We start from the raw sequence: 56381 nt of genomic DNA, 5'->3' as shown, positions 1-56381 counted from the left end.
CCTTTCCTGGGGAGATTTTCCCGCTGTATATTGCAGGATATTTAACAAGATTGATGTAATATGATGATTAGTCCGCCAATCATTTCAGCTCGCCCTGTAAATTAAGGTTTGCTTGTTTTAGTTCTTTGATACACTAGTCATTTCAGAAACCCAGTAAAATCTAATCACCATCGTTAGGTTCAAGAAGCGTTTTCATTAAGCGATACCTTCAGGAACTCTTGTCCGCTTGTTATTAAGGTCAGTGAGACAAATTACTAATTGATTTGGATATTTGTATTTGTGGTCTGTGAAACCCGTGTTGCTTGTTCTATGAAAGTGTGCATTATCAGTTTTAGAATTTAGGTGTTTTCATTTAGCTAATGTGTTAGTGAAGAGTTAAGCGATAGTTTGGAATTGTTTCTTTCATTTACACCCTTAAAAGCAGATTAATTCACGGTAGGATGTGTTGTTCGGAGTTTGTAAACATTAAACTATCTATTATGGAATTTATGGTCTATACAGATGTCAGAGCTTTGCAGACAATCTTGATAATGCGCTAGAGTATAATAAAGATTGTCTGCAAAACTTTCTTATCTATGACGGTTCTAGATGCCGTAAAAGGATAGCAAAATGCTTAATTTTACATTATTTACTCATTTTGGGGCATTATAATGTAAGTGGTTGAGGTAAGGACAAGAAAACCATCTATCAACGACAATTTATGTTTTCTTATCATCCATTTGTTGATAATTCAATGAGACGGTATCTAAAATGGACTGCAGTTCCATTAATATATGGAAACATAACACGAACGTATTCCCACCATCCCCCAAGCACGCGTACATTCACAGCAGGCAACGGATGATATAAAACGACCTTTATGGAAATCAATCTGATTAAAATACAGATCATTTTTATCATTATATTGGATAAGAGGATATGAAAACATCGCATTAGGGTCGTGTCCTGGTGACCTTGGCAGATGGCCAATTAAATCGCTGCCTGCAAAATCTTGAAGGTGAATTTTAGGGAACGAAATTGTTAAAAAAAACTGTCAGATTTATTTTCTTGTAGGTATACGTAGTCATCTCGCCCAAAGATCACAACAAAGCTAATTGTAAATGTACGTTGTGGCGATATGGCGTTGTCAATAATGTACAATGTAGCAATGTGCAGAAAATGCATTTGATCTGAAGTACACGTGGTATAAAGGTCATCCGAACATGACGACATATGGAATGTTGCCAGACCCTAATAACGGTAGTTTCTGCTCCTGCTTAGCGCTCAGCAAACAGGGAATGGGACGACTTGTTCGCCCGTTGTCAGTATAATGTGACCGGGTGGTGTATATAGCATGGTGTCATCGACGGCATGCTTCAGTGATATAGCACTATAAAAAGGGCAACAGTCCACTGTACTAGAAGACATAACACGAACATTCCGCAGTCTCCTAAAACACGCATTTCGCACTTCATACACACTACACACTGCATACAAGGGAGGCTGTCCTTACATGACCCTGGCTGTTAATAGGACGTTAGAATAATCAAACAAACAAACTATTGACCGGAGTGGTTATAAAAATCTGTATTTCAATCAGATTGCATTGAAATAAGCAATGTAAAACAAAACAACGGCAAATAAAAAAGACAATAGATATACCGTATCTTCTCCACGAAAATAACTAGCAATACGATAACAATGGTTGTATGTACGTGTAAGACTCTAGTCTTTGCATTTGACCTTGAGTCAACTCCATACCATGTTGTCCGCAAAATTGCGAATACTCTTCTTATCGTTGTAGAAAAATGTGGAAGCTTCTGAAAAGGTATTTAACCTGATTGTAAATTATTATATTAGGGATATTAGGGTTAATTTCTATCTGAAGGCGTTTTACCAAGGCGAGGAGCAAACCATGGCCGCTTCGTGAGTTATACATAGGACAGTCAGAATTCAATTATAGTAGCTTGGTGGAGTGCGGTTATTAATAAATAGACTGAAATAATGCACAGGGCAGGTGAAGCTTACGTCATAAAAATCGAAGGTTGTAATAAATTTTGAAAATGCACAATGTATTAAGGCTGCAATGACTTGAGATGTAAAAAAAATCAATAATAATCCACAAACAATCTATTATATATATAATATTTTTATTCAATACTCGGAACTCGTTCTATGATTCATTTTTTTCTATCAGGTTTGTAATCTTGCAGTATGTGCTTTGTAAAAAAAAATTTCTCTACAATTTGATTTATGAAAAGACATCATGGAAGAGTAAGTGAACGTTGTATTATTGTTATATGATGAATACGTATCTTATTTTGTCAGTGCGTAATGAGTGAGAGCCCTTCTGTGTGGGGACATTGGTTTTATTCTTGAAGACTGACCCTAAGGTCAGGTCTCTAATGTTTACTTGTTCTGGGAAAATAGTGTTTTCTCTGTATTAAAACATATTAAAAACTATTTATATGTATTTGTAAAAATATCACATTCCGAGTCCTACAACTGATGTATAATTCCTATCGGATAAAGTTGCTACAAAACACTTTCAAAAAATCTTTAAACTGTTAAAAGTAACCTTATTTGATAGTAATTATTCAAAGTTGACAATCGTAGAAGTTGTAAAAAGCTACATCATAGTTATTATCCATCAGAGTTTTTTAATTAGTTCGTTTTGCTCCGTAGTGAACCGGAGGGAGAAGGGAAGTAACTCTCATGGATCGAACTATTACAGATCCAGAATGCGGAGAAAATGTAAATTGTCGTTGAATCAAAACGCTGGGGGAAACATGATAGAGTATATGGTGGCTGATTACGGCCATCTCGTGTTGTTGTGTTGTCGCCTTGTCGTGTTGTCGCCTTGTCGAGTTATCGCGTTCTCAAACTGCGACAACCCGAGATTTAACAGTTAAAATGTCGACTTGTCGCGTTTTCGAACCGCGACAAGTCGACAACACGACAAGACGACAAGTCGACAACACGACAAGTCGACATTTCAAACACGCTAATTAGCGCGTACAGAATCTCGTGTTGTCGCGGTAAAATGTCGACTTGTCGTGTTGTCGAGTTGTCGACTTGTCGTGTTGTCGCCTTGTCGAGTTGTCGACTTGTCGCCTTCCTGTTACACATGCGCAAACAATGGATAACACTCGCCATATTGGATTGCTAATGAAAATAATTGTGTGCATGTGGTTGTAGCTAGATGAAGATATTTGTTAGCAATTTCTTCATCGAGAGTTGTCAAAGTATTTTTTCTCTGAACTATGAATTTCAATAATTTGTTTATTATATGATAATCGTGTAATAATGGTCTGGTCTTGCCGTCTGATTAGTAAGCAGTAATCGTCATCTGTTAATTTTAAGGTCACTTGAACCGCTAAGGCCTAATAGTTCGAAGGCCCGTTAATCCGAAAATTAGAAAATATTGCAATTTATGTAGTTGTTTTACTTCATTTAAAATGTTTTCAATAAATTGTGATAAATACATTTTTCGGGAATTCTTTAAAATTATTTAACTGCCAACTTCTATGGACGGCAAGTTGTGATTTCTTCAACGAGCATTGCATGATAAAAGATACATCAAAATTATAAATAAAAAAAATCATAAAGAGATAGAAAATATCTTACATTTTATAAGATGTCACATAAATATACATTTTATGAATTATATTACAAACATACGCCTAATGTAAAGCTTATGTGTACTGCAATTTGATTGCATTAGGGATAACATGGCTGCATGAATGGATGATATATATATCACCAATTCTAACCTGCCTACATGTTTGAAATATGTATTTCACGACTTATTTTTGTGTTTCTTTTTTCCTTTTACTTGTTTATTCTCTCCTTTTTCAATGATGAAAATGGGTCGCATAATGGTAATTTCTGGGAAACTAATAACCAGGATTGCAGTGTACATATACACTCTTTCATATCGGATACGTTTACGTACATGTATTGCAAGATTATGTTTTTTTCACAATTTCATTTCGTTTTTTGTCGGTGACCCTACGCTACATTTGTGATAATTGTAGCGTAGTGTACATCCTCGATACTCCAGGGGTCCCGATCACTTACGATCTCTACACCCCTGGACTATCTCATAGTAAAACTGGAGGCAACAAAACAGAACAGGTAATTTAGTCGTTTGATGTACATCAAAAGAGCCGTATAACGGTACACTGTGGTTGACTGTGTGGCTTTGAAGTTGGGCGTCGCTCTCTCTCTGTAGTCTTCAAAGGAAATCTTTGCTGGTCTGTGATTGGTCAAATGTTTTCCGCTGAGCTGCCTTCAACTTCACTATGAGATAGTCCAGGGGTGTAGAGATCGTAAGTGATCGGAACCCCTGGAGTATCGAGGATGCGTAGTGTAGTGCAAGCATCCGTGGGTCACTGAAGATGGTGTCAATCTAGAGTTACACATATCTTAGCAAGTTTACTACTGAGTCTTGTAATTAAAGCTGTACATTTATATCGGTTATCAGACTTTCAGACTTTCCGACTAATGGGCCTTAGGACTAACGGTCGTTCGGACTAACGGACGTTCAGATTAACAGGCCTTCGGACTATTAAGGATAAGGTGGTCACCCAGGCAGGTGACCTATCGACATCACTTTTATTTGTCGTCTATCACCATTAAACATAACAATTCGATCACCTTCTCAACTGGTCCGAATTCAACTAAGCCTGTTAGGGAACATGTTTAGTATAAGTTGAAGTGTAAAAATCAAGCGGCTGATTTCAACAAGGTAGCAGATTTACATATATATGTAGATATTTGAAAAATCTTATAATGTTGCCACGCCTAGGAATCAAAGTTCAATATACGCTATTCGGATAATATATACATGTATCTATATCATAGATGAATGACGGCTGGGAACATTTTGTTTTATTAATTACCCGATTTTATGTGTTGATTAATTAAGTTATATGTGTCGTAACTAGGCATGCATTTTTTTCTTCAAGAAACTATTGAAAACCATCAGGTTGTTTTAAGGTGTGATAATCATTCAAATGGTCAGAAAACCATGTACGATGCCTTGTAAACATTATTTACAAGTCAGAATTTATGTCTTATGTATGTTAAGATAAATGCATACCTGCAGTAATCACTTTATAATTTCTTATTACTTTATAAAAATGTTAAATGAAATTGTAGACCACATTTTGGCTTCATAGCCTGACCGCATATGTACTGTCAAAATCATTTTCAGTTCTTATTCATACTTGTAAATGTAATTTTCGAAAGGTTGATGGTGAATAAAATATCCAAAAGCTCTTGATTCGTGAGTATGAAAATTACGGCACATATATACAGCTTTAAAGACCAACTACCTTTCCGAAACGAAGAATTCAATTAGCGTTTGCTTCTTAATTTTTTTATTTTCATGATATGAATTAACAAAATATAGCACATCTAAAATTAAAACAAAATCATTTTTTTTCTTATATTGGTGATCCAATATAGACACAGGATTAATTGTCTACATGTAGATGGCGATCCAATAATTTGGACCCACCAGAGTGTCATGCATAGACTATTTTGGACGTCTTATGAGTTTAAATACAAAAATCGGTAAAAGCGTAATCTACATGGTGATACATATATTGAGAAGGATGGATAGATCCCGAGACAAACAAAACTTAGTCCACCTACATGTAGTTTTAGCGGTTAAAATCATATTTATAGTAAGTCTTCACAAAAACGGTTACTACCGTTGGTAAGAGCAATAATTTCCTTTTCAAAATCCTACACAACTATACAAAGTGCTGTCACCAAGACGAAATCAGCCGAAAAATTATGCAAATATTATAAGCCGGATTTGATCTTCATTATATAAATGTTAGCACATTATATAAAGAAGGTTGTACATCATATAAAGAAGTGTGTACAGAATTTAAAGAAGTTTGTACCGAATATAAAGTTTAATTTTAATATAAAGTTTAATTTTAATATATAATATATAACGACGGAGGATAATGGTAAATGTATCGAATATAACACAGGAATTACCGAATATAAAGATAAAAGCACTGCAGATATACATGCATAAGGATGTATATATGTTGTTGTCCCGCCCTGGTAGAATAAATAATAACCCAGACCGTAGCCCGAGGTCATTATTTTAAATTATACCAGGGCGGTATAACACCATAAGAACCGAAACTGAGGTCCTTATTTTTTATACTAGATATTATTTTCTTTGGCAAGTATCAAACCATTCTCTAATGTGCATGTTACTTGCAAGAAAAAACATCGACCATAGGACACCACCCTGAAGAACTCAATGTTTGCGTAATGTAACTTGAGTTGCTTTTATTGACTTTGCACTCGGACCATATTAACACAGGTCAATTATACTTGGATGTATCATAATTAGCCAAGCCTCTCTTAACCACAAATTGATCGCTTTGAGAAAGATTATTATATAATTATGATATTAATTTCGTAAAATGAACACATGTTTTGTGTATTAGGAATTTCTAGACCCAGAAATACTAATTGTGTACTTTTCTTTTGCAAGAGTTCCATTATATGAAATGTCCACTGGAAGTATCTATGCTACAGCATTTGATTACTATATTGTATGAATTACTGTAGTCAAAATACACAATCAAACTTTCGAGGGTTAAATATTGCTGTATTACAATAAACAAATTTTATAAATAAGAATATTAACATTATGTACGTTGTGATGCATGCAGATGATCAAAATAGATGAACTAATTACCTGAAAGACCTTATCTGTTCTATAACGCTTTGGACTAAATGAAAGTTTTAATGATTTTTTCTTATCGTTTTAAACCAAATTCTTTATTAGATCTTAAATTAAGGTTATTGTTTGATGTACTGCACACATAACCTATTACAGTAATTAGTAATAATAGATAATATTTCGTCTTATCATCCGTGTTCTCTTCAATTCTTCAAATTGAATAATAAGTTTTAACCGATTAATAACACAATATTTTGTAAAGGAGATTTTACAATATTAAGTTGATATACATGTACATTTGTCCTCTCTGTTACTGTTCATTGTACAAACATTTTTGTTCAGTGTTCTGACAATATCCTTTTTTTTGTTAATATTCAATTAATTTAATTTCCGTTAAGTATAATACATTTCAAAAGAGTTAACAATGGGGAAAAATATAATTTTTTAACAATTTTGAACATCGAATATCTTACAAACACCAAATATTCACAAGCACTGACTTCAGTTTTCTATATTCAAAGATAGTGATTATTTCATATGATTTGCGCATGTGTAACAGGAAGGCGACAAGTCGACAACTCGACAACACGACAAGTCAACAACACGACAAGGCGACAACACGACAAGTCGACAACTCGACAACACGACAAGTCGACATTTTACCGCGACAACACGAGATTCTGTACGCGCTAATTAGCGTGTTTGAAATATCGACTTGTCGTGTTGTCGACTTGTCGTCTTGTCGTGTTGTCGACTTGTCGCGGTTCGAAAACGCGACATGTCGACATTTTAACTGTTAAATCTCGGGTTGTCGCAGTTTGAGACCGCGACAACTCGACAAGGCGACAACACGACAAGGCGACAACACAACAACACGAGATGGCCGTAATCAGCCACCATATAGAGTATGATGTTTTCTGTCGAATAGGAAATAACAACTTGACAAGTCAATATCTCCGTCATTAAAAGGGCCGATATTGAAATGGTTTCTTCACAAGTTGTTCTTAATATCATCTGAAGTTGATTCTTTCTGTGTCAAGTATTCACACTTGTATGGGAGTGGCAAATAAATCAACGTAAACAAAAAACATTGCTGTCAGATTAGAGTGGCATCATCAGAGTGATTTGACACATTGTAAACAAAGAAAAACAATCAATAATGTGTTATCCTTTATCGCCGACGTTTCCTTGCCTTTCGGGTCATCTGCCAACTAAAGACTGCCTGAAAGCCTGAAAACGTTAGCGAGTTATCAATTAATCATGTTGGCTATTTTTTTTCTTTATTTTTGCTATCTAATAGTGCACAGTGAATTTTAATATTTAGGCCTAGTATATATTGAAACATATATTCGTCATAATGATATATATGGTGGCATATTTCTGCCATGGAGTTGCCGACTTACGACTTAATGATGTCGACATAATTAAGGCATTAAGTCGACATCATATCGGAAGATGTCGACATAAACAGAAGAATATGTCGACTTACCACATGAACCTGCCCACATAATGATTCCAAGATAATTATGTAAAAAGTCGGTAACTCGGCGATTAATCGTGTTTTTGCTCGGGTGTGACACCGACTTGTCTGAGTTATTGATGTCGACATCTAAACTAAAAGATGTCGACATCTGGTCTTGAAAGTGGAATTCAAAGGCCACCCTTTCATAGGGCACTGTGTATATGCAGCAAGGCACCATACAGCAGAGTTCGACGTTGATTTTGTTAATTCAGAAAAGTTTTTATTTATTTGATTTCAAAATTAAAAATTGTGATCCTGCACATCCCGGCCATGCAGCTGTAGCCTGCGTGTACGTACACATTGTAGCTGTTAGTCCGAGCTGAGGAAGTTAGAGTGCAAAAGGACTCTGCTTTGTACAACGAATTTCCATCCTCTTGGCCATAATCATTTATTAATATATATAACCGTGGGTTGAAAATTCGTTTAAAAGCTGTGTGTGTGCTTTGTGGATTAGCATTCGTACGAAGTTCATGTGGTACATACCGTACTATACTATATTACAATGATTTTTTCATTTTTTTGCGAATCACGAAAAATACCAGTTACGTAATTTAAAAGCCAAAAAAGTCACAGTACAGATACACAATACCCATTTGGAAACCAGCTTTACTTGTTAGCTTGCCCTGTCCATATATGTATATACATAAATATTTACATCCCTCGATACACTTAAATAAAGGCACAACGATTTTTTGTTACGGTCTTAATGGCCAGATTCAAACTTTGGGCTAAAAATCGGGACGCGGTTTTAGCTCCAAACTCGGGATATATCTGCATCTATTTTTTTTGTAGTAAAAACGTAGTAAAAAATCACGTGCTTATACCTCATTCATGCCATTGGCCGGAATATACAATTGTATTATGGGTAACTAGTGATCACGTGATTGTGTGTTTACTTCCAAATATGGTGATAGTTTGCTTGCCATTTCTTCGGAGAAATTGATTTATTTGAAAATATTTAGACTCCAAAATGTTATTAATATTGCATGCATATCATTTTGACTTGCACATATGCACTGTTTTACTATAAATAATGAACTGAAATGAGTTGTAAAACTGCCATTTTCACGTTTTGTAAATAAATGATATAATACGAATTGACCAATTCAATAGGTCTAACCGTCTAATCTAGGATCAGCGAAGATCGGCTACTCCCGGCTAAATTCGTAGAATTCTAAATTTATATTTATATATATTATTACCTGCTTTACGGTTCAGAACATATACATATAACACAGAGAAAATAAGACCTTCTTCAAAAGGCCTAATTATGTATAAATACCAGGTCAGAGAAATCACTCTATTTGGAAGTAAACACACACTCATGTGATCACTATTTACCCGTAGTACAATTCCATATTTATTTCGGCCAATGGCATGAATGAGGTATAATCACGTGACTTGTTTTACTACTTTTGACTACAAAGAACGCATGTTTTGTATCATTATTGGGAAATTATTGGGATCGTGATTTCATTTCCACCATTTGAAACAGAAGGCTTGGAGTAGACTTTGATTGTGAAACATTGATAAATTGAAGATTACATGTTGTGCCATGGCAGATGTCAAAGTTCATGTATATATACTCGACAATGACTTGAAACATCATCTAATAAATCTGTGTTGAAATTATAATTGATGTTGGCCAGGAAATGTACCAGGCTAAATTTTGGTTGAATAATGCATGGAAAGTGGATTAATCTTAACTTTTCCACTTTGTGGAAAATCCTTCAAAACGGATTTATCTCCCTTGATTAAAATGACAAACCATGTACCTTTGCTATGATATAAAGTTTTTTTTTTCATTTTTTTTTTAAATTCAATAATGAATGCAGATCACATATATTAATCAAGTATGTGTATTAATTTAATTTGAAACATGTTTGTTTTGCTGAAAATTTGCAAAAAAATTCATATCAATACAAAATATTCATGATTGTAATTTGATTGTTGTTGTTTTTGTACTTGCTGTAAAATGAGAAAAACCGTGTTGTGGAGAAGAAGTTTGTTAAAATTTGAATTGTTTACAAACGGATGAGAGTTGAGAATGAGCAGAAGGCAATAAGGATATATAAGTCTGACAGTCACCTCAATTCCGATATGCACAGTTATAAATAATGTTTTGCTTTTAAACAAACAAATAAATATGTCTCAGCCCTGTGACTTGGCACATAGGTCAAGATCATTGATTTGAACAAACTTTGTATCCCTTCATCCCAGCATGCTATGGCCCAGTAACATGTCCATGTATGAGGTTCTTGGTTATTAAGAAGATTGTAAATTGTTTACAACAGACACTGGATGATGCCGGCCAAAAGACAATTGCAATAGGTCACACAGGAGGAGATTAATTCAACACACAACGATATATACTTTATATACTTTTTCTCATAAATCATTACATAAAATCCTTGTACACATCCATATCAGTGGCGACGCTAACAGGAAACTAATGAATATGCAAAATGGCGTGCGAGCGTCGAAGGGTCGAGAATTTGGTGTTTGGAGATCCGGGAGTCTCTCCCGGAAAAAATATTACGATTTAGAATGGCTGAGATAATTTTTACGATGTATTTTGATGATTTTGCGAACGCCGAATGCGCGAGATTTTGGTGTTTGGGGGGTCCGGGGTTCTCACCCGGAAAAAAATATTACGATTTTGATGATTTTGCGAGCGCCGAATGCGCGATACTTTGGTGTTTTGGGGGTCCGGGGGTCTCCCCCGCGAAAAATATTACGATTTGGAATGGCCAAGGTTTTACGGTGTATTTTGAGGATTTTAATGCGTTCTTAACGTGGTAATTTTTCGATTTACATTTACCTGCATTTAGAAATTATAATTGTGAATGTCGTCATATCATTATGCAACCGTGCTCGATCTGAACAGTTGTTTAAGTAAAAAAACATAATGAATTGATTTAATTGTCTTGCTTAGACATATAAACAATTTAATATTTTAAGAAACATTTTTGAAATAGTTGAATCCCTTGATGGACAGTTTTAGTCTAGTTGATGTGTATTGAATTTTTATTATTAAAGGTTTGAACATTACGTGCTTGAACTTTTAGGAAATGCGCCGCAAAGCGGCAAAATTTTCTAAAATGAAGTACGAAAAATGTGCAGGAGGACCCTTTTCTTCCTACGCCCCTGCAGTTGCACATTTAAAAAGTTTAATGAACTTTGTACCCACTACTGACTGATGTAAATCATGCCAATAAAAGATGGATCTTTTCTCTATTTCTGTAATTCTTTACCTTTTTCTTTCCTCTTGAAAATGTTTTACAACATGGGAAAACTAAAAAAGAAGTCTATATAGCAGGAATAACAAAACACATAGCCACCTGTCAGCCATGTTTTTTGTCTGATTGGTCACCCGAGTTCGGATACAGAATGAAACAAATACATACACTGTATATAAGCACCATATATTGGCCTACCAGGCCCATGAAATCAGCCAGTGATGATATCCATTTAACCTTTTAACATATGAAGAGTATCTGATTCCATTACATCTGTTTCCTATGAAAATTGAGCAAATAATGCTCATAAATGTGTTTCCCTATATAAACTATGGTAAAGACCCTATCCCCTGGGGAAAATTCCGAGACCCCAGGGCCATGAAATTCACAATATTGGTAGAGGGCCTTGAGACCTTTCAATCTATGAAGAGTAATTCTGACAAACAAAATGATACATTTTCGTACGGAACCTACCGAAGCATAATGAGTTAGGTCCTAGGTCCCAATTTACCAGTCGGGAAGCTGCCATGTACATAAGCACATAAGCCCGTGTTTCTTAGTATATGTGTACATACATGTATGTATTAGATTCCCAAAGAGCTAAGTGGGCTATGCGGAAGCTTATAACTATTTGTTTGGAAATACTATGGAAAATAAACTATGATATGATAGTATTGCTAACAATTTCAAATGGTGGAAATGAAACCACGATCCGCGGAGGATTTTCCCCATAATGGTACAAAACACGCGTTCTTTGTAGTAAAACGTAGTAAAACAAGTCACGTGATTATACCTCATTCATGCCATTGGCCGAAATAAATATGGAATTGTATTAGTGGGTAACTAGTGATCACATGAGTGTGTGTTTACTTCCAAATAGAGTGATTTCTCTGACCTGGTATTTATACATAATTTGGCCTTATTTTCTCTGTGTTATATGTATATGTTCTGAACCGTAAAGCAGGTAATAATATATATAAATATAAATTTAGAATTCTACGAATTTAGCCGGGAGTAGCCGATCTTCGCTGATTTTAGATTAGACGGTTAGACCTATTGAATTGGTCAATTCGTATTATATCATTTATTTACAAAACGTGAAAATGGCAGTTTTACAACTCATTTCAGTTCATTATTTATAGTAAAACAGTGCATATGTGCAAGTCAAAATGATATGCATGCAATATTAATAACATTTTGGAGTCTAAATATTTTCAAATAAATCAATTTCTCCGAAGAAATGGCAAGCAAACTATCACCATATTTGGAAGTAAATCACAAAATCACGTGATCACTAGTTACCCATAATACAATTGTATATTCCGGCCAATGGCATGAATGAGGTATAAGCAGGTGACTTTTTGTTACTACGTTTGCCTAAAAAGAACGCATGTTTTTACTACGAAAAATAGATGCAGATGTATCGCGAGTTGGGAGTTTAGAACCGCGTCCCTGGAGGATTTTTAGCCCAAAGGTTGAATCTGACCATAAAGACCGTAACAAAAATTCGTTGTGCCTTTATATAAGTGTATCGAGGGATGTAAATATTTTTGTATACATGTATATATATATGGACAGGCCAAGCTAACAAGTAAAGCTGGTTTCCCAATGTGTATTGTGTACCTGTACTGTGACCTTTATGTATTGAAAGCCATAGCTGCCTTATATTATAAATGTCCATTATATGATACGATTTCATCGTTATATGATACAAAATCATCATTATATGATACGATATCATCATTATATGTTACGATATTGTCATTATATGATATGACTTACCATTATATGATACGATTTCATCATTATATGATGCGATATCGGCATTATATGATACGACATTGTCATTATATGATACGATATCATCATTATATGTTACGATATCGGCATTATATGATATGACTTATCATTATATGATACGAATTTATCATTATATGATACGAGTTCATCATTATATGATGCGATATTGGCATTATATGGTACAAGTTGTAATTATATAATACGAATTCACCATTATATGATACGCATTCACCATTATATGATACGATATTGTCATTATATGATACGAATTCACCATTATATGACACGAATTCACTATTATATGATACGAATTCACCCTTATATGATACGAATTCACCCTTATATGATACGAATTCACCCTTATATGACACGAATTCACCCTTATATGATACGAATTCACCCTTATATGATACGACATTGTCATTATATGACGGGATTTCGTCATTCTGATAAACTGACATTATATGTTGGGATTTCATCATTATATGATACCATTTCACCATTATATGCTAGTGTAACGTGCTCGAGTCTACTTAAATAGTATAGCCCTCTGGTAGGCGAGGTGCTCTATAACCTTTGGCAACAAGGTTCAAACCCCTGGTAGCGAGGTACAACTTACACCTTTGGTAACAAGGTTTCCACAGGTACAACCTCTGGTAGCGAGGTATCACTATTACGCCTTTGGTAGCAAGGCTATAGATATTTAAGTTCAACCACTCAGTGACAGAATTGACAAACTCAGTAAATCAAGTTTCAGTGTTTGTATTATTATTTACATGGCCATATAAACAACCAGGAGATTACAGATAACACACAGTACAATATCTAACAGTTATAATACATTATAGCTACAGTAGAATAGATCTCAATAGTATAATTCCACATTAATTCACTTATTACAGATAAATACTATTTTCTTTATAGTAGTATCCCACAACAAATTAATACTATTTCTATTCCCACTACTCTATTGTAGTACCACACTATCTGGAACTACCGCAAGTCTACGACCTTGACAGCGTCGCTAATGTAAATAAACCGAATAGACAAGCTGTAAAACCCCTGTTCTATTAATAGCCTAACTATGACATCACACTTAATACACCAAAGCCATTTACATGGGAAGATAGGGGCTGAGTTACGTAGACCCTAGGTTATCGGTTCCGAGATCGAGAACACGACTTACCTCATCGACTACAGGGGCGCAACTGATTCGGGGGCATAAGATGCCCCCCGATGCCCCGAATTCGCGTGCGGGCACTCCGTCACGCTGATTGGCTGGCCAAAATAACCAAACCGGAAATGTGATTCCCAACCGCGGACATGCGCAACACAATAGTCGAAGCGGAAAAGGCTGTCTGAAGTTTGCAAGATTCACGATGCCTAAGATGGCAAATAACATCACTTAACGACCGTAATATAGGTAAACTCGACATCGCGTAGATAAGATACAACTCGCTAAAACCTAGAATAATCGTAACACGTATTATTACCGCGGGTAAATACGACAATCTCACAAACTTCATCCAGTCACATGGCCGGCTAGTACAACTGTAAACGTAAACATGTCATCGTATATTAAACATTACAAACTTATCTTTACTTAATACATGGAATGATGACAATAATAACCATCTATAGATATATGTACAATAGACGTAATTCTAGTCACGCTACATTACTCCCACCTCACTAAAATGTCCGCCCCGGACATACCTAAATACAACATAAGGTGTAGTTTACCATCTTTCACATGTAGTTATACTTATGCTATTGTGGGCTAAACTATCACAAATAATGAATTAGTTAAAGATATACACATAAACATGATATTTCTGTACAATTCTTATTCTTCGGTTACACTCGTCTTAAATTACGTCGTTTATATTTACACTATCAAGGATATAACAATTAAATTAATAAACATGGACTAAAAATTATTTATCGATAAATGTGCTTAATGATTACACACCACTTTCAAACTCTCTAAATATTCTCTATTCTCTTGTATCATACTTCTGAGTTTACTACTAACTCTTCTAGTATAAAATATTGGATGTACAAACATGTACACTTTCTCACCAGTCTTCACATAAATCTCTATGTACCACTCACAGAAATATTTACCTTGTATAACACTATACAATTATAATAATTCTTACACTATATGACAATAGCATGGTACTAAATACACACTGTACCTATATAATATACACCGTCACTCGTCAACATTCTTACTAGTGTTTGGTTATACTAACACAACACACTATTGTGGCACTATGTGAAAAGTTTAAAATTACTCGCTAGTAATTACTATAAAGATACAAATCATTTACATAGGCCTATTAATATCAAAATATTAGAAATATCCACCCCCCATCCCAACTACCTACTAAAATTGGTCTACGTCTGCGTCGCCTTGTCGGAAGTCTTCTTACATTCAGGGTCCTTGGTCCAAAAGTCGGTCAATTGATACGTCGTCCCGTCTGGAAGTGTCGCCCTCTCTACACGTCGCACACTGAGAAATCCCTCGGGCACAAAATATCTTTTGAATTGCTGTCCCTGGCTCCTCGCTCTGTTCTTGTTCTTCTTCAAGAGTTGTGCAGTATTCCCCTCCAGGATAGAACTAGGGGCACCCAAGAAAAAGAACCGCGGATCCTCTGCCAAGTACTCGAAGTTCAAAGCAGTCTGCTTACTGTCCAACATACTATGGTCATGGCTAGCCTGGGGTACCTGTGCTGTCTCAGTAGGCGTAGGCTCCTCAGCCGTCACAGCCGCCCCGGGTATGAGGATATCCTCCGGCACAACTACATCCTCCACCATCTCGGCGCCACCCTGTGTCGATTGTTGAGCCACAATAGTCCCACTGGTCGCTGTCTCCACCACTGGTGTAGATGCTAGTATCTTCACTTCAGGGAGCTCCATGTCGCCCAGGCCCAAAAGGTCCACCTCCTCTCCCAGAACCACAAGCGGCGAAGTCCCCCACTCTGACAACAGAGGGGATGGAGGACACCTATCCAACATACTGGTCTGAGGGGGTGTGATGTCCGTCCTCCTAGGTGGGTCAAATGTCACCTGATCCCTCGCCACCTCCCTCGGCCGTCTCCCTCTTGGGTTCCCTCTAGGACTGGGTCTCTCCTGATGGTCCCTCATGTGTTCCCTCAATCGGTAGGCCCTCGCTCCAGGAGTAGAAAAATTACACATATGGCAATACAAACGTGGCCCATGTACCGACTTGACATGCCGATTCAGCTGGCCTCTGCTGTAAAACCTCTTGCCGCAATCGTCACACTGATGAAGGGGGGTTGGTTGCGCTGCCTGCAGGTAACGCTCTCCTTTGTAGGTAACATAATGTTGGTGAGACATGGTGATATGTTTTTCTCTGAAACATATGAATACAAACAATCTTTTAATATTTGGTGTACTATCAAATATCCATATAGGTTTTCTCCTGATTGTCTCTATGGCCTGAGTATCCTATCTGACGAGGGTACGAACCACTTCTTTACCCTGCCCAGGTATGGCTTTAACTTCTGCATGTTTACTATTTTTACTTTAGAACGAGGTGCCCTCTTTACTTTGTACACTAGGTCTGACAACTGTTGAATTATAATGTATGGACCTTCCCAGGGTCTGGTTAACTTTCTACTACCACCCTGTAACCTTGTGTTGTATACCCATACAGCATCTCCCGGTTTATATACTGTCGTCGAAGCATTTAGGTCATAGTGTCTCTTTTGTCTGTCACTCGCTCGAGTCATCTGTTTACGTGCAAGGTCATGTACAGCCCACATTCTGGTCCAAAGGTTCTCTAAGTAATCCACTGAGGTTCTCTCGAGATGAGTCTCATCTGTCGGGGGTTTGCCATATAAAAGGTCCACAGGAAGTTCCACTTCACGTCCAAGCATCATCATAGCTGGGGTCTCATTAGTACTTTCATGTACAGACGACCTATATGCGTACATCACTAGTGGTAATTTCTCTTCCCAATCTTTTTGGTCCTTAGACACCATCTTGCTTAGCATATCCTCTATCGTGCGATTCAACCTCTCTACAAGACCGTCTCCTTGTGGATGATAAGGAGTAGTGCGAGTTTTCTCAATTCCAAGCCGCTTACATAATTCTTTGAAGAGGTTCGACTCGAATTGCCTCCCTTGATCCGAATGGATTTGTTTTGGTATTCCAAAGCGAGTAATGAAATTGTTCAACAAGATATCAGCTACAGTACTAGCCTCCTGATTTGGCATCGGAAAAGCTTCTGCCCACCGTGTAAAGTAGTCAGTTATAACTAGTAAATAACGGTTACCCTTCGAAGACTCTGGTAAGTTAACCATAATATCCAACCCTATTCTCTCCATGGGAGCTCCTACTTGATATTGTCCCATTTTTCCTCTGGTACTGCGCCTAGGTTGTTTCCGGGACTGACACTCAGGACAGTGTGCTACCGCTCTCCTCACTGTCCTGTTTACTCCAGTCCAATAGAATCTGGCCTTTACTCTGGCTGCCGTTCTAGTAATGCCCAGATGTCCTGATCCCGGATCTCTATGTAACTTCCGTATAATGTCCTCGGTGAACTTCTTTGGTAAGATCAACTGCCACACTACATTTTCTGATCCCTCTTTGACCCAACGACGACGTAGTACTTCATCTTTTAACTCAATTCTATCCCATTGAGCCCAGTATGCTTTTACGTCCCCTGATAAATATGCAATATCCTTCCACTTAGGACGTAATCCAGCCTTTTTCCACTGCCATATATATTTGAGGGTTTCATCCTTCTGTTGCTGGTCTCTCAACTCATTTTGTGGGATTTCCTGTGTCCAACCACTGGATTTGGTTGTTACCGTTCTAATTATATCATTTCTGTTTTCTGTTTCAGGTAAAATATCTCCATTGTCCTGTTGCTGACGAGCCTCCTTCACTTTCTGACAGAATTTACATTGGTCACATCCTCTCCTCGACAAACCATCTGCGTTACCATGTATACGCCCTGGTCTATTCTGAATAGTATAATCATATGTGTCCAATAATTCCAACCATCTGGCTAGTTGTCCTTCAGTATTCTTGAAACGCTTAATCCAATTTAAGGCTCCATGGTCAGTTCTTATGAGAAACTTTGCCCCATATAAGTAGTGATGAAAGTGTTTCACTGTTTCAACCATTGCCAACAACTCTCTCCGAGTTACACAGTACTGTCTTTCTGCCTTTGTCAATGTTCTACTAAAGTAACAGATCGGGTGCTCGCCATCTTCATATTGCTGTGATAGGACACCTCCCACTCCGAAGTTACTAGCATCTGTGTCTATAACAAACGGTTTCTTTACATCTGGATACTTGAGTACAGGGGAGGTAATCAGAGCCTTTTTCAAAGTCATAAATGCTGTCTGACATTCCTCAGTCCAATGGAATTTCTCTTCTTTCTCTGTGAGCTTGTGCAAAGGCTTGGCTATATTTGCAAAGCCTTTAATAAATTTCCTGTAGTATGAGACTGTTCCTAGGAAGCTACGTATCTCTCTCACACACTTAGGTTGCGGCCAATTTGAAACTGCATCCGACTTGGATGGGTCTGGTGCTATGCCTTGCTCATTTACTATATGGCCCAGGAATTTTACCTCTCTTTGTAGAAGCCTGCATTTTTTTGGTGATATTTTAAGACCTGCTCCCCCTATCTTTCCCAGTATAACATCTAACCTTTCCAAGTGTTGTTCAAATGTATCGGCAAAAATAATCACATCATCAATGTAAATCAGAGCTGAATTGCCCCTCTCATCAGCTAAGATACACTCCATGAGTCTCTCAAAGGTTGCAGCAGCATTACAGAGTCCAAAAGGCATGGAGTTGAATTCAAACAATCCACTGGTGGTTGAGAAAGCTGTTTTCTCTCTGTCTTTTGGATCCATTTCTACTTGCCAGTAGCCGCTTTGAAGGTCGATGACTGAAAACCATTTGGATCCCCTTAAGGTATCCAGTGAGTCATCTATTCTGGGTAATGGATACGAGTTTTTACGGTTACTTCATTGAGCTTACGGTAATCTACACAAAAACGCCAAGAGTTGTCTCCCTTTCTCACTAGCACAATGCCACTAGCCCATGGTGATTTTGAGGGTTTGATCACTCCAGTCTTCAACATCCTTTTGATTTCTGCTTCTGCATCTTCCCTTTTAGCCAATGGTATTCTCCTAGGTGGTTGTTTGATTGGATGTGCATGTCCAGTATCGATCTTGTGTTGGACAATTCCTGTTTTCCCCAAATCGTCCTTGTTTTTAGCGAAGACCTTACTATGTTTCTGTAGTATTGCCCTTACTTGCTCTCTCTGTTCATCTTTGATATGATCTCCACATGATTCCAATACTTGTTCCATGTGAGGGGGTAGAGTTCCTTCTGCAGTATCCATATGCCTAAGTTTTGTATCTCTGTCAGACACGCTGTTGTCTGGAATGGATGTCACTTGATCAGGTCTTATGGTTTCACACTCGGCCGTAACTGTTCGTTTAAATAATGTCTGGGGTTTATCGGACAGGTTAACTACTCTTACTGGTATTAACTCCTCTCGCGTATCAAATATACACCTTCCGACCAAGATCCCTTTATCATTTAATGACTTACTTCCCCTTTCCACCATAGCATTTGGCTCTACAGGACTATCACCAATGACCTCTGCCGATACAATGACCTCAGCAGCTGGGGGTATAACGGTATCTTGAACCATTCTTATACGAAATACAATTTTAGACCTCTGGCTCTCTAAATGACATGGTATCTGTTTACCATTCAAACTAATTGTTCCTTTCCCTATGTTTATTTCCCCGTTATAGGTCTTTAGGAAGTCATATCCTAGTACTATAGGTACTTCTATATCCGCCACAATCATTTTACATGTGTAAAGATTTCCTGTAATTCTAAGAGGAAATGTAGCTATTCCTTTGGGTGTAACTAATTCTCCATCTGCCATTCTAAGCTTTCCACATCCAGACTCCAATGTTGGTATCACTCCAGCAGGTAAACTTTGGTACACCTTACTGTGCATTACTGATATGGTTGCTCCTGTATCAATTAAACAATCTACCTCTTTTTGATATACTTTGGTCCATATGAAAAGTCCATCTTGTTTGGTTCCCTTATTTGAAATCTCAAAAACATGTTGGGGTCTCTCTTCATTACTAAGTAATGTTTCGGCTGAGGCATACCCCTCTGTCTCAACCTCTAGTGGTTTAAATGCTCGGCTTTGTCTTGTTTTCCCCTTTGGTTCTGACCTTGACCTTTCTTATGACCTTGGTTCTGACCTTGACTCTTATATTTCTTCTGATTTGGCTGAGACGCCTCCTTGCAGTCTGCTGCAAAATGTCCAGGTTTCTGACAGTTGAAACAGACACGTCTCGTTTTACATTCTGCTGCTATATGTCCCTGTCTGTGACATTTGTAACATTTGATGTTATTAGGATTCTGGACCTGTTTCTGTAAATCATCAACTCTCCTTACCAAGTGTTCAATCGGGTCATTCTCACTGTTCTCATCAGCATCATTTGTTATCTGTCTGAAACTCTGGCGGTCACCTCTCCCTTTACTTTTGCCAGTCTTGAAAGCCTCAAATTTAAGGGCTAAATTCAGTGCTTCATCTATGTTTTCAGCGCTACCCTGACAAACAGCCCATTCCATATCTTGGTCATTTAAAGCATCTCTAAAGTATCGATAACCTAAACTGTCCCTGACCTCTGTGGGGTGCAGTAGGGTATCCTAGCCTAACTAATCTTTTTCACATCTTGTGCTAATGATACCAGAGATTCTTTGTTCTTTCTCGTCCTTGACTCTGCCTGTGCCCTATACATCTCACACTGGTTCCTTGGTTCAAACTTGGCGGTAAGTGTTGGTACCAGTTGTTCAAAACTTCTCAACTGCTCAGGTTTCAGATCCCCTAATATACTTCGTGCTGTACCTGTCATGCAAGAGGCCAGCTTTAAAGCTTTTACTTCCGAAGTCCAACGGTTGATTGAAGCCACCAGATTAAAATGAGTCAAATACTCGGTCCAGCTGGTTTTTCCATCATAGCTGTCAGGTTTTGAGTACGAAACTTTGTCCTGATTGGTGTTGCTATGGTATCGGTAAGGGCTTAACTCTATATCATCTCTAGGACGTACACATATCTCCCTCCCCTTATCTCCATAACACTGGTCATGTGTCTCACCGAAGTAAAATTGGTCAGCATGGTCAGCTCTGTGGTGATCTGTCCAGTGAGACTCTCCTTGATAACTTTGATTACAGTTATGGTCATGTTGGTATGACGGTTTATCTACCCTGTTAGACTGGTCAGGTCTATTCATGTCTCTGCAGGTCTGGTCATGTTGATAAAATGGTCTATCTATTCTATTAGACTGGTCATGTCTATTAATGTCTCTTTCTGTCTGGTGTGACACTCTATATGGTCGTTCAGGGATAACCCTAGTAGACTGGTCTTGTCTACTTTCCTCTCTACACTGATCATGGTCATAATAACAGTCACTCTCACTGTCTGATAACCGAGTAGGAGTCTTAGGTACTTCCATCTTATCTAGTCTGTCCATTATTTCTGACAACATGGTTCCTATTTCCTTCTGATGGTTTGTAAACATTTCCATGGTCACCAACTGGTCAGTATTGTCTCCCTGGTCAGGATTGGTCTCTGGGGTTTGTATATCTTCTACTTCATCACCACTATCATCCCTATATCTTATAGGTTTTTGTCTCTTTCTTTTACCCTCTACTTCAACATTTATAATGTCCCCCCAAACCTTTCCCACTGATCTCTACTACCCTTTCTGACTGTTTCTGGCCTAAATTCCTATCGGTGTCCCTATCTTCCCTAGCAACTGTCTGTGCTCTACGTTTCTTTGAATTTTTAGGCATCTTAATACTGAGATTTCAAAACTACAATAATACTGTCACTGACACTGAGTGGTTCTATAAGGTACTAGTTCTATACTGGATCCCACCGCTGCCACCAATGTAACGTGCTCGAGTCTACTTAAATAGTATAGCCCTCTGGTAGGCGAGGTGCTCTATAACCTTTGGCAACAAGGTTCAAACCCCTGGTAGCGAGGTACAACTTACACCTTTGGTAACAAGGTTTCCACAGGTACAACCTCTGGTAGCGAGGTATCACTATTACGCCTTTGGTAGCAAGGCTATAGATATTTAAGTTCAACCACTCAGTGACAGAATTGACAAACTCAGTAAATCAAGTTTCAGTGTTTGTATTATTATTTACATGGCCATATAAACAACCAGGAGATTACAGATAACACACAGTACAATATCTAACAGTTATAATACATTATAGCTACAGTAGAATAGATCTCAATAGTATAATTCCACATTAATTCACTTATTACAGATAAATACTATTTTCTTTATAGTAGTATCCCACAACAAATTAATACTATTTCTATTCCCACTACTCTATTGTAGTACCACACTATCTGGAACTACCGCAAGTCTACGACCTTGACAGCGTCGCTAATGTTAAATAAACCGAATAGACAAGCTGTAAAACCCCTGTTCTATTAATAGCCTAACTATGACATCACACTTAATACACCAAAGCCATTTACATGGGAAGATAGGGGCTGAGTTACGTAGACCCTAGGTTATCGGTTCCGAGATCGAGAACACGACTTACCTCATCGACTACAGGGGCGCAACTGATTCGGGGGCATAAGATGCCCCCCGATGCCCCGAATTCGCGTGCGGGCACTCCGTCACGCTGATTGGCTGGCCAAAATAACCAAACCGGAAATGTGATTCCCAACCGCGGACATGCGCAACACAATAGTCGAAGCGGAAAAGGCTGTCTGAAGTCTGCAAGATTCACGATGCCTAAGATGGCAAATAACATCACTTAACGACCGTAATATAGGTAAACTCGACATCGCGTAGATAAGATACAACTCGCTAAAACCTAGAATAATCGTAACACGTATTATTACCGCGGGTAAATACGACAATCTCACAAACTTCATCCAGTCACATGGCCGGCTAGTACAACTGTAAACGTAAACATGTCATCGTATATTAAACATTACAAACTTATCTTTACTTAATACATGGAATGATGACAATAATAACCATCTATAGATATATGTACAATAGACGTAATTCTAGTCACGCTACACTAGCAAAATATGCTAATGAGAAGCGTTCACGTGACCAGGGCCGGTACAATTTTTCGGGATAAATTCACCTGAGCACCTGCATCAGCGTCCGGAGACAGAGGCGGCTCGCCTGACAACTGAAGTTAGTAAGTTTAGTGTTAGTAAGTTTAGTTGTGATTCTCGGCCTTCAACTTTTTTTAAGATGATCATCATAAATTTGTTAAAGTACTTAAAAAATCTTTGACCTATGACCTTGATAATGAATAGATGTCATTAAGGCTATTGCGTTAATATTAACTTTGAGCTAATTTTGAATGGAAATCTTTGGCATAAATTTGCGAATTGAATTCACACAAAACTTACAAAAAACTGAACTGTAGAGTCAAGTTTTGATGACTTATAATGTATCATAAGTTATATTGCAATATAAATTCAGCTTAAGAAACCTTCTTTCTTTTTGTGATTTGCACTTTTCCCGTAAAATCCGACTCTTTGATTTGACTAATTCGTTAATTTATGCCAAAGATTTCCATTCAAAATTAATTCAAAGTTAATATTAACGCAATGGTGAATCCGTATCATATAATAGTTAATTCGTATCATATAATGGTGAATTCGTATCATATAATGGTGAATTCGTATCATATAATGGTGAATTCGTATCATATAATGACAATGTCGTATCATATAATGGTGAATCCGTATCATATAATGGTGAATTCGTATCATATAATGGTGAATTCGTATCATATAATGGTGAATTCGTATCATATAATAGTGAATTCGTATCATATAATAGTGAATTCGTATCATATAATGGTGAATCCGTATCATATAATAGTGAATTCGTATCATATAATGACAATGTCGTATCATATAATGGTGAATTCGTATCATATAATGGTGAATCCGTATCATATAATGGTGAATTCGTATCATATAATGGTGAATTCGTATCATATAATAGTGAATTCGTATCATATAATGGTGATTGACGAAGTACATGCTGGACAACAAATACATAGACATTTCAGTGCAGAAGGGAGGCATCCCTGGTGTATCTGGATGTCTGGAACACACCAGCGTACTAACCCAAATCATCAGAGAAGCAAGGGAGAACAAAGGCAATGTCGCGGTACTTTGGCTCGACCTGGCCAATGCGTACGGTTCCATACCACACAAACTAGTAGAGATGACGATGGAAAAGTATCATGTGCCCGAGAAATTCAGAATTCTTCTCAAGGATTATTTCGACAGTTTCCAGATGCGCTTCACTGTAGGAGACTACACAACAGCTTGGCAAAGACTGGAGGTCGGGATTGTCACTGGGTGCACGATCTCAGTCATACTCTTTGCAGCAGCGATGAACTTAATCATCAAAGCGGTTGAGAAGATGAGTAGGGGTCCTTACCTGTCGGCAGGCAGCAGGCAACCGCCAACCAGAGCGTTTATGGACGATATGACGGTGACGACGAAGACGGTGGTGGAAGGAAGGTGGACTCTGAGAGATCTAGAAGAGCAGATCACTTGGGCCCGCATGAGGTTCAAACCAGCCAAGTCTCGGAGTCTCGTTCTTAAGGCAGGCAAGGTGAAGGAGGAAAGGTTTCAGATCGGAGGAGTGGACATACCAACTGTTACAGAGAAGCCAGTGAAGAGCCTTGGCAAGTGGTTTAATGGTTCACTCAACGACAAGAACAGTGGTGGAGATGAAGAAGCAGGCAGAAGAATGGATGAAGGCAGTTGAGAAGAGTGGACTCCCAGGGAAATTCAAAGCCTGGATATACCAGCATGGCGTACTACCCAGACTCTTGTGGCCATTGCTTGTCTACGAAGTACCACTTACATCTGTAGAGGCAATGGAGAGGATGATCAGTGGACACCTTCGAAGATGGCTAAACATTCCACGCAGCTTCAGCAGTGTGGGCTTGTACAGCTCAGGGACCAAACTCCAACTCCCGCTCAAATCGTTAACGGAGGAGTTCAAGGTTACCAAAGTACGTCAAGTCATCATGTTGAGGGACAGTGCGGATGACAAGGTCAGAGAAGCGAGGGTCGTTACACGAACAGGAAGAAAGTGGGACGCTAAACAGGCTTTGAAGGAAGCAGAGGCAAGACTTCGGCATGGTGATATCGTAGGGTCCGTTATCAGGGCGTCTTGGCCTGGGGACCATCACAAGGCCAAGGTGGGGAAGTGCAAACCAACGGACACGTAGGGACATGGCCCAGGCAGAGATTAGATCGATGGACGAGGAGGCTAGGCAGGTGAAGGCAGTGAGCATGAGACAGCAGGGCAGCTGGACTCACTGGGAGGGAGTGAGGCAGAGGAAAGTATCTTGGAATGATATCTGGAAGATGGAAGGTCACAGACTTAGCTTCCTGCTGAAGTCAACCTACGATCTACTGCCAAGCCCAACCAACCTATTCACCTGGGGAATCAAGGACAACGCTGAGTGTGTACTTTGCAGGAAACCAGCTAACCTGGCACATGTCCTCACATCATGCCAGGTGGCACTTTCAGATGGAAGATACACATGGCGCCACGACCAGGTCCTCAAGGAGGTAGCAGCAAGTCTAGACCGTGCAAGGAGGAAAAAGCGGACGATATCGAAAGGGCCAAAGTTTGTCACATTTGTGAAGTCGGGAACCCGGGCTACAGGAAACGTAGAGGCTGGTGGGATACTCGCAACAGCAAGAGACTGGGAAATGAGGGCAGACATCCAGCAGAGGATGGGTTTCCCAGCAGAGGTGGCTTCAACACCACTCCGCCCCGATGTTGTGTTGTGGTCCCGCAGCTCTAAGCAAGTAGTCTTGGTGGAACTAACAGTACCATGGGAAGACAGGATGGAGGAGGCCAACGAACGGAAGCAGCAGAAATACCAGCAGCTGGTGGAAGAATGTCAACATCGAGGATGGAAGACATGGTGCTTACCGATAGAGGTCGGATGTAGGGGTTTCCCCGGCCAATCATTATGGAGAGCCCTACGTCTATTAGGGGTAACCGGAGCAGACCGGAGGAACCTGATAGCAGCAGTTAGCAGGCAGGCAGAAGTTGCTTCCAGTTGGATCTGGAGGAAGAGGGAGGAGAAGTGGATTGGTCACCAGCAACAGTGCTAGCCACAAGGTGACGAATGGCAGAAGGACAGACATCGCTGCCCGTAGCGATGAACAGGCAGAAATTAGACAACTACCCGCAATAACATCAAGCGGATGCGATAGCCGACCGGTCCCTGGTTGGGCCTGATCAACCCAGCCGGCGCACCTCTGGAGGACGTCGTGGAAAGCGCCGAAACGTCTAAGGAAGGAGGATCCACCTGATGAGGGGACCGGCCAGCATTGGAGTCATCTGATAGTGAATTCGTATCATATAATGGTGAATCCGTATCATAAAATAGTGAATTCGTATCATATAATGACAATGTCGTATCATATAATAGTGAATTCGTATCATATAATGACAATGTCGTATCATATAATGGTGAATCCGTATCATATAATGGTGAATCCGTATCATATAATGGTGAATTCGTATCATATAATAGTGAATTCGTATCATATAATGACAATGTCGTATCATATAATGGTGAATTCGTATCATATAATGACAATGTCGTATCATATAATGGTGAATTCGTATCATATAATGACAATGTCGTATCATATAATGGTGAATCCGTATCATATAATGGTGAATCCGTATCATATAATGGTGAATTCGTATCATATAATGACAATGTCGTATCATATAATGGTGAATCCGTATCATATAATGGTGAATCCGTATCATATAATGGTGAATTCGTATCATATAATGGTGAATTCGTATCATATAATAGTGAATTCGTATCATATAATGACAATGTCGTATCATATAATGGTGAATTCGTATCATATAATGACAATGTCGTATCATATAATGGTGAATCCGTATCATATAATGGTGAATCCGTATCATATAATGGTGAATTCGTATCATATAATGACAATGTCGTATCATATAATAGTGAATTCGTATCATATAATGACAATGTCGTATCATATAATGGTGAATCCGTATCATATAATGGTGAATCCGTATCATATAATGGTGAATTCGTATCATATAATGACAATGTCGTATCATATAATGGTGAATCCGTATCATATAATGGTGAATCCGTATCATATAATGGTGAATTCGTATCATATAATGGTGAATTCGTATCATATAATGGTGAATTCGTATCATATAATAGTGAATCCGTATCATATAATGGTGAATTCGTATCATATAATAGTGAATTCGTATCATATAATAGTGAATTCGTATCATATAATGAATCGGATTTTCTGGGTCATATAATGACAATTCGTATCATATAATGACAATGTCGTATCATATAATGGTGAATTCGTATCATATAATGGTGAATCCGTATCATATAATGGTGAATCCGTATCATATAATGGTGAATTCGTATCATATAATGGTGAATTCGTATCATATAATGGTGAATTCGTATCATATAGTGACAGTATCCTATCATATAATTACAACTTGTACCATATAATGCCAATATCGCATCATATAATGATAAATTCGTATCATATAATGATAAGTCATATCATACAATGCCGATATCGTATCATATAATAATAAGTCACGTCATATAATGACAATATCGTATCATATAATGATGAAATCGTATCATATAATGATAAGTCATATCATATAATGCCGATATCGTATCATATAATGATGAAATCGTATCATATAATGATAAGTCATATCATATAATGACAATATCGTATCATATAATGATGAAATCGTATCATATAATAATAAGTCACGTCATATAATGACAATATCGTATCATATAATGATGAAATCGTATCATATAATAATAAGTCATATCATATAATGCCGATATCGTATCATATAATGATGAAAACGTATCATATAATGGACATTTATAATATAAGGCAGCTATGGCTTTCCATATTTATAGCTTTTAAATTACGTAACTGGTATTTTTCGGGATTCACAAGAAAATACAACATAAAAACTTTTTTTTTATTTTATATATTTTTTTTTCATTCATTCTTTTATTATATTATAGTACGGTATGTACTACATGGACTTGGTACGAATGCCAATCAACAAAACACACACACAGCTTTGAAACGAATTTTCAACCCACGGTTATATATATTAATAATTCGTTGTACACTTCCTTAGCTCGGGCTAACAGCTACGTACACGCAGGCTACAGTTTCATGGCCGGGATGTGCAGGATCACAATTTTTAATTTTGAAATCAAATAAATAAAAACTTGAATTAACAAAATCAACGTCGATCTCTGCTGAATGGCTTTTGCTGCATATACACAGTGCTCTATGAAAGGGTGGCCTTTGATTTCCACTTTCAAGACCAGATGTCGACATCTTTTAGTTTAGATGTCGACATCAATAACTGACAAGTCGGTGTCACACCCGAGCATAAACCCATTAATCGCCGAGTTACCGACTGTCTACATAAATATCTCGGAATCATTATGTGAGCATGTACATGTGGTAAGTCGACATATTCATCTGTTTATGTCGACATCTTCCGATATGATGTCGACTTAATGCCTTAACGATGTCGACATTATTAAGTCGTAAGTCGGCAAATCGATGGCAGAAATATGCCACCATAGATACAGTTATCCTTAAAAGCAATGTCGTTGACTAGAAAGATGTATGCATATTAGCATAAGTGATAAAACAATACACAAAAAGAAGCAAGTATTCGGTAATATCAAAATCGTCCTTTGCTGCAGTTAAAGCTTGCCATTGTCAAGATGTATCAAAGATAGACGATGTGATATTTTTTGCTAGAAGAACGTATATGTACACTAGCTGTAAGGAGTAATACCCAAAATACATTAGATAACTGATGCTAATGACGCAGAACAATGAAATTGCATTTAATTGAAACCTCATATGCCATCCTGATTTCTGTCTATAACATATAAATGAGTTTTGTTACAAAAGTGTCTAAATATTAAATAAACAAATACCACTAACCATAGCGAGGCCTCCTGGAACTCCGTACTAAAGTGTGATTTCGTTCCGTTTGATTGGCGTTGTGGTCCTTTGAATGACAATGTAAAAATTGTAAATGTAATATTTACGATACGATGGAAAAAACTGACATGCCTAGATAAAAAACGAGTCATAACATATTACTATTCATATTCGTCGTATCTCGTTCAGAGTTCATACGAAGGCGTGTCACACTTCTCTACTAGGCATTTCAAGTTAGATTAAACAAACAAACAACCACAAAATCGATTTAATGATCACGCATTTTTAAGTAAGTTGAAAGTCCTATTCTTGGCTCGTTTGAAAATGGTATGCACCGAAAGTAAAACTGGCTCTAGTGTCATGGACATTCCTGACAAGTTTAGGGAAATCCTTCACTCAAAATTATCTACAGGAAAACATTACAGAATTCAAGGGAAACAAGAGCTCGAGAACAGTAAAGCTCGCCACTGGAATTTTGTCGATTTAAATCAGCTTATTCGTAATTTACGAGTAATATAAAATAGAGCAATTTCATTACATAACCTTTCAGCCAATTGCGCCTCTTGAAATTCTCAAAATAAAACTGTTCCCCCCTTTCATTGATTGTCAATACCCAATTATAATCCTAAATGATTGTAGAAATAAATATCAGTTATAACGGATAACAGTATTATAACACTTGCACCAAAATCTTAATCTGGCTATTTCGGCCATTTGGCCTTTTGAAATTCTCAAAATCCAGCATTTGGCTCCTTTAAATGATTGTTCACATCCATAACAACAATAACAATCCAAAATGATTGCAGAAATCTATTCAAAACTTGCAGAAATCTATTCAAAACTTACACCAAAACCTTAACCTGGCTATTTCGGCCAATTGGGCCCCTGAAAATTCTCAAAATCCAGCATTTGGCTTCTTTAAATGATTATCCACACCTATTACAACAGTTCAATTATAATCCAAAATGATTGTAGAATCAATGTCAGATGTGACAGATAACAGCTTTTCAACACTTACACCAAAACTTTAACCTGGGATTTCCAACGTCGACGCCAACGCCGACGCCGGAGTGATTCCGTTAGACCCCTCTCTTCGAAAGATTCTGAACTTCTATTATACTTTCCTAAGGGGAAACGTATGTTAAGACGAAATAAAACTGAAGGATTATTCATGAATTAAACTGGTTCCTATATTGGGTACTTAGAGAAGGAATACGATGATAGAGAGAATAAACCTGTAATGTAAATTTAGTGATATCTTCCTCATAATGTCATTAATCCTCGCCGAGACGACACTGACCTCAATGTTTTCATGGTTTCATCGAGTGTACTTAAACCTTGCTGATGGTAATCCCACAACAGCACAGCAGAATTAATCCGGGTTAGATTTGAGTTAGATTTCTAGAAAACCGTCAGTCAACCATGAATTTAATCTTTTCGGAAATCAGATTCGAATTAAACATAACAATATAATGTCTCCGAATATGACAACAAGTGTGATTCCCATACATTGTAATTTGATTTTTTTTTTCAAATCATGCGAAGGTGTAAGCAATGAGTGGAATGATTATTCATAGGGTGATTAAACCATGGAGTTTGTGTGGATCACGAACTAAATGAACTGTGTTCATTATTCCGCCTGGATTATTACACTTATCTCATAAACACCCAAACTTATAAGCTGGCATTAAAACGAGATGCATAACCAAAAATACAACCAAATGTTTTCCGAAATAAAAGTCAAAATTGACTTATTATTCGCACTGGAATACCTCTATGAAAGTTAGTGTCCTACTTCCAGGGAACCGTGAACTGATTTGTGTGTTTGACATAAAGATTGTGTCGAGAGCGAATCATCAAATGTCTTAGCTATAGGTGATATTACTATTGAGGGGAGCTCTTTACTGAAAACGGAAACACTTCCTGTTGAGACGGAACTACTTCGGCGTATCGATGTAATCGACATCCGTCATGAGTCGGAAAAACGTATTGGAGCTGTATATCACTACGACAAGTGCATTTGTAATAGTTTAGCACGGGAAATCATTCTGTTTGTGAAGTCAATATCGGAAGTATTTCATGTAATGTTTTCTTAAGGACTCGTTAAGCACTCCTTAACCGGCTTTCTTCTCTTACTGGTGACATCTTATAAACTTTATTTATTTTACATCACGAAAAAAGTTAAATAACTTGTACAAACCACAAATGTACAAATGGCCTAGATGTAAGCATACAAAGGGAGTTAACGTAGAAACGAAGCATACGTATAAAATCTCTGTATAAAATATAAAGCCTCTCAAAAGGTTTACGATTTCAAGCATTAGATCAAAAAATAAAAGCTAATCAAGATGGCGTCTTTCTTTGAAACTCTTTCATTAATAGCGTAGGACTTTCCAACCGGACTCATCAACAACTTTATCTTAATTAACTACAGTACTACACAGTTATAAGTATAACTCATTATACACGTATTGGATACTAGGAACTCTGACAGTGAATGAAAATGACTACGTCCAACCATACATTCGTTGTAAGCATTTTCGTTATAAACGTGTTTTACTGAATACTCTCTTACACCCGACCTTCTCTTCTATACCAGTACTATATTTTTCATCATAACCATGTCAATATTGTCCATGTCGTTATTTAATAAAATAAGATTATAAATAACGTATTATTAAGACAGGGTGGGAGGGTGCCATATCAGTTACAAGCAAAGGTCACCCAATCCAACAGAGTATAGTACTGGAACGCTAATCATGTAGAAATACAATTCACTTAACTCCAACTTGTCACTGTAAAGTACTGGTATGCTAATCTCTGTAAAAATGCTCTAGTTATCATATTTGAAGAAGGATACATGACATTTTAGTGATACTTATTATCTTTTTACAGAGTTTACATTTAGTTAACATCTTACTGACAAACTTAAATGAGCTTTTCATTATTATTATTATGTGTTTTTAAGGCGTTGTGTTTTTAAAGCTAAATTGTGTAAATAATTGCAAAAAAACATCAGTGATTCCCCTTCATTTTACACTTAAAAACTTTTAAAAAACCAAACACACACAAAATAGCTTCTTTTCTTATATGAAAACGAAACCTTTCTGTACGAGTTACCTCCCTCCCGAAAACGTAAGATATACGTTTGATGATACATGCCATTATATGTAAATGAGCTGTTACCAATGGCATCCAACATGGTTTTTTTTTATCTAAGAGATATAATATTGCAGGGTGGGAGGATGGCATATCAGTTACTAGCAAAGGTCACCCAATCCAACAGAGTACAGTACTGGAACGCTATTCAGGTAAAAATACAATTCACTTCACTCCAACTTGTCACCTGCCAACGTCACGACTATCTTTATATACAAAGTACATATGCGTGATAAGTATAATGTACTCCGAGACAATTTGCTATTATGCATTGCTTTATCGTATTAGCGCTGGCGTACCCATATCCTCATTCCACCATTCATGTAATCACCAGGCGATTGAAAGTCTATACCAGAAACATATTTCTGCCTTTGGTTTTCTCTGTGGAATCGTATCTGCATTACTTTTATTACTGTACTAATGTGTAAGTCTGCGTTTTACATGGATGTTTATATCTACTTCTCTTCCTTTCGTTTATCAAGCTGACATAGTGTTTTAAGAGGATATGGAAATCTGGCGTAAAATTAAACCGTAGTAACGTGTCTCTTAGTACCCGGGAAAAACAATCTGATCTACAGTGAAGGACCTCGATTTATTGTTACAAAGAAATCAGCAGCACCTGCTTTGTCAATCACGTCCCGCCTATCTGATTCTGCTGTAGTGAGATTGGTAATTGATTCCTGACAAATCGATAGACCACGTGATCTACAGATAGGTGACAAGCGCGTGTCACGTAGGATAGACTCTAATCAAGCTACCGATCACTGCTAGACATGTTTTCTCGTCTAACCATATCAACGCTGAACCCAATTGCTTTCTTGCTTGATTCTTTTATCTAGAAGAATCCTGTTTTGTTTTTTCGGGGTAAGTATTGCAAAACAACAACAGCAATTCGGTATGGGGAATTACTTTTGGTTTTTGTTTTAAATCCGGTGTGTTTTCAGGAGTTTGAGTTGTTAAGTATCGTGCAAGATCAGTTTTGTGTTAATTGGGAAAAAAGGTGTTTTTACTTTAGTTAAGAATGTTAGCTAAGTATTGTAAATACATAACCATTCACGACGCAGACATTTCAATGTGTAATAGAACAAAGTGGTCTTTTTTAAGAACTCATGGTGGGATTTTTGTTTAGTTTTTATTTTCATGAAAAAATAATCTGCGTTTTACTCCTAATTTGAGTTATGTAGTGTGAATATCTAGCCAGTCGTGGTGAGGAAATTACTTTTATATTGAAAGTATTTTCCTATGGCTACGTAGTATGAAATTGATTAAACTCGTCAAATAAGTTGATATTGTACTCGCCTCAAGGCTCGTGTACATGTCATATCAACTTATTGAACTGGTTTCATAAATTCCATATAACAGAGCCACTGACTACCACCCTCACGCAATGTTCATATTTATGGAATACGTGGACCAGACTACTATTTCTTTTGTCTATATCACTAAGCCTAAAGCAATATTACATAACATTACAAACTACGTATCTTAGCTATCTTTAACGTCGTAACAGGTCTTATAAGTTTTGAAGTTAAAGATGCTCCACCGCCGACAGAGCATAAATGACAGTCATAAGTTGAACACTCATTACAAAAATTTGTGTTTAATCGTGGACATATATGTCTGATGAACTCAAAAAGTAATATAAAATAATTTATTTTGCTTTTGGTGCATGCGCAATCAGTACTTCATTTCATATAATGATATAGTGCAACGGACTTTGTTCGGGATGCAATTAATTATTTTTCAAAATTTTAACTTGAAGTAAAATTAAAAGCTCAAACTTTTCAATGGTGATAATGCTGTAAAGTAAGTAATTTCTGTATCTGAAAAAAATACTAAATCGTCTGCTTCTGTTTTTGTAAGTGCAAAAAAAAAAAAAAAAACATTTGTCGGCGGTGGAGCATCTTCAAGGTAAGCTTATGTATCTTAACGTATCTTAGATTCAGTTCTTACTTTACCCCCCCCAATGTTAGATTCAGTTCTTACTTTACCCCCCCCCCCCCCAGTTAGATCATTCCGAAATAGTACCATTGAGGCCTATACCCATGGTTTCTGTGAAATAAGTAATCCTTTTAATCCACATAGACCGAGGCCTATAACAATGTTTCTGTGAAATAAGTAACCCTTCCTTCAAGAATCCACATAGACTATGGAGGCCTATACCCATGGTTTCTGTGACAGAAGTAACTCTTATAACAAGAATCCACATAGACCATTGAGCCCTATGCCCATGGTTTCTGTGAAATAAGTAACCCTTCCTACAAGAATCCACATAGACCATGGAGGCCTATACCCATGTTTCTGTGAAATAAGTAACCCTTCCTACCAGAATCCACATAGCCCATGGAGGCCTATACCCATGTTTCTGTGAAATAAGTAACCCTTCCTACCAGAATCCACATAGACCATGGAGGCCTATACCCATGTTTCTGTGAAATAAGTAACCCTTCCTACAAGAATCCACATAGACCATGGAGGCCTATACCCATGTTTCTGTGAAATAAGTAACCCTTCCTACAAGAATCCACATAGACCATGGAGGCCTATACCCATGTTTCTGTGAAATAAGTAACCCTTCCTACAAGAATCCACATAGACCATGGAGGCCTATACCCATGTTTCTGTGAAATAAGTAACCCTTCCTACAAGAATCCACATAGCCCATGGAGGCCTATACCCATGGTTTCTGTGAAATAAGTAACCCTTTCCTACCAGAATCCACATAGACCATGGAGCCCTATACCCATGGTTTCTGAGAAATAAGTAACCCTTTCCTACCAGAATCCACATAGACTATGGAGGCCTATACCCATGGTTTCTGTGAAATAAGTAACCCTTCGTATAATAATCCACAAAGACCATGGAGGCCTATACCCATGGTTTCTGTGAAATAAGTAACCCTTATATAACAAGAATCCACATAGACCATGGAGGCCTATACCCATGGTTTCTGTGAAATAAGTAACCCTTCGTATAATAATCCACAAAGACCATGGAGCCCTATACCCATGGTTTCTGAGAAATAAGTAACTCTTATAACAAGAATCCACATAGACCATGGAGGCCTATACCCATGGTTTCTGTGAAATAAGTAACCCTTATAACAAGAATCCACATAGACCATGGAGGCCTATACCCATGGTTTCTGAGAAATAAGTAACTCTTATATCAAGAATCCACATAGACCATGAATGCTTATACCCATGGTTTCTGTGAAATAAGTAACCCTTTAAAAAGAATCCACATAGACCATGGAGGCCTATACCCATGGTTTCTGTGAAATAAGTAACCCTTCCTACAAGAATCCACATAGACCATGGAGGCCTATACCCATGGTTTCTGTGAAATAAGTAACCCTTCCTACAAGAATCCACATAGACCATGGAGCCCTATGCCTATGGTTTCTGTGAAATAAGTAACCCTTCCTACAAGAATCCACATAGACCATGGAGGCCTATACCCACCGTTTCTGTGAAATAAGTAACCCTTCCTACAAAAATCCACAAAGACCATGGAGGCCTATACCCATGGTTTCTGTGAAATAAGTAACCCTTCCTATAATAATCCACATAGACCATAGAGGTATATACCCATGGTTTCTGTGAAATAAGTAACCCTTTCCTACAAGAATCCACATAGACCATGGAGGCCTATACCCATGGTTTCTGAGAAATAAGTAACCCTTTCCTACCAGAATCCACATAGACTATGGAGGCCTATACCCATGGTTTCTGTGAAATAAGTAACCCTTCGTATAATAATCCACAAAGACCATGAATGCTTATACCCATGGTTTCTGTGAAATAAGTAACCCTTTCCTACAAGAATCCACATAGACCATTGAGCCCTATACCCATGGTTTTCTGTGACAGAAGTAACCCTTCCTACCAGAATCCACATAGACTATGGAGGCTTATACCCATGGTTTCTGTGAAATAAGTAACCCTTCCTACAAGAATCCACATAGACCATGGAGGCCTATACCCATGGTTTCTGTGAAATAAGTAACCCTTCCTACAATAATTCACAAAGACCATGGAGGCCTATACCCATGGTTTCTGTGAAATAAGTAACCCTTCCTACAAAAATTCACAAAGACCATGGAGGCCTATACCCATGGTTTCTGTGAAATAAGTAACCCTTCCTACAAGAATCCACATAGACCATGGAGGCATATGCCTATGGTTTCTGTGTAATAAGTAACCCTTCCTACAAGAATCCACATAGACCATGGAGGCCTATACCCATGGTTTCTGTGAAATAAGTAACCCTTCCTACAAGAATCCACATAGACCATGGAGGCCTATGCCTATGGTTTGTGTGTAATAAGTTACCCTTCCTACAAGAATCCACATAGACCATGGAGGCCTATGCCTATGTTTCTGTGAAATAAGTAACCCTTCCTACAAGAATCCACATAGACCATGGAGGCCTATACCCATGTTTCTGTGAAATAAGTAACCCTTCCTACAAGAATCCACATAGACCATGGAGGCCTATACCCATGTATCTGTGTAATAAGTAACCCTTTCCTACAAGAATCCACATAGACCATGAGGCCCTATACCCATGGTTTCTGTGAAATAAGTAACCCTTTCCTACAAGAATCCACATAGACCATGGAGGCATATGCCTATGGTTTCTGTGAAATAAGTAACCCTTCCTACAAGAATCCACATAGACCATGGAGGCCTATACCCATGGTTTCTGTGTAATAAGTTACCCTTTCCTACAAGAATCCACATAGACCATGGAGGCCTATACCCATGGTTTCTGTGAAATAAGTAACCCTTCCTACAAGAATCCACATAGACCATTGAGCCCTATACCCATGTATCTGTGTAATAAGTTACCCTTCCTACAAGAATCCACATAGACCATGGAGGCATATGCCTATGGTTTGTGTGTAATAAGTAACCCTTCCTACAAGAATCCACATAGACCATTGAGCCCTATACCCATGTATCTGTGTAATAAGTTACCCTTCCTACAAGAATCCACATACAGCTATATACAGTAAGACATGTTTATAACGAACACGTTTACAACGGATTAATGGTTTTTATGTAGAATTTTCCCGGTCAAGATATATCTAATATGTTTTAACGAACTATGGTTATAACAAAGCGATTTTGTTGGTCACCAGAGGTTCGTTATAACCGTGTTTTAACGTACTCCAAAAATCGTACCTTACTTCAGAAGAAAATGTTTAATTCGGCTCATGTTTTATATAAAAAAACTAGTACCACTATTACCAAAAATGTCTTAAACGAAACATAGCGAATCCATTCAGTAGAAACCGAAACAAGTAACACGGGGGTAATCGTGGTACATCGGTTTTTCAATTCCGTCAGAGTGGTACAACGGTATTTCAATTCCGTCAGAGCAAAATGTTGGCTGCAAATTCCGTCAGAGGAAAAAAGTTACACATTGACACTTTCAAGCAGAAAAAAAGAAAGTATATGTGATTGAAATCATCTTTTTACTTGCGTAATATGGATATAGATACATTTTTAATGTCTAGCTAATGTAATACATATCTATTGATAGTTTTTATTGAATTATATCACGATTTCCTTGAAAGATGGTAAAATTGCTTTCTATGTGTTTTTAAATGTATTTCGTATTTCCAATAGATCATAACTACAGTAATTATCAAGATAATTATTATATTTGTGTAATAAGTGACCTTTTGGATGATTCAAATTCCGTTGAAGTGTGATACAAATTCCGCCAGGTCTTCCATATATCCCATTTACATCAATGAAGACATTTGTAGCGTATATATCCGTATTTCTTATTCTAATCGTTTTATTTTGTTGTAACAAAACTTATTATATTTGTTTAGTTCATTAAACGACCATTTCAGGTTCAGGTTTCTAATTTGGAAGGGAATAAAGACGAAATTTAAAAAAACAAAAAAACAAAAAAACACGATAATTAATCATTGCATTACAGTAGTGTTGTTGTGGTCCTGATTGTAATTAGTCTTTTTTATTAATACACGTATACTCCTCTAAAACACCGCGACATAGCGTTGATATTGTAAATAGCCTTTGACTAATCAGAATGCAGTATTTACTGTGAAAATATTCAGAATTTGTATATCGATGAATTATACCATAGAAGACAGGCATTGATTGTTTGTGTGCGAAAATTATGTTACTTCCCAATCACTATCAGTTATTTTTCGGTCTCGCAATATTACAAACATAAGACGTACTAACCGGTACCATTTTGATTGCTACGTCAATAGTTTATAGTTTGTGCCGTAACCGAACAAAAATTTTGGCATGTTAATTTTTCTTCATTAATGTATTTAAACCCATAAGGTTTGATGAATAAAGCCGTGAAAATCATTCACATGGCTTCATATGCCTTATAAACGTTAGTTACAACACAGAGATTATGTACTGTAACATTGTTGTTTTCTATGCCTTATGCATGTTCAGATGGAAACTTTCCTGTAGAATTCACTTTACCATTACTAACAACACTGTAAAAATGTGAAATGAAATTGTAGACCACAATTTGGCTTCATTGCTTGACCGTGGGTACTCATTTCACTTCACTATAGATGTACATATAATAATTTTTGGCAGTACTGCTAGAAATCATTTTCTGCTATGATTTGTATTAGTAAAAATAAAATCATTGCATTCAAAGTACTGTAATTTTCAAAATATTAGCAACTTTTGGTAATTAATAAAATATTAAAGGCTTATCTTGATTCGTGAGTGTGAAAAATACGGCACATATAACTTTAATAATCGAAAAGGCAAATAACTTTTAAAATACAATGACGGAATGACCTTTGACGGAACTATTAGTGATGGTCTTCTGTAGATGAGAGCGAGACAAAAAATGTAATAAATGGAATATTCATTGTTTCATGATGAATACCAGTAATATTTCATCTAGTACGGTGGAAACTTAGATGTTTTTTTTTCTCCACTTGTTGTGCTTCGCACTCGTAGTTTATATACATTTTTTCCGATTACAACAGTAATAAAACGCTTTTCTTGAACTTTAAATTTTTTTATTTCTTAATGGAAATGAACGGAAATTGTATCATGTCTCAATCAGTAGGTAACGGAAATTGTATCATTGTTCCAAATACTTTATTTCGATCAAAGCAAACTGCCATAAAATTGTCTTTTTCGCCGACTTTGATCTGTATTATGATCAATAATATCCTTATATTGTTTTGTTAACAAAATACTTTTCTTAACACTTTTATGTATCCAAAACTTTATCTAAATTAATTGACATATTTCCTATACAAATGTGCATTTATCTGGAGTTAAATATTCACACTCGCCAAAAATCAAATAATAAAGTATTCGAAATAGTGATGTTGTGACATACCTCAAGAATCGAAGCATATTACACAATAGTAATCTTTATATGTGGAATTAAAGTCGCTTATCTCTCACATTTCCCTCTGACGGAATTTGTAGCCAACATTTTGCTCTGACGGAATTGAAATACCGTTGTACCACTCTGACGGAATTGAAAAACCGATGTACCACGATTACCCCCGTGGGTAAGGAAATAACGAAAGTAGGCAAAATAAAACAGTCACAGACATTTATTGTTATAAAAGTATACAATACAAGAGATGGATGGGTGAGTTACTATAAATATGTAAATAACATCATTACACATAAATGTACAAGTATAGGCTAACTCACAAGAACCAAGTGTTTTTCCTACTGAAATATAAACTCGTGCAAGTCTAAGGTAAGATTCCTTCCTAATTTTATATCAGAAATATTGGCAAATTGAAAAATCCATTTTCCAAATAACGATAAAACTTTGAAGCTCTATACACTCAAACAGCAATTTTTCAACAAATCTTTATTCAGCAAAAAAAAGAAAATACATGTAAACTAGGAGGAGTGATTAACATAAAGGTGTTACCATGGTAATCATGTCCAATAATCATGAAGGAGGTGAGATCTAAACAATATTGCTATGTACTTCTGAGTCAAAGTCACGTACAAATTTCATCTACAAACCAATTAACGATGTTAATATTTTTTTAAATGGTTATCAAAGGCAAAACTTTTACATTTGAATGTCAATTTTTGATTTGATGCCATAATCGTCTTGTAAAGAGGTAACTTTTATGCATTAAAGTAAATATGAACCGTTAAAAGTTATTTTAGAACGCAAAATGAAGCAATTTTCAATTCTTTCAAAAAGTAAAACCATTTTTTCTACATACCAACAAATCAGAATCCATTTATGTCCATCACACATGCATACCTCATGAAAGATGTTCATCTTAACGTAAGCACTATACCGTTAGTTAACTAATTCATCCCTGAAGAAACATTTAGGCTGATCTAATTCAAAGACTAGAACATTCCATTATGATATTCCAGGGGTGAATAAGTTAAACAAACATATTAAATATCATGAATTGTTAACAATAAGTATTACAGTAGAAATGTCTATCATGTTGGGCCCTATTCCAGAAGGTACTACTGAGAGTAAGGAAAACTGATATCTAACATTACAAACATAGAAATCTATATATATATACACAACATTCTTATTGAAATATAAAATGTTCCCTGAAATACGTAACAGAAGGGTACGGGACCTTTATTGAGCATAGAAAATCATGTATAAACATTGAGATAAAAATATGAAGGCTTTAATTGGAAATCAGCTTGACTTCGATTATTTGAAAAAAAAAGACAATATCTTTGAAATATTCTAGTAGTGAAACTGAGTATTGAATCTTGAATCAGTCTTGATATGGTTCATATTCCGAAAGAACACCCATTTTTACCGATTTTTGAAAATAAAACTAAACAACTGATGTATCAATATGTATACAAGTTCATTACCGCCACTTTACATCCATGACTTAGAAAACATGGCCTTTGACATTCTCATTCTGGTATGTTCTATCACATGGATTTTTTTCTTTTCTAATTAAATATTTCATCGTTAAAAGGATAGATGAACATATCAAGTATTCTAATTCATTTCACTGATGTTAGGGCATTGTATAATGACAAGTTCATACATATTGGCATACACGTGTGTATAACGCTGAGCAGTATTTCTAATATACAATAGTGCCCAACGAGTAAAAATTATGTCAAATGCCAGATATTGTTAACTATAAGCATTCTTGTGATACCAAATAATGTTGTTTGTAACACTATAGATATAAAATGATCCTTGGTTACTGATATTTTGAATATGTATGTGTGTAATCTCATTCACTGATATAACATAAAACATTGTTCAGAAGAATATGTAATACAACAAGGACATAATTGTTTTCTTCATGTCCACGGAAATAAACTTAACCTCAAATTAAAAATTATCATATTAGTATACAACACTTCAGTATACAACAATTGGAAACTAAAAATAGTAAACTTGACCTCGATTAAAGCGAAATTTACTCACCACAAATAAAACCAAATATACAGTATAGAACGAGTAGGTGAGTATATAACAACAGTTAACATAGTGCACAAGGAGATAGAATGGAATGATGACAGGAAATTCCACTTGCTCCCTAAATTATTATGTGGAGGACCTCAGTCACATTCTACTTTACCCCTACTCCAATTTTACCCTGTGTACAAAGTAATGACAATTAGTTAACATTATCCACTACAATTTGTGTCTAAATTTTGAACTGTCATTCAATTTATATTAATATATAAAAATTGATATTTAATAGACTACAGAAAATCACTATAATTACTAAAGTCTAACCCTCTAATACACAAAAGAAAAAAACCAAGTACATGTTTGTAAATCTACTTCCTCTTTGAAGTCGGACCCTTTACCAATATCTCGAGAATATTTGATAATATCTTAAGTGAATCGGCATAGATTACTTGATAAAGCATTGATTATCATATAAAAAAAGATGGGGTCCTGTGTTTTACTCTTTTCTGAAGAAAAGAATCTGGTAAAATCTGCTGTGTAAATTTAACACAATATAACAGGATACAACCCACTTCAAGTCAACTAAACTCCCCTCCCCTAAAAATAACCCAATATAAACCAATCAATTTCCCCTGTACTTTCCCGTCTACGCTTCTAAAAGGCATATCTCACCTGTACTATGAGAGTGATACCTGTGATTGTTTTTATCAATAAATAAGAGATATCACAAGGTAGAGATAAAATAAAGCACAATCATGGAATAAATAAGTTAAATATGTTAAATTGTAAACGTAAAGAACATACAACTAATGTCCAACAAACCTTTAAAAATCTATAGAAAAAATGGTGTATATAAAAATCAGAAAAGATAAATACGGTGAAAATGTTATACAATGAAATAAACAGATTATTAGCTGAATAGTAAAAAAGGAAAAATTAAACTTTAAATCATCTTAAATACTCTTGACTTTACCATCAATAAATGCCATGTAATATGGACATTTGCATTTCTTTTTCAATTTCATAAATCATTTTGTAAACATGGGCTCCTTACCGGAAGAGTGCCATAATGCCTCATTTTATTTAATATAATATGCCTTCTTAGAAAATCTATTTCCAATAATATATAAGTAAATTCATTGTTGAAGGATTTGCAGTGTAATTGACTAGAATTTGAAGCAGCGGGTTAGCAATTGCTTAAATGACTGCAAGAATAAAATTGATAGCGCTCTAAAAAATATTTGATTTTTATTCATTGATAGAAATAAGGCACTTTTCCTTTAAACATACCGGTTTTAAATGTACATATTGATAATTCATACCTTCCTTAAATTAACATAGTACAACTACATTAAGTCTTCTCTATAAAATAACTTATTCTTCGCGCACAATTCAATGGTGCTTATTTCGCGGACGATATCGTAAAACCTGCGAAAGTAAGTCATCATGAAAATGTCTTTGATAAAGTTACACAAACAGTAGGACAATAAATGTGTAAATCGTAGTACTCAAATATTCAAGGAAACAACCAACCATTGCACTGCAAGCATGCTGTAATGTTTGATGCTAAACCGAGCTCTTAATTTGGACTAATCAAACAGCTGATGAATACTAGAATTAATTTTGATGATTTGAAGTCTTGTAGCATTCCTTGATGTGTAATAATATCACGGGAGTTGTCATGGATGGGCATTACTTTTTTTCAGACCAGTTGTTCAAAACAGTTCAAGTTAAACTTTAATTTTATGAAAAATTACTTTTAATCTTTTCACTAATTCTTAGAAGTTGTTTCAGACCTGATTGATTGACGACCTAGGCCTTAACGTCACTGTTACGGTTATAACAGAGGATAGGACATGATACATCAGAAAAAAAAGAGTATATTACATTTTATATTACAATAGTTAATAACTTGACTTTACCTAGAATCGCCTTTAGTACTAGGATTGATATTTGTGACTGGCATGAGTCTAAAGGTATTTCTGCTTTGAATAGCTGATGGATATAATATTTAGGGTTACATATTATGCATTACAATATATAAATTTGAGAGCTAGGTTCTTGTATGGAACGCATAATCTGTCACAATATCTTACCAACAAAATAATAAATAATTGCATCATATTAAACCATATATTGGCAATTAGTACCTTCGTTAATTTGATCGCTTTGGATTTCGAAATAATCTTTGGAAACTTGATATACAAAAAAATATCACCTTATATTCCTAAAGCCCGTTTAAAATGTAATGTCATTGTTTCGTTATAAACTAGAAATCATGCTTTACCATCCATGATTTAACATATGAATAAAACATTAATACCTATGTATATATTTAGTAAATATCATTGGGTGTGTTTTAACACGGGATATTTTCGTTGTTATTTGATTAACAAAAGCATTTTAATAGCCACAGTCTAATTAATGTGTACATGGGACAACTTCTCGCCTCAATACTGTCTAACAAGAAATATTCATCTTCGTTGTTTGAATTGTTCAAATAGGATCATACATAATAATTAGGGCTAGGTTGATTTTACGGATATTTCACAATTAACATTTCCTTGATAAGCTTATCTGATGTATGACTTATTTTATTAAAATTCAGTCTATGCACCATTTTTCACATTTTTTGAATCGTAAAGTTCTGTCCCAAAATTAATTTTATACTGACACCATGTACACGTTGAATTGAAATTATATTGATACATATGTTTGTCACCTATGCATTTAATATGTAATCACAAAATCAACTTGACACAGCTTCGCATGTGGTTTAGATACCCTTGCAGGCAGCATTTTGACACATATAAGTCTAAACAAGATGGACAGGTCTAAGCATAAGAAATATCTCCTTTGTTAATGTGCGAATAATTGTATCAAACCCAGCCCTTGATACTAATGTATTATCCTGTGATATGTTTTCTATACCTGCACAGGTTAATACCCTTTAAAATGATTTTAAAGAAAAACATACATATGAATATTCCATGTAATAGAGTGTACTGGACATCGCTCCAGACCATTGTACCACATGGGCCTTCTCAGCCCACCATACAGTTAAACTTCATCAACTCATAAGACCTTGAAAACATTGCCTGTTACTTGTAGCTTAGAAGTTTGGTAAGATTGGCAAGATTGACTTTTGTAACTTTTTTTCGTAGCTGAAATCACACCTTAAAAGCATTGGCTACTACTTTAGCTAAGATATTCAGTACAATATTTCGTAAATATTTTTGATAGCTTAAATCGACTTTGATTTTAATATTCATTGATGTGCATTACATGTGATGCTTAATGAAAACCTTTCAAATTCTCCTCGCATTATGTTACAAAGTTTCTATTGATAAGTCATTGCTTGTGTGTAAAAGAAAAATTAAATTATATAATATTATTGTTGTAGAATTTTTGAGTTATGCAAACAAGAGATTTTCAGTTTTAGAATATAGACTTTGATTAATCCAATTAAATTAAGTTAACAGGGATGCAATTGATCCTATTAGCAAATTGAGAAAATTTCTCTGCTAATAAGAGGAAACCTCACTCTAGTGTTTAAAACGGTAATTTAATGAAGTTTAACTGTAACATACACAAGATGTTTATGTGTAGGAGGATTTTGCTGGACTCTGGAGGCCGATATGGACGGGGTTTTTAGCATCGGCGATGACTCGGACTCCGAGGTAGGAAATGAACCCCTCCACAGTGAAGGCCAGTCCAGAAGAACTGAGGATCAGCTCATAGGCCTCAGCTTCCTTACTGTACTGGTCAATGATAGCATTGGCTTCAGAGATGGCTCTAAAATAATTCAATAAAGGAACATATTAAAAAAATCCCTAATGAGCCCCTAAATATATAATATTAGATATTTGAATCTTCAGGTCGCATAACTGAAGGTCAAGGTCATTCATTTGAGCAAAGGTAATGAGATATTGTATCTGGAAAGAAAATAATTAATTGTTTAACGAACCTGTTTTCGAGAATCCTTGCCTCTGAGCTAGCTTTATCTTTGATGATCTCAGCCTGGGTCTCAGCCTCTCTCTTTCCTGTATCAGCTTCAGTAAGGCGTCGTGGTCTCTCATTCAGGGCAACCTAACAAAGCATGGATTTCATATCTTACACTGTCCCCCTGACAAATATGCCATACTATCAAGAGAGTAATGTTTATAACACTGCTCTAAACTTTAAATAATTTCCAGGAAACAATTCTAATTAGATTATAATTAATGAAAATGGTGACTACGGGCAGGGGATACATCATATTGAAACATAAACAAATGAACTGGACACAGTTTCATCAACATTCCTTAAATTCTCCATTACAGCAGTTCCTCAACTTTTCTATGGATAAGGTCAAGGAATTCCTATATGATCATAAACAGGGAGTGGCATTATTTAAGAGGGATATAGAAAGAACCTTGTTCATAGAAAATTATCAAAAAAAACAAAAACAAAAAACCAGATGTATGCAGAAAAAGACATTATAATGGTGAAAGAAATAGGAGCTATCTGCATTTAGAAAGGGAGACTACTGTTGTTACCTGAATGTCCTCCCGAGCCCTCTCTTTGCTACGAATAGCACTCTCGTACTCCGACGGACGTGCAATGTTGCTAACCTGAAATCAAAATAGTACATTTTTATGAAGAAAGAGTGGATGTGTAAAGGACATATGTTTTATAATTATAATTTTGAAAGTGCTTAACCTTGTGTGATCTTCCTGGAAATAACTTATTTGCAGGGATAAGATTTGGCTGTAAACAAAATTCTACAATTTAATTTGTGAATCTATTTTCTCCCATACTTGACAGGGTTATCCTGGGGTTGCTAGGGAAAAGATAACTCTGTCTTTTACCGGGGTAGGGAAAAGACAGCCCACACGCGCTAGACATTGACGTCGTCATTACATACGGCGACCATTTTTATGCACATCGACGTTCATATCAACTGAATTTTTACCATTTTTCGTTAAAGTATGAGAGAAAAAGAAGCTTACATGGGCCCGTCAGGTGGACAGGGATATCTCAACCCTTGTGAAAAATTTTGACCATCAACCCTTGGTAATCATCTGGTTGACCAGCCAAAATCTTTCACTCGGTTTGAGATATCCCTGTTCACCTGACAGGCCTATGTAAGATTCTATTTATCTACCATGGTATATCTTTCTGTTGGTCCTGTTTCTTTTAGATATCTATTAAGAACACATACCTGAAGGTCAGTTATGTCAGCATTCAGTTCTTCGTATCTCTCCTGGAGTTTGGCGCGGACAGCTTCCTGGAAGGCTCCTCTCTCTGCCTGGAACTGAGACGTGTTGAACTGGCTACAAGCTTCGTGGAGGGCCGACTCACCTGTAATAAATAATCACATTAAAATTGGTCCAGAATCAATCACCAGCTGGCATCAACTGATCACCACTACATATGTAGATCATATAATCAACACTTATAGCCAGGAAACTGTGTTTTTTATCAATATCTGTAGTTGTTAGAAAGCATAATTATATTATTTCATCTAATCACATTAGTTTGGGATTTTGGCAAAATTCAAAATCATTTTTTTTAACAAAACTTAATTTCAATAACTATGATATTGAGCAACAGACAATGTCTATAAATTAAAAGTAAGTTTTCTTCCTTCAAGTGCTCTAATTATAAGACTATTTCAATTAATTTTCACAAAATCAATGTTTCATTTTACCGTAATATTTAATCATTCATACTCTGATCAAGCCTATAAAGAAGAGATTCCATGCAGACGGATCACAACATCAACAGGGATTTGTTCTTATATAATTCATCTCAGTGGCAAGGGATACAACTCTGACACTGTGTTATATAAATTACATGTACACCATTAAACTCACCAGCATATTTGAGAACATCCTTGTATCCGTCGTAGTCTCGGAAGTCAACGATCACCGTTCTCAGTTTGGATGCTTTAACTTTGTACTGGTATGTCACATCCAGCACAATCTGTACGCCATCTTTGTTTAGACACTGTAAACATTAAAATTAGTGTTCATCAATTATAATTAACATATTGAAATATTCAAATAAATAATAATATAGTAATTATTATGTGATTATAGCCTAACTTGTCTATAAAGATACCACACAAAGGCCAAAAAATGGTCTTTCCATCCAAATGGTTTCATAGACAGTGCAAATTATATTGAAATTGTCCATTCAGGACTCTTATTTAAAGATCCACTACCTTTGCGAAACAAAAATTAAAAGTTTATTAAAAACAACAATAATATACGAAAATGTATATTAATGGCGTAAGTGGATGTAACAACATTGACCTAATGCAGGATTCCCTGTGTAAACTATGTTAGCAGTGAAGATTCATGTCGCTGTTTTGTCGTCGGGGGCAGTGATAATTGACCGATGCGCGGTGATTAGGACGGTGGGAAACATTAAACGACCCGCGTTATGAAAATTAGCCTTAAATTTATCTAAATTAAATTGTTCAGAAGGTGATGGTAAGTGTAGTATTAACGACAAGTTAATAACTTTTGTGACTCTATAAAATCATCAATTTCGTTTAACATTCCCATTTTCAAAAATAAAAGCTGTTTCGGAAAGGTAGTGGCCCTTTAAGCAGGTAGTCTATATTACCTATAATGACAAGTAAAAAAATCTACGTACACTTAAATCGGAGAAGCTCATGGACCTGTAAACACTTGGGAAAATGATGAACTCGAATCCCGGGGGTCCAGTATGTAAACCTTCCTTTCTCACCTCTGTGTCCAGAGACTTCTGTATCGTGTCATACTGTACACCAACTGTATCACAAATTATATGAGTTATAATTAGATCTACACATATACACTCCAAGAAGAGCATACATTTCTTTTTTTTTTTCATTATTTCTTTTAGGTTTTTACCATTTTAAGCATCCTGTATATTCCAGGGGTTACTATCACTGTCGTTATATCTGCTCTCTGAACTATATCAGAGCAAACTGAAGGCTATGTATGTGACAACAACTGAAACAGGTAGTTTAGTCTCAAGGAATCAAATAATGGTATACTGTATTTCTTTGAAGTTAGGTGTCGCTCTCTGTAAATATTCATTTAAAGGAAGTCTCTGCAGTCCTGTGGTTGATCAGTTTTTTTTACTAAAATGCCTTCAGTTTTGCTACGACATATTCCAGGGGGTGGATATAATGTCAGTGGTAGTAACTCCTCCAGTATCAAGGATGATATAAAACTGGATTAACTAACAATAGACAAATACATAGATTATGTTGCAGTTAGTCATTTAACTTCTACTCTCAATAATTTGATACGACCGATATAAATTTTAAAAATAATCCAAGATGTATTTTTTGCATTTTGTTATTTTGCAAATCAATACACAAAATAGCACACTTACAGAAAATTTTCCTTTGAAAGTACAAACAAATCTAGCAACTAATAAGATCATTTCTTGATCTAACAAACTTTTGAATTATCTTATGCAAAGCAGACATATATAGACATATGATTTTACTCCAACATGATTTCCTCATATCCAGTACAGATTAAATAATCTACTAATTGAAATATTTCAAAGAAAAATATTGCTGCAGTTTTCATTATCCATAAATGAGATTTAAATGAGTATGACTTAATTATTCTTGCATGTCAGTTCATATAATAATTGATATTAGTAATTCATGTATATACACACATGCATGTCACAAAACAAATCAGCATTGAGAAATGTAATTTTGGTTAACAAATTAGAGTACATCCATGCCCATAACATTTGAAAAAATTATAAAATTATACAGACAAGTTAAAAGGAAGCTGTGTGTTAGTGAAGATAATATACAGGGGTGACTAAAGTAATAAAATATGAATGGACGGGAGCAAGTAACAGCTAGGTCATTGTATGTAACTGTTTGACATTTCTTTAACATGTATTAAGGTCCTAACAGAGACTCCAAAGGTCCTTATCAAACATGTAGTTATAATTAATAAAGCTAAGTGTCTAGTTTTCTCAAAAGAAACAGTGAAATTAGATCAATTAAGTGAATAAAAATACATGTATATATAAACAACTAAAACTGTTATTTTATTGTTTTATAAATAAACGGATGGTGAAAAATACCATGACAATGATGTATTAATAACAAAATCAACATTAAACAGTGATATATTATTGAAACCAACAAATGTAAGGTTAGAACTTTCACCAGAAAGAAACCAGAAATTCTTAACTGTACAAAACACGAATGTACAACACAGTCCAATGACACAGAATTGTGTAACATGATAATATCCAGAAAGAAATGAGAAATTCCTCTATCATACAAAACACAAATCGTCAACACATTCCAATGCCATATTATTGTGTAACATGTAACAACTATAAATGTAGTTAGAAAATGATGCAGTGAAATACCTATGTATTAATTAGCTTCATAGAAATCTTACTTTTGCAGCAAAAATGAGTATTTTTCAGATTTTCTTTGTTTATTTTTCTTTTGTCACAAAAATGTTCTCTTAATTTCTTTGAGAAAAAATATTACAATTATACAAATACCAGACTTACCTTATTCATATTTGATAAATATAGCGATGTGTTAGAAAATATTATTGATTGAAAACATAATTTTATTCATTAGTAAAAATTTTTGAACAATATTATGATGTGTGACAATAATATTCTGATAAATCTATTATTCATGATAACTAATTTTAAAAGCAATGTCCTTCCAGATTAAAGTAGAAGGAATAAGAAAAGAAAAAGACAAAGAATAAGACTAATAAAAGACAAAAAGAATAAGAAATGAAGAAAGAATAAAAAAGAAAGATTTCAAGAAATAAGGAAAGAAATAGAGAGGATAGGGGAAAAAAGAAATGAATAAAGGAAGAAAAATGGTGATGAATAATTCATATAAAAAGTTCTTCACTATAGATATCATCCCTCGATAGAGTGCTACTACTATTCAATGTGAATAAATAAATTATTTGATGTTGAATGTATCTAGGTACCGGTGTTGACTATGAATTTATCACTGGTGATGATGAACCAGGGCTTAAGTCGGAACCCTGACGCATACCTTCATCAGACGCAAGCTTCTTCAGGGACGAGGCAACTAACCCAATGGTAAGGGCCGCAAGTGCTACCACTATTACACCAATCACAAAGCACTTCTTTTTCGTACTATCATCTAACGCCATTTTCTTACGTGAGTAGTTTGAAAAGTAGAAAATGCAATTTTAAAGTTTGGGTGTTCCCTGCAAAAAAGGTATAAAAAGCAAATATAAAGGCATGCTAAAATTTTTGTATGCATATAATCTAATAACCAATTAAACTTTAAATTAATTCTGTTAATTATAGGCAGGTACATGCAGGCTTCGTGCAATACTGTGTAGGTGACACCTAAACAAACAAACAAGCAAACATCTAGCTAAAAAGCTGAGGAAAAAACAACATATACACACATTTTGAAAGGACGACTTTAAAGAATAATTGTAGGAACACTCTATCTTGCAGCAGCAAGGATCTTAACAATTTTGATAATTTCTTACATCACTTCATTTAATTGGATTCAAAGTTGAAAGCACCAGGGTATAACTTCAAGCTATTTCATCAGATACTTAAAGGTTTGCTTTACAAAGCCAATTATGACATTTTAAATTAATTATACCTAATTAGTCTAAAGGGACTTACAGAGTTTCAACAAACCATTAACCAATTCACCCCTGGAATTCAATAATGGACTGTTCCTGTCCTTAGACTAGAATATATCAGCTTTTAATAGTGCTACATCTGGGGTATAGAAGGATGGCATTATATCTTGTCATTACTCAAGTGGTTATCAGGGTGCTGATGTTATAGTGACAAAATCTAAATCATGACAGAAAATTTATACTGCAATGATCAATATCCAGCAAATTTACTGTATTAAACATTCTAGAGGATACAATGTAACAAGAAGACTTTGAATTGTAACTAGGCCAATCTGGGAGTGTATTTTATTACACAATCACTGTATAGGAAGACCCTCCACCAAATAAATATACTGTATTTGACCCAATTGCATTATATCTGCACCGCTTTTTGTGGCTTGATTTTCACTTACTTCAAATTAAATACTGATTGAAACCATGAAAACTGTATAAGCAGCATTGCTAGTACAGTTTTGTAATTTTATAAACAACAAGGATGAAGGATTAATTGTAACTTAGTAAGGACCAGTAATTTTCAGCCAGGACCAGTAACTTTTTGGGTCACCTTGTCCTTAGGACCAGCAGTTAAATATCCTTAAGGGAGAACACTGTATTTTATCTTCTCAATTTGATTTCAATTACAAATTGGTTAATGGCTTACTCAGTGCAATATTTTTGTACAATGTAAGCCCAAATATGGTACCATTAAAAGCATCTTCAATTTTTCAATGAATTAAGTGCCCTGAGTGTTTAGTGTGTCCAATATTGTATGTAATTCAGCTTACCAACACAGATACCAATATACAGTATATATACATGTACAGTGGACATGTATACAGAACATATACCATATTCAATCCAATAAACACCCATATCCCTATTAGCACCCCTCCCCCTTTAATTTTGATTCCTCAATATCAATCGCCTGGGCATAAATAAAGACTAAAACTATCAGAACTGTATAGGTTTGCACTTTTTTTTGGCAATGATTTCGTCTTGGTAAACATCTTTTTTTTTTTCAATTTTCTAAATGCCCAGGGCGCTTATTGGGTCGAATTTGGTATGTACTAGTAGATAATATATGAAATGTACTGTATTCTACACAATAAATGTCCTGTCATTTAGTTGATAAAAGAAATATGAGAACATTGAGGAAGCTTGTGTTTAATAACATCAAATTAAGAACTTCCAGTATAAATTATTGCACATGTCATATTAAGCTACAAATCAGATAATTAAACCTTCAAAGGAAATGTTCACATTTTTTTTTTTTTTTCAGTTCACGTTTTAACAAATCTAAATTTAATCTTAAATATAAGTGAACTTCAGGCCTCACAAAACGGGATGATTGATGCAGATAAGACTTCAGCATTTATTGGGTTAAACACAGTTTTTTATAAAGTATTACAACAAAAATCAAGCACCAATGCAGAGTAATACAAGGATTAGTCTAGCTAGTGGCTGTAGTTCTTCCTTTTTAATTGTGGGATATTGCATTTATTAAATCAGAGTTAATTTGTCAACAAATTTGATCTTGCAAACATGCAGAATGAAGAATCCCAGATGTTTTAAATGGAATATGTCATCCGAATACTTTTGAAAAATGGAGAGAAGAAAGGCAACTTTGTGGACTTACTTCTGCAGTGTAAAGGAATGAACATATTGAATTAGACTACTCCCTGTATTATAATTCATGCATGCTACTGTGTATGTAAAACCATGTATGTATACAGGCTGTAAAAATAGGGGAGATAAACCTTCATCGCTAGCCAGCTTTTTCAGTGAGGTAGCCACAAGACCAATAATCAGGGCTACAACAACAGCTACAATGCCGAGAACGACAAAACAGCACTTAGAACCGTCGCCCATTGTCTGTTCAGTTCAATCTATCAGTTGCTGAAACAAACACTCTGAAATAAATATCATAATCATATTATTATAATGTTCACGAGACATGTACATGCAATTCCTTTAATATTTACCTGAAAATTTACAAAAGCTCTATACACAGTAACAGTGTACATAACTCTAGCATTATATACATGTAATATGTATACATTATTTATTGAGGAAAAATATGAAACAAAATTTTTGTTAAGCATTAGCACTTTCAGTTTATCTTAATTCCGATGTTCAACTGTTGTTACATGACAACAATGACAATAATATGTAAATTAATAACGTCATAGATTTGTTGACGTCACAATATATATAACGAAGGTAAACTTTAATTAAGTCTATTTAACTTAACATTTTTTATTGTAAATATGCAGTTATAAAGCAAACAGCCAAGATCATTTTCTACCAATTAAATATATTTTGGTTTTATGACATGGATCCCAAAATTTCCTTGTACATTATCAGCATAATCCACATTGCTGAACATTCTGGGTGTGTTAACTTGGAACAGGTTTGCTAAATGGTGCAACTAATTATATAATAAGCATTCCATTAAAGTATATCACATGACAGTTAGAATACTGACTTCACATTGGCCTCGCACATGGGGTCTATATAACTATTTGTAATCTGGCTTTGGTAAAACTAAAAGGAAACATTTAATATATATTGTGCAATAACTTTATATTCATTTATTACTATATCAGTTCGAACTTGGAACCCTCGAATAAGATGTCTTATATACCAGTACCTGACAAACAGGTTTGTTCCAATTTAACATTGCATCCCATTAAATGGAATGTCAAAAAGGTTACAAACAAAATTTAACAATGTCAAATTTGTACCCGTAAATTAAGTTACAAACAAAAAGTTCTGCTGAATGGAACATGCTGGTTGTTTGAAATTAAAAATTCATCATACAATGTTCCTATAAAGCTGCTGGGTCAAGAAAAACAAATGAAGAAATTCATAATATTGATCTTTGAACAAAGAATACTAATTTGAATTTAATGAATGCCACATACAATTAACAACTTTACGGTAATAGGTAAACAAAAACCTATAGCTATTGATCATGATCATTATTCCATACAGTGCATGTATATGTATATATATTTATAGAATGAATAATCACACTCAACCAATTAATTCACTTTGTTCCTGATTCATATCACATGGGAAAGTTTCACGTTGATAAAAATTTCTATGTCCAGTCAGGTGTGACCACTCAAACTCCTTTACATGTATATATATATACGTTTGGGCAGTGCCATTGGACACATGTGTTAGTATAAAGGAAACATTTCTAAGGTCACAAATCGTCATTACCGATGGTCTGACTGACAGATAAAAACATCAGCAATTTATGAATGATTTTAAGGCGAGTCCAGAACAATTATTTTCAAATGATGTACAATAGATCTAGAGTGTCCTCAAAATTTTGGTAATTATATTAGGTCCTACAAGAAAATCACGAGTCCAAGACACATCTAGGCGAGTCCCGTAAATCACAGAGAAGATTAATAAAAAGAAGACCTATGCTAGCCCATTCAGTCGATAATGTCACATGCTTGTAAAGCCACTTATGTAATTAGGTCCTAGGGCTCCTTCCTTGTTTCAACTTACGTACATGTTAAGGCAAAAGTGCATAATCAGCAGATCATTTCAAAGTATATATTTCTATAACAAAGGCTAGATTACGGATTAGATATTGATGTTTCATTTCATAGTTGCATGCATCACGCATCAGCATAAATTACAACAGGCCACAGTCTGACAGCAAAGACTAATCATGAACAGGTGAAGAAATATGGAAATCTCCAAGGATTTCGAAATACCCGAGCAAAAATGAATTCCAGCCAAATACTGGTTTATAACATTTGAGATTATTGAACGTCATTAGTTATTTATCTATATCTATAATGATATCTATATCTATAATGATATTTGATCAAATAGTCCTATGTCGTTAAAATGAAGACAACACCCTACCTGATTCCACAACCGAGCAGGACGATTCGTTTCCGGTTTCTTTGCTAAACAAACTAACACTGACAAACCCAGGCGCATTCGATTTAAGATTCGTTGTGGTTTGACGCAACTGCGTAAACGTTTTACGAATTACTTTCGGAATTTTCTGCTTTTTACATTATGAACGGGGCATATAGGTAAATTAAAGAGATATTTCCGGCAATCCTCGGAAATTATGTACCTCGACCGCATGCAATATACGTGTATAAATATATACATTGTACACGTAACGTGACTCTTACCAAATTGGTACACTATCCCAAATGGTACCCTTTTAAATTATATGAAGCAGAATTTTCAAAAAACTGTCACTTATAAATCCTTGATGTGCTATATAAACTGACTTTGAGTTTAGAATTATATGAATTTTATTAGTAATTCTGTAGTAATCCTTATGGACAATAACATCTCTGAAATGTTTATTAGCGAATGTGTTATAATCGTACAGAAATAATGGAGAAACAGTTAAACAGAAAATGAGAGTGTCTGTTTAAACTGGAAATCATTTAGATACAGTGTATTACATATACTGTATGTTATTTAGCTTTGTGTTACGTATAAAGTAATTTATTTGGTTCTCCCTGACATGTATAATTCATGTTGTAATAACCAAATTTCTTATAAAATTAAAATTTGATACCTGAAATGATAAACCTTAAGTTATTTTGATTGATAGTATGATGTGTTTACGATACACAAAGCTAATTATGAAAAATAAGACTGTGGACCTCAAAAACTTTTGACTGTTTCATTAACAATAAAAGATGCTGTTAG

At 35.8% G+C, this 56381-nt stretch overlaps 2 protein-coding genes across 3 annotated transcripts; one reads left to right on the top strand and one right to left on the bottom strand.

The window, feature by feature from the left end:
• The first annotated feature begins 25602 nt into the window (after window positions 1-25602).
• On the top strand, window positions 25603-26499 carry LOC138310135 (uncharacterized). Its single transcript, XM_069251264.1, has one exon. The coding sequence runs from the start codon at window positions 25603-25605 to the stop codon at window positions 26497-26499; it is 897 nt and encodes a 298-aa protein (XP_069107365.1).
• A 13663-nt stretch (window positions 26500-40162) lies between these two features.
• LOC138310878 (uncharacterized) lies at window positions 40163-55648 on the bottom strand. 2 transcript variants are annotated; one of them, XM_069252207.1, is made up of 8 exons: window positions 55569-55648; window positions 53435-53587; window positions 48661-48797; window positions 47874-48006; window positions 47219-47358; window positions 46554-46628; window positions 45983-46104; window positions 40163-45810 (listed from the first exon to the last, which is right to left on the bottom strand). In XM_069252207.1, exons 2-8 carry the CDS (start codon window positions 53544-53546, stop codon window positions 45615-45617), a joined length of 915 nt encoding a protein of 304 aa, XP_069108308.1. In that variant the 5' UTR covers window positions 53547-53587; window positions 55569-55648; the 3' UTR covers window positions 40163-45614. The 2 variants fall into 2 exon arrangements, with proteins under 2 accessions (XP_069108308.1, XP_069108307.1); XM_069252206.1 differs by lacking the exon at window positions 53435-53587 and adding an exon at window positions 51065-51242 and having other exon boundaries at window positions 55569-55642.
• Window positions 55649-56381: the final 733 nt, after the last annotated feature.

Source organism: Argopecten irradians, chromosome 16 (assembly GCF_041381155.1).
Source record: "Argopecten irradians isolate NY chromosome 16, Ai_NY, whole genome shotgun sequence".
NCBI classification, from domain to species: Eukaryota; Metazoa; Mollusca; class Bivalvia; order Pectinida; family Pectinidae; genus Argopecten; species Argopecten irradians.
The sequence above is the reverse complement of the archived record's forward strand: the minus strand, read 5'-3'. Positions and strand labels throughout refer to the sequence as shown.

Coding starts and splice junctions, on each gene's coding strand:
- LOC138310135 (XM_069251264.1), top strand. CDS start 25,603: ATGGCCCAGGCAGAGATTAGATCGATGGACGAGGAGGCTAGGCAGGTG.
- LOC138310878 (XM_069252206.1), bottom strand. CDS start 51,185: ATGGCGTTAGATGATAGTACGAAAAAGAAGTGCTTTGTGATTGGTGTA. Junction 48,798..51,064: donor GAAGCTTGCGTCTGATGAAG/GTATGCGTCAGG, acceptor TTTGTGATACAG/TTGGTGTACAGTATGACACG. Junction 45,811..45,982: donor GCAAGGATTCTCGAAAACAG/GTTCGTTAAACA, acceptor GAATTATTTTAG/AGCCATCTCTGAAGCCAATG.